This window comes from Adiantum capillus-veneris, chromosome 15, assembly GCF_014529385.1.
Source record: "Adiantum capillus-veneris isolate H3 chromosome 15, ASM1452938v2, whole genome shotgun sequence".
NCBI lineage: Eukaryota > Viridiplantae > Streptophyta > Polypodiopsida > Polypodiales > Pteridaceae > Adiantum > Adiantum capillus-veneris.
The window spans coordinates 66,251,311-66,323,399 of record NC_140945.1 but is presented as its reverse complement, the minus strand read 5'-3'; positions in this window follow the sequence as shown (position 1 = coordinate 66,323,399).

The following is a 72,089-nucleotide window of genomic DNA, read 5'->3' as shown; positions in this document are numbered from 1 at the left end:
GTCTAAACTTCATCCCAAGATTCTCCTAGTGCTCAGCAACACAATGGTATGCTTAGAATTGAATTTGGATGCCAATAGGTCAAGATTTGGGCTGCATAAGCTTCTGGTGCACTTAAAGAGTAGGATGTCTGACAATTCTTGTCTTTGCTTGGTAAATAGGCCAAACAAGGTCCACATTCGCTTTTGAAAAAATATATGGAATCCTTGAAACACCTAGAACCTCCCTATATGGCCAAAGTAGAATTTTGACTACTTTATGACCCTGGAGACATCCTACGCGTAGGATGTCTTTTTGAGCCGTTTAAACTAAAACTTGCACTGTAGCTTCCGCTTGACGTGCTAAATTGACATCTATTTTGACTTTTTGATTCTAACACCTATAGGTTGGTCAAATGATCAAGAATTTGTTCCAAAATCCTAATGTCTAATCTGATGAATTCCCAAGTCAAATCAACTCCAAGTTGGACCCAATTTTCCTAGGAGGCTTATCTAAGGCTATATGATAGCATGATATGGTCAGAGGTTGATTTGGAGTGCTAAATCATGGTGAAGACATCTACGCGTAGGATGTCTAACTGCTCAAATTTTTTCTAAACTTCATCCCAAGATTCTCTTAGTGCTTTAGCAACACAATGGTATGCTTAGAATTGAATTTGGATGCCAATAGGTCAAGATTTGGGCTGGATAAGCTTCTAGTGCACTCCAAGAGTAGGATGTCTGAAAATTCTTGTCTTTTCTTGGTAAATAGGCCAAACAAGGTCCAAATTTTCTTTTGAAGAAATTTCTTTAATCCTAGAGACACTTAGAACCTCCCTATCTGGCCAAAGTAGAATTTTGACCACTTTATTAACCTGGAGACATCCTACGCGTAGGATGTCTTTTTGGTCTGTTTAAATTCAAACTTGCACTGTAGCTTCCCCTTGACGTGCTTAACTCACAGCTATTTTTACTTTTTGATTCTAACACCTATAGGTTGGTCAAATGATCAAGAATATGTTCCAAAATCCTGATGTCTGTTCTGATGAATTCCCAAGTCAAATCAACTCCAAGTTGGACCAAATTTTCCTAGGAGGCTTATCTAAGGCTATATGATAGCATGATATGGTCAGAGGTTGATTTGGAGTGGTAAATCATGGTGAAGACATCCTACGCGTAGGATGTCTAACTGCTCAGATTTTGTCTAAACTTGATCCCAAAATTCTCCTAGTGCTCAGCAACACAATGGTATGCTTAGAATTGAATTTGGATGCCAATAGGTCAAGATTTGGGCTGCAGAAGATTCTAGTGCACTCCATGAGTAGGATGTCTAACAATTCTTGTCTTTGCTTGCTAAATATGCCAAACAAGGCCCAAATTCGCTTATGAAAAAATATATAGAGTCCTTGAAACACTTAGAACCTCCCTATATGGCCAAAGTAGAATTCTGACCACTTTATGACCCTGGAGACATCCTACGCGTAGGATATCTTTTTGCTTTGTTTAAACTCAAACTTGCACTGTAGCTTCCCTTTGATGTGCTAAACTCACACCTATTTTTACTTTTTGATTCTAACACCTATAGGTTGGTCAAATGATCAAGAATCTCTTCCATAATCCTGATGGCTGTTCTGATGAATTCCCAAGTCAAATCAACTCCAACTTGGAACAAATTTTCCTAGGAGGCTTATCTAAGGCTATATGATAGCATGGTATGGTTAGAGGTTGTTTTGGAGTGCTAAATCATGGTGTAGACATCCTACGCGTAGGATGTCTAAATGCTCAGCTTTTGTCCAAACTTGATCCCAAGATTCTCCTAGTGCTCAGCAACACAATGGTATGCTTAGAATTGAATTTGGATGCCAATAGGTCAAGATTTGGGCTGCATAAGCTTCTAGTGCACTCCAAGAGTAGGATGTCTAACAATTCTTGTCTTTGCTTGGTAAAGTGGCCAAACAAGATCCAAATTGACTTTTGAAAAAATATATGGAATCCTCAAAACACTTAGAACCTCCCTAAATGGCCAAAGTGGAATGTTGACCACTTTATGACCCTGGAGACATCCTATGTGTAGGATGTCTTTTTAGTCTATTTAAACTCTAACTTGCATTGTAGCTTCCCCTTGACGTGCTAAACTCATAGCAATTTTTACTTTTTGATTCTAACACCTATAGGTTGGTCAAATGATCAAGAATCTATTCCAAAATTCTGATGTCTGTTCTGATGAATTCCCAAGTCAAATCAACTCCAAGTTGGACCAAATTTTCCTAGGAGGCTTATCTAAGGCTATATGATAGCATGGTATGGTCAGAGGTTGATTTGGAGTGCTAAATCATGGTGAAGACATCCTACGCGTAGGATATCTAACTGCTCAGATTTTGTCTAAACTTGATCCCAAGATTCTCCTAGTGCTCAATAACACAATGGTATGCTTAGAATTGAATTTGGATGCCAATAGGTCAAGATTTGGGCTCCATAAGCTTCTAGTGCACTCCAAGAGTAGGATGTCTGACAATTCTTGTCTTTGCTTGTTAAATAGTCCAAACAAGGTCCAAATTCACTTTTGAAAAAGTTTCGGGAATCCTTGAGACACTTAGAACCTTCCTATATGGCCAAAATAGCATTTTGACCACTTTATGACTCTGGAGACATCCTACACGTAGGATGTCTTTTTGGTCTATTTAAACTCAAACTTGCACTGTAGATTCCCCTTGATGTGCTAAACTCACAGCTATTTTTACTTTTTGATTCTAACACCTATAGGTTGGTCAAATGATCAAGAATCTGTTCCAAAATCTTGATGTCTATTTTGATGAATTCCCAAGTCAAATCAACTCCAACTTGGACCAAATTTGCCTAGGAGGCTTATCTAAGGCTATATGATAGCATGGTATGGTCAGAGGTTGATTTGGAGTGCTAAATCATAGTGAAGACATCCTATGCATAGGATGTCTAACTGCTCAGATTTTGTCTAAACTTGATCCCAAGGTTCTCCTAGTGCTCAGCAACACAATGGTATGCTTAGAATTGAATTTGGATGCCAATAGGTCAAGATTTGGGTTGCATAAGCTTCTAGTGCACTCCAAGAGTAGAATGTCTGACAATTCTTGGCTTTGCTTGGTAAATAGGCCAAACAAGGTCCAAGTTTTCTTTTGAAATTTTTTTTGGAATTCTTGAGACACTTAGAACCTCCCTATATGGCCAAAGTAGAATTTTCACCACTTTATGACCCTCGAGACATCCTACGCGTAGGATGTCTTTTTGGTCTGTTAAAACTCAAACTTGCACTGTAGCTTCCCCTTGATGTGCTAAACTCACAGCTATTTTTACTTTTTGATTCTAACACCTATAGGTTGGTCAAATGATCAAGAATCTGTTCCAAAATCTTGATGTCTGTTCTGATGAATTCCCATGTCAAATCATCTCCAAGTTCGACCAAATTTTCCTAAAAAGCTTATCTAAGGCTATATGATAGCATAATATGGTCAGAGGTTGATTTCGAGTGCTAAATCATGGTGAAGACATCCTACGCATAGGATGTCTAACAGCTCAGATTTTGTCTAAACTTGATCCCAAGATTCTCCTAGTGCTCAGCAACACAATGGTATGCTTAGAATTGAATTTGGATGCCAATAGGTCAAGATTTGGTCTGCAGAAGATTCTAGTGCACTCCAAGAGTAGGATGTCTGACAATTCTTGTCTTTGCTTGGTAAATAGGCCAAACAAGGTCCAGATTGGCTTTTGAAAAAATATATGGAATCCTTGAGACACTTAGAACCTCCCTATATGGCCAAAGTAGAATTTTGACCACTTTATGACTCTGGAGACATCCTACGCGTAGGATATCTTTTTGCTCTGTTTAAACTCAAACTTGAACTATAGCTTCCCCTTGATGTGCTAAACTCACACCTATTTTTACTTTTTTATTCTAACAACTATAGGTTGGTCAAATGATCAAGAATCTGTTCCAAAATCCTGATGTTTGTTCTAATGAATTCCCAAGTCAAATCAACTCCAAGTTGGACCAAATTTTCCTAGGAGGCTTATCTAAGGCTATATGATAGCATGATATGGTCAGAGGTTGATTTGGAGTACTAAATCATGGTGAAGACATCCTACGCGTAGGATGTCTAACTGCTCAGATTTTGTCTAAACTTGATCCCAAGATTCTCCTAGTGCTCAACAACACAATGGTATGCTTAGAATTGAATTTGGCAAGATTTGGGCTGCATAAGCTTCTAGTGCACTCCAAGAGTAGAATGTCTCACAATTCTTGTCTTTGCTTAGTAAATAGGCCAAACAAGGTCCAAATTTTCTTTTGAAATTTTTTTTGTAATTCTTGAGACACTTAGAACCTCCCTATATGGCCAAAGTAGAATTTTCACCACTTTATGACCCTCGAGACATCCTACGCGTAGGATGTCTTTTTGGTCTGTTTAAACTCAAACTTGCACTGTAGCTTCCCCTTGATGTGCTAAACTCACAGCTATTTTTACTTTTTGATTCTAACACCTATAGGTTGGTCAAATGATCAAGAATCTGTTCCACAATCTTGATGTCTGTTCTGATGAATTCCCAAGTCAAATCAACTCCAACTTCGACCAAATTTGCCTAGGAGGCTTATCTAAGGCTATATGATAGCATGGTATGGTCAGAGGTCGATTTGGAGTGCTAAATCATGGTGAAGACATCCTACCCCTAGGAAGTCTAACTGCTCAGATTTTGTCTAAAATTGATCCCAAGATTCTCCTAGTGCTGAGCAACACAATGGTATGCTTAGAATTGAATTTGGATGCCAATAGGTCAAGATTTGGGCTGCATAAGCTTCTAGTGCACTCCAAGAGTAGAATGTCTGACAATTCTTGTCTTTGCTTGGTAAATAGTCCAAACAAGGTCCAAATTCACTTTTGAAAAAATATATGGAATCCTTGAGACACTTAGAACCTCCCTATATGACCAAAGTAGAATTTTGACCACTTTATGACCCTGGAGACATCTTACGCGTAGGATGTCTTTTTGCTCTGTTTAAACTCAAACTTGCATTGTAGCTTCCCCTTGATGTGCTAAACTCACAGCTATTTTTACTTTTTGATTCTAACACCTATAGGCTGGTCAAATGATCAAGAATCTGTTCCAAAATCTTGATGTCTGTTCTGATGAATTCCCTAGTCAAATCAACTCCAACTTGGACCAAATTTGCCTAGGAGGCTTATCTAAGGCTATATGACAGTATGGTATGGTCAGAGGTTGATCTGGAGTGCTAATTCATGGTGAAGACATCTTGCGCGTAGGATGTCTAAGTGCTTAGAATTGCCCCAAACTTGAGCCACAGCTTCCCCTTGATGTCAGCAACCCAATGGTATGCTTAGATTTGAGTCTGGATCTCAAAAGACGCCATAACTAGCTAGTCTTGCCTTTTGGTTGTCCACAAACGCTAAAGTCTGTTCAATCTTCACTTTCACTGACCCAAATGAGATGAAATTTATCACATGCACTCAATACAACATTTAGAACATTCCTATGGAGTCATCCTATGGTTTGGTCTCAAAATTAGGCCTTGGACACAATTTGGGTAGGATGTCTAGCAATTATCGTCTTTTGGCTTTATCGTGTCAATATTTCCAGGTGAAAAAAGGGTAAAACCTACCTTCTGAACACATTGGTCAACTCACAATTTCAAAATTTCCACCAGATCACCCTGTAGACATCCTACGCGTAGGATGTCTTTTTTCTCATAATGGATTTCTGTTTCTACCCAAGGTGCTTCTTGATGCATATAACAAGAATATGTGGTCACAACAAATTTTGGATGTCAAAATTGCTCAGAATCACCACTTTTGGGAAAATATTTCTCTGAAAGAGTAACATTCCCTTAACTCTCATTCTATATGTCCAAATGACATGAGGTTTGGTGTGTGTGTCCAACACAACATGCAGAATATGGGTATGATGTCAAAATTTGATTTTTGCTTCCAGAATCACTCACTAGACATCCTACACATAGGATGTCTACTGATGAAATTTTTGGCAGAATTCATCCAGAGGCATCCCTAAGTCTTGAGCACTACTTTTCAAGCATTCCTACCAGTTTTTATGCAAAATTGTGCTCAGAATCTTAAGTTTCTTGTTTTTGCGTTTATGACACTCCGTATTTGGTCTTTTGGGTTTTAAAGAGTTGGTCAAAACTCTAGTTTCAATGTATACTTAGGGTAAACCCCCCATTCTGAACACACTCGTGAAGTCAGAATTTTCAAATTTGGTCTCCATAACCCCCTTGAGACATCCTATGCGTAGGATGTCTATGTTTACAGAATTGCAGGTTTTCTTCACAGAACCCTTGCAAATTAATGCTCTTTTATATGCACATCATCAGTCAATCATACAAAAATATCCACAAAAGCTTGTTTAATGCATTTTTATCCTCAAAAGCACACTTTTCCGTGATTTCAAATGCAATCAAGCACTTTAGCAAATAATTCAGTGTTGAATAGCTCTAGATCAGAATCGGATCACTTACCTAAGGATACTCCTACAAATCATATGGGGTTTTGCATCTATGAGTAGAAAAACGCTTCACTGCCACACACGGACTAGTAAACGCTTTTATCACCTCACAAATCACTCGACCACCAACAACTACTCTAATCCACAGATCCTAACTAAACCTATCTAGTCGCAGACCCTCGGCAAGACACACGCTTCCTGGCTATCCACTTGATCACAGAATATCCTCTTCCGGATCCACTTAAGAAAAACGCTTTCTTTAGCCGAAACTAAATCAAGCAACCATCACACGAGTGTTAGTAGGAAACCTGCTTAGGTCCTTGTGTCCTCGGTAGCATCGCCAATGTTGCGGGGATGACTCACACACCCATGAAGTGCATGCAAACACTACCTAGATCAACATAATGTCAATCGAGGACACAAATGACATGACAGGCACACGGAGAAAATCTCTTTATCTTGTCAGGCTGAGACCATCCTACACATACAACACTCTGGAAGGCCAACTATACAACAATCAAGAACCTCACTGCTCTCAACTACACCACCTAGCCACATACACACATACGAAAGGTAACTCACCTAATCATGCCATATTCGTACGAAACTTAAGGAACACCGTCCCCTCACTAGGATACACCTGTCCCTAAGCTTCTACACTCAAAACCCTCACTCTAAACACATCTGCGGAAAACGTGTAGGACGACAGAGCAGAATATTGAAAGTGCCTCAAACTGAAATTTATGAGTACCTATGCGTATCTTATGTCGCCACGATTCTATAGACTACTAGCACGTAGAAAACAGACATCGTTTGATACGCTTACGGCCACAAATAGCTCGTAGATGCGTCGGCATGTGCACTTTTTCTCGCATGGAATGCTTGGCATTGTCACGTAGCTCTCCTCGAGCCTACAACAATGGTGCATCCGGGTCTCCAATGTGTTGAGCGAGCCGGGTGTAGCTAGAGGATAAAGCTCACTCTCACTCTCTTTCTCTCTCACACAGTAGACGGGAGCCCGCTAAAGTTTTGATTATGATTAAAGTCTCCTTTACAGAATGACCTAGGTACCTTATATACTAAGGCTACCTTAGGTTTAACCAAAAATGGGGTTGAAAGGGTCAAATGGCTTTGTATTTACAATCTGGAAGTGCCATTGCACCCCGGCTTTTGAAACTAGAATAAGTACTCATTACAAATCACGTTTATAGCCATAATGTGCAGCATTTCATAACTTGCAAAAGATAAGACTTTGGTACGAAACTTGAGTTATGTTGTGTTGTTGACCCAGCGGTCAACACCCCTCAAGGCTCACGTGCTGCTCAATTCAGGCTGGGGCAAACACAAGCAAGAAACAAAACAACACCAAGAAACCCACAACCAAACAAGTCAAGGGGCACCACATAGGTATAGAGCGAACTAGGACTCAAAAGAGGAGAATGCCTTAGCAATACAAGCAAGAAGGAAGGGTACACTATCACTAATATCAATGCTACAAATATACACATTAAACACACACACACACACACACACACACACACACACACACACACACACACACACACACACACACACAGAGAGAGAGAGAGAGAGAGAGAGAGAGAGAGACTTTTGGGTAAAAATTAAGCTTCAATTTAAATGATTAAAGAAGGTGTATAAAAATCTTGGAGGAGAGTCAAGAGACACAATAAAGTTTGATGATGTTGCGATCTACACATTATCTTAGGGTTATGGGAACCCTCTCACTATAAAACCCTCTTATAATGTTTTCCTAAGCAACAAAACAAACACAAGAGCTCTTGAGCCACATACAAGGAAATACTACACAAGAATCTCAAAATAGAAACGTGTAACCTCAAACTAAATGAGATGAAGTTGCCAAGCATGACTTGGAAAGACTCAAGAGAGTTTTGAACCGTGGCTGCACCCAACTTATTTATTCAATAGATGTGCAAGAGTAGGTACAATTTTGATTGGAAGTTATGAGTCACTCACTCCCTTGCAATGCTACAACTATCTCAACTTTCATATACACCACAAGTAATGGTGTGTAGAAACCTCACTCTCCCCCTACAACTAGGATGGTGAATGGTATGCTCAAAATAAATGGCACTAGTGTAGAGATCATGCATTTACAAAGGGAAAAGGCCTATATTATAGGTGAGGTGAGCTCTTATTGGGATTATCTCTGCATCAACATTTACATAGAAAACCATGTTTGTGAAAACTTTTATATGTTTTTATGACAGTGGGGCTCTCTTGTGTCTTGAGTCACATGGATGTGGGATCAAGAGGAGATAGTTATTGAGGTGGAATAGAGAAGATTCTAGAGAGTTGAGTGATTTTTTGTGTGAGGTTGCCTACTCCAAGGTAGAGTAGAGTGGGTGCAATTTACAAGAAAGGGTTAGTAGTTTGTAGTTAGTAGGATGGGGTAAAATTAGATGGCCTATGCACTCAAGGTGTATTATATGATTTATACAATGATAGAAAGTAAGAGAAGGATTATAATATACAAAATTTGATGGAAACCACAAGATGGAAAGAGAATTTCCACCTATCTTCTCCAATGAATGAAGCGGTTGTAGAACTATGTCAGTGTAGGTCTCCTGACCATGGGAAGGTTTAATTTTTCATGTCTGCAAAAGTCTTTTAGTGCCCCCCTCCTTTGTTGAACTTGCACAATGCATCCAAGAGTGAGCCCCGCCTTTGTCATATCATGATACAAAGCATCCACTTTATCGTTACACATGCATGGAGGAGGATTATTGCTGAATAAAGAAATACATACATGACGGAACTAGTGTATGGACTATTCATGGATTTTAGCTCAATGAGTACATGGTGTTAGAATAATGAGTACATAATGAAAAAATATGGAGGAATTATGGATATGGAAAAAGATATTGGAATCATATGATGTAGTCCCTATTTTGTATTATTTTGGGTGAACGAGGAAAAGTATGCAAGTAAATGAGAATTATATAATAAAAGTGACCAAGGGAGTAGGAGCCAGTTTTTTGTTTTCACAAGGGTGAGGATAAAAATGTGCAGGTGATTTGTATAAAAAAATATATATTTATGAGATTATAGAATGTACACATTGTAAAAAAATATATACTTATGGTGCAAGATTTTAAAGGAAGGCATACGTAGCCTAATAAAACACACACCTAGGTATAAATATTTAAATAAAATACAAAAATAATTATAAAAAATACCTATATTTAGGTCCTAAATCTAATGAAATATTTTCACACAAACAGGCCATAATATAATTTTATTTTTTATCTTATTTCTTTATTTGGCTCAACTAGCCCAGTGACTAGCTAAATGAGGGTTTTAAGAGATATGGGGAAACTCCCCTAACTCACACACGCCTATGTACAGTGAGATAGTGAGGATAACCATAGTGTATGAGTGATTTGATAGGGTGAGGTAGCTCACTATGGAAATTTTGAATAACCATAAAATGGCTATCATTAGCCATCCCCCAGGATGATGGTATATTCATGTACCATCATAAAGCATCTTTTCTAGAGAGAGTGCTTCGAAGTTCTTGACAAGATTTTCATTGTTTGGACCCTTGGCATTTTGGCTTAAGTTACACTCATGATTTATGCAACAAAACTTACATGAGATAATTGCCTTTTGACAGATCTTTGGTAGATCCGTTGGTAGAAGGCGACTCAAGTATGGCTTTAGATGATACCCATTTACCTTCCTAGAGTGCTCTTTACCATTCAAGTCCATGAGTTGGTAATAACTTGAATTGGAAGCCCTTTTGACAATGTATGGTCCCTGCCATCTAGTCTCAAATTGGGCATCAAAATGATTATCAAGTCGATTGTCATACCTTAGCACAAGATCTCCTTCCTTGATGCCTTTGTCCTTCAATTTTTTACCGAGCTTTTATTTTGCTTGTATATCTTTCCTCTTGTAGCACTCGTAAGCTGCTTCTCTTTTCCACTCAAGTTCTACTAAGGTAAGAATTCAATCCATCCATGCTTCTTGATTATCTTGTTTTGCTTTGCTATGAATTTGCATTGTTGGAATGTTGAGCTTGATAGGGTGCAAGGTCTCTTGACCATACACCAAGTGAAATGGTGTGAACTGTGTGGTCTCTCTGTATGTGGTTCGATACACCCACAAGGCAACATCCAAGAAGTCATCCCACAACTTTTTCTTCTTTTTCACCATCTTTCTAATGATGCCTGCAATGAAACCATTATCCTTCTTTACCAAACCATTTGATTGTGGGTTTGAATGTGCATAGTAGGGTGTGCTATGACAATGTAGAATGTGAAGCTCTTCACAAACTTCCGTGAGTAAACCCTGGACCATTATCAAAAACAATATCCAAAGGTGTGTCAAATGTATAACAAATATCATTGTAGACAAACTTGCTCAGTGTTTTCCCATTTACCCTTGCCATACGTTGAGCCTCTACCCACCTAGTCATGTAATCAACAACCACTAGAATGTAGAGTTTACCAATTTTTATTCTAGGTAGAGGACCTATAGCATCAATGTCCCACTTTTCAAAGGGTCCATTTGCAAGCACTTTTGGCCTTGGACCATGCACCAACCTTCTATTTCCATTTACCAAACAATTGTGACATCTTTTACACCCATGTTGGACATCCACATGTAGGCTTGGCCGAACATACCCCACAAGCAAAATCCTTTTCACAGTTAACTCTTGGGCAAAATGACCACCACATGCTTCTTCATGAAAACCATTTAGAATTTCTAGAATTTCTCGATAGTTGGTACTCCTCTCTACACACTTGATCCTTGCCTCTTTGAAAGAGGGAGCCTTCTAGGAAGATATAGAAATTTGTCTTCTTCACGAGTCTCCTCTTTTGAGATTTTGTGAAGTCTTGTGGAAACTTGCCCTCCAAAATGTAGCCTATAATGGGAACCAATGAGTCCAATCCTTGGTATCTCGGTTGCTTCACAGTTACTATCACCATGAACACACGTAACTACTTGTTGTGCAAGTTGCTACAACCGGAAGCCTGGATTCCCTGCAAAATACTCGAAAATGGCAGATAGAAAGACATGAACGACTAAATCTATGTACTTGCCGACTCGCATAGCACACAACCATGAAGTATGAAAACAAAGGGAGATAGAAAGCGGGAGAGAGCGAGATAGCATGTGCAGATGCACCTCCTAGAATGGAGTGCTATGCCGGCACAGCGAGAGAGAAGAGAAGAGAGGAGAGAAGAACTACGCAGACACTGGGTGCAATCTCCCCCCGTGCAAGAGTGACCATTTCCCTCTTGCACGTATTTGTTATATAGATTTCTTGAATGGTCAAATTGGTTACAAACTGGCCGGCTGGTCATAAATGGCCAAAGCTCATAAAGAGCACTTGAATAATAAAATGTACAATATATATAAATATATGTTTCCATTCGCATAGACCTAGCTCGGTCTAGTCTTTTCCAACTGTCAGCTGTAGTAAATCATAAAATATCATTTCTATAACATACCTCTCCGTTGGAAAGCAACTGTCCTCAGTTGCGAAGATAAAAATCTGCAAACAATACTTGTCAAAAACAATGATTAGAAATCTGTATCAAATAGTAAAAGGAAAATTTATAAAATTAGATAATATTGCTTATGCCTGCCGTCATCCACATACTACCTATTCTAGTGTCCCATACCACTAGAATAAGCGGTATATGCCATATCCTGATGAATCAGGATATCATTGGTCACACTCATCATCAATCTCATAATGTCAAGTCTCATCTCATAAACACTGCCATAATAATCACCAGATACCAAATCCGAATCCAATTCCAGTTCCACAGTATAAGTCTAAATCCAAATCACTTTCATTATGTACACGGGTAACAAAATCATGCCAGTTACAGTGGTGGCCAGCCATTGCAGCATGATTTTGTGATTGGTGTTGCCTCATCCGGCAAGTCTACACAAATAAAGTGTGCTGCCTAGATCGGCGAATCTGCACTAATGCTGCCTAAATCGGCAAATCTGCATTTGGTATTGTTTAAAAAATCATGAATCTGTAATTTTCAATGTGCTGCCTTAATCGGCGAATCTGCACCAAGATGAGTATCTACACATTGCCTAGATCGGCGAATCTGTGTGTGTGTGTGACCAATGGACTAGGCAATACATAAAGGAAAAAAAAAAAAAAATTCACTATGTTGTTGACATCATAGTGTAGTATATCAAAGCACTTACAAATCGTTGTGCACTATCCCAGAGTACTGTAGCTCATATGAGTAGCTGCATAGCTTACTGAAAAAGCATCTCAACAAAATTATCTCATAAAAATTCCTTTGAATTTAATTATAGGGCATAATCTTTGCAGTGTTTGATTATGCAGCTTAAATATAATGCAGAGAAAAAAGGAGTGACGTATTCGAGGTATATACCAGCAGGATCCAGAGTGGCTACCTGAGTATGCGTGTCGAGAAAGTTGTGTTGTTTTTGGGAATGGTATTAGTAAACACAGCTAGGAGTTTGGCACAAGCTTGTATGACATACTTAGTATAGTCAAGCAAGAAATAATAAGGTTTGATAACAGGGTAGGGGGGAGTATCATAAATTCGGATAAAATATGGTTAGGATTTGATTACTGTAGCTTAAAAAAATGAGTTTTCAAAGTAAAGAGATCACTTATCTGATGTTCTCGCATTATGGTCTGAATAGGTTTCTGTGAATCCTTAGATGAGTTAGAGAAATGTTACAAAAACAAATGAAGATCATGATAAATCATTTGATTACGGTCAAGCAAGACAGATACGTTTATTGTGGTAAACGAACTAAACATAATAGTGTGGAGCAACGCTAATGTACAACAACTAGTAAAATGTAACAATGAGCTATTCGAAAAGGAGAAAACCCAGAAAATCTTCACAGTTGGAGAAGTCTAACAAATTTTAATGCCCTAATTAATTCCCTAATTAATTATGAAACTTGATTGTGGTCGTCTCCAACATATTTCATAGTTGTGTTCCAAATACTTTGTTTTTTTTTTATTAGTGTTGGTACCCACCGCAAATTTGTACCATTTGTCAATATCTAGTCTCATTGTAATCGTCGATGGGACATATTGCCAATGTAATTCTAAGGGGGGAGAGCTCTGATGTGGAGGTGTCAGATGCAACAGACGAGGGGGAAAGAGGGAGAAATGAAATGAAATAGAATGTCACATTCAACACCTTCAAAGGCCAAAATTATATTGTGAGTCAAAATTGATGCAATTAGTATGAATCTAAGATCTGTGTATTAAAGATGAGATAAAATGAAAGACTAAAATTAAAACCCTAAAAGCATCTTCCTCAATGTTCGTCGTGATCAGGAATCATAGTGGGAGGCCGACGAGAGATAAAGAAATGAAAGGAAATGTTGTATTAAACGTCTTCAAAAGGAAAAAATTAAAGATAGGCCAAATTGATACAATCCATGTAAATTTAACGATCTAATCCAATGCCTGCTACATATGAAAATGAAGTAAAGGAAATAAAAAATAAAGAAAAGGTGTGGTCAGCATCGTCAATACCCGCCTTTGTAAGTGGGCGTACTAGGAGGGGGGAAGAGAGATAGCGAAATGAATGAAATGTTATATTAACTGTCTGTAAAATGTATATGGGACCAAACACATACAATTCTTATGGATCGAATACAATGTCTGGGTACAAAATAGAATGAAGTAAAGTGTGAAACTAAACCGTAAAGCCTATACTGATCATCGATATCGTGTTGATGCCGGAGGATGCTAGGCAGCAAGCTTTGTTGGAGAAAGTATTCCATAAGTTGTTGAAGAGCTTCGCTGACGTCTGCATCTGTAGGTAGCCGTACTGGGAGTAGGAGTGGGAAGGGAGAGAGCTAAATGAAATGTGATATTCCTCATGGTGCAAAGGACTATGGGACCCAATCGATATAATCTTTATGAAGCTAATACAATGTTTGGATACAAAATAAATTGAAGTAAAGTGAAGAACAATGATTTCAAGGAATTCAAACCCCGTTGAACATCCATTCCTCTCTCTGACGTCTGCAGGCACGAAGAAAGACTTCTAGAGATCTAATTTCTAGCCTAGAAACATGTTACTTACTGAAATTTTTATCCGCTCTACTCCAGGCCTCCTCTATGATCCATAGCCAGGTCAACCCAGCTGCTGGCATCGTGTGTTGAACTGGGCCTTAAGCTCCTCGTCTCTGTCAATGAAGCAAGAAGAGGGGCCGACCACTCATCCTGTGGATGACCTACCTGTGCGGAGGCATGCAGCGGCCCATACTACGTCGCACCTCAGGCTCACATGCCGAGGAGTCATGAGCGTTAAGAAGATGAGAGAGATCCATGAGGTCACTCATTATCGTTCTCTTTGACTCTGAGGAAAAGGGGGGATAATGTTGCAGATGTCGTTATAGGTTCAAACTTCGAAATTCTGCTTCAAGTTTTTTTTTTGAAATGTGAGCTATGGGGTCCGCGAACTCGACTTCTGTGGGTTGAAACTCCCGCGCATATGGTAGTGAGTTGATCCAAGCTCCCACTTCAAAAGCTTCCGCCATGAGCTACAACCGTAGCACTACTGACCTTTGTCCATGTACTCCATGCCTGTTTCTTCTCATCGATGAGCCCCAACGCTGCTGCATGTTTCGATCCAGTCCGCCACTCTTGTGTGTGTGTTGGAGATGCCTGGACCCATAACTGCCATGCTTAATGGGGTAGGTTGGGTCTGTGTGTAAAGCTGCTGATGTGGTGCCAGTTAAGAACAAAGAGAGATAGAGAACTCCATATTAAGAGGGGAGGTGCGCCGTTGGAACTGAGAGTGAGTGAGGTTGGTTGGTAGCCATCATAGGCATCAGTATGAAGGTAGGGAGAGGAAGAGAATCACTACATGTGGTGGACGTGTAGTACAAGGCTCAAGTAGTGTGTGTGTGTGTGTGTGAGTGGGGGAGAGAGAGAAAACACATGTAGACTGTAGACAGAAAGCAATGGTCGAGAGAGATACAGACTGTGTGTGTGTGGTCGTGGCCTACCAATTCCATGCACAAAAAAACAAATGGGTGACGTGAGGGAGTTTGAGAGAGAGAGAGAGAGAGAGAGAGAGAGAGAGAGAGAGAGAGAGAGAGAGAGAGAGAGAGTTGGTGGGCTGCAGGATGGTAGATGCAGAGCGTGAGGGAGTCTGAGGTGTGGGTGAAAACTGAGAGAAGAAAAAAAAAAAAACATTTCTGCGGGGTCGGTAGTTATTCAACTAGAGAAATTTTGGTAGTTATTCAACAAGAGAAAGAGAGAGACGACGAGGACTACCAGAAGTTGCATGCAAACTGGGGGTGGTGGTTTGCATGGTAAGGTACAGTGCAACTCCGCCATCAGTTGAGTCGAAGGAGAGAGAAGGATTACTAGACGGTCCTTGAAGTGAGAGGGGGAAAGAGAGATACTTGATTGCACGGCATAAAGTAGTGTGCCTTGCATGCACAAGGTACAGTGATGCGGGCGCCAACTAGATGCAGAGAGAGAGAGAGTTGCGTGTGTGTGTGTGGCTGATACGCTGTAGTGTGAAGCTCTTAAGCAAGTTACATTTTGCATGGCACCGCCATTGACCCCTGTCTCATGCCCACTGCTACTCCGGCAACTCGGCCGATGATGCCTCAACAAAATCAGTTGTCGTCCACAGCAATGATTTTACGATGATGCCAATCTCGCAGAGCTGTGATGACAATAGCCAAGGGTCACCATTTTTGTTTTTCGCATATATAAACTCTTCTGTTAGGGTGGTTGCCCACAACCATCAGTTTGCGATGGAGCGTCTTCGAAGGAGGAGTCGTAGGTCAAATATATTTGGGAGGGCTCCTCATAGAGATATAAAAGAATAGCTTCTTTCTATTGTTCGCCTTATGCATCACCCTACTGTAGAAGATTTGGAGTCTAGCCTCTTACAAGATCAAAGCTGCTTCGGATAGATCTTTGAGATCTCTTAGAATTTTTTCCTATGACGTAACTCTTCTTCTACTCTCTAGGGGTCGCTCCCAAAGATGATTCTGGTCTTGTTATTCTTAATTTTTTTACAGTGTCCTAGATCTAATTATTACAGGCAATACAATAGTCTAACTCTTTCTCTCTAAGTAAATTGTTACTATAATCGATCATTACACTCCAATTCACAGCATCATGACAGTTCAATGATTCCTTCATAATCCAAATACACATGTGAAATTGACAGATAAATAATAATTAGTCACATACATGAATTTTTTTTCTAAACAAGAAGAATTAAATGGCAGGTAAGCATGACTATCGTTGGTCATGACAATATCCATAGTCATGATTGCGGAAAATCCAAGAACGTAGCCTTCTCTCTGATACCACTGCTACAACCGAAAGCCTGGATGCCCTGCAAAATACTCGAAAATGGAAGATAGGAAGACATAAACGACTAAATCTACATACCTGCCAACTCGCATAGCACACAACCATGACGTATGCAAACAGAGAGAGATAGAAAGCGGGAGAGAGCGAGATAGCATGTGCAGACGCACCTCCTAGAATGGAGTTCTACGCCAGCACGACGAGAGACAAGAGAAGAGAGGAGAGAAGAACTACGTAGACACTGGGTGCAATCTCCCCCGGTGCAAGAGTGACCATTTCCCTCTTGCACGTATTTGTTATATAGATTTCTTGAATGGTCAAATTGGTTACAAACTGGCCGGCTGGTCATAAATGGCCAAAAGCTCATAAAGAGCACTTGAATAATAAAATGTACAATATATATATATATATATATATATATATATATATGTTTCCATTTGCATAGGCCTAGCTCGGTCTAGTCTTTTCCACCTATCAGCTGTAGTAAATCATAAAATATCATTTCTATAACACAAGTAAATCAGCATCTTCATTGTGTTTCCAAGGAATATGATACAATTTCACTTCTTCAAATTGATTAAACAACCTACGGATGACATGAACCTTTGTCCTTAGGCTTTCATTCTTGCATGCCAAAATGCCTAAGATTTGCTTCACAATGAGAAGTGATCTCCCTTTACCATGGGACGTTGTATACCTTGACTAATGCACATCTTCAAACCATGAAGTAGTGTGTCGTATTTTTGTTCATTGTTGCTAGTTGAACCTGGTAGATTGATTTTCTTTTTCATGACCACCTCTACATTTGGGTTGAGAAACACTATCCGTCCTCCTGCTTTTACTGTGGCTCATCAAAAAAATCCATCAAATAACAAGGTAGAAGCATTAACAATACTTTTAGGTGGTTCCAATGGTAGGGTCTTTACTTCAAGCACCTTAATCTCCTTCTCCCACTCCCAACAAGGAGGCATAAGTGTTGGTAGTTTTGACAGAATGACTTTAATGTTACAATAATATTCTTCAAGCTCATCAAACCAAACAAACTCCACTTGTTGTGTCAATGTTTTCAAGGGGTGAAGTAACTCCGAGGCGAAGTGAATGAAGCGTGGCATATACTTCACCTTTTGAATGAATGAGATGACCTCCTTAAGACTCTTGGGTGATGGTAACTCAATAAAAGCCTTTGCCTTTTAAGGATCCACTTTGATGACTTTGTAAGAAACTTTGTGACCAAGCAAGATCACTTCATTCTCACCTATGTGGCACTTGTCGGGGTTGAGTTGACCTCCCATGTCGTAGAGTTTCTCCAGACAGAAAATGCAAAAATCATCTTTTAGATGTAATTATTTTGAGCTATAAATGCAAAAATAATCAATAAAAATGGTAATGGACTTTCCAAAGAATGCTTGAAACACCATGGTCATGAAGCGTTGGAAAGTTGCAGGAGCATTTTTCAGGCCAAATGACATGACTCTGAAAGCATAACAACCCCAAGGAGTAATGAAGGTTTCTTTCAACTGATCCTCCAATGTGATACCTATTTGAAAGTAACTTGAGTAGCCATTGCACACAATGTACTTCTCGTGACTAGCTACCTCATTTAGTATCTTGTCCTAAAATGGGAGGAGAAGGTGCTCTCTTTTTGTTGCCACATTTAGTGGACAGTAATACACATACACCCTCCACTTGCCGTTCTTTTTGGGAGTGCCTTTTCAATAATGCTGCCACTACTTTCTTCTTCTGAGGTTCTATTGGTCCAGCCTTCCTCCGTCTCATTTTGTGATGATTCTCCATGGAGCTCCTCTTGGAGTTGCTCCTTCATGTCAAAGACAAACTTCTTATGATTGTCATTCCTACAAATTAGCTTTCCACTCTCCCAATCTTGCAAATCCATCATTCTCATTAGCCATGGTCTTCCCATGATAAATGGGTAACCATTTCCTTTGGTGGAAATGACATATAAATCCACTATCTTCTTAATGCCAAAGGCCTTAGAAAAAACACTCTTACAAATGCCTACACACCTAGCTTTGCTATTGTTTGCCATCTTTACTTTCCTTGCAGGTGTCTCATGGATGTGCATGCCTAGTCTTTGCTTGAGTCCCTCTGTCATGATGCAAATTTATCCACCCTCATCCACTAGACCTTTCCTAACTAACATTCGTTTGATGTAACAGTCTAGCACTGATGTAATGTCCTCATTCATTTTTGCTTGTAAAATGTTTTCAACAGGCACACTCTCTTTTACCTTTGTCCTAGTGCTAACTGCGTTCGTTAAATCCCTCCTAACTTGTGAACATAATGCAATAAATTGAGGCCATGAGATCCCTCTCTCTCTCTCTTTCCATCTCTTTCTCTACGTATCTCTCTCTCTCTCTCTCTCTCTCTCTCTCTCTCTCTCTCTCTCTCTCTCTCTCTCTCTCTCTCTCTCTCTCTCTCTCTCTCTCTCCTCCCTCTACTCTATTTCTCTTTCTCTATCCCTTTCTTTCTCTCCCTCTCTGTACTCCCTATTCCCCCTCTACTTTTTATTTTGACACGTTTTTTTTCCTCTCTCTACTCTCTATGTGCCCATTATATCTATTTAAACCTATTTTTCTTCTCTTTTTTTAACTATTCTCTCTCTCTCTCTCTAGTATCCCTCTCATTCTGTCTCTTTACTTTCCTCTCTCTATTCTACTCTACTATTTTCTCTATTCTAATCATTCTTGTTTCTACCTACTCTAATCTTTCTTATTTTCTACTCTTATCTTTCTTTTTTCTATTCTAATCTTTAACTATTCTACAAAATTTCAAATAAACTTAATCTACAAGCATATCCATTTACAAACAAAACACATTTTCAAATTCCACAACGATTGCAAAGAGATTAATCTACTCTATCCAAAAAGCCTACAACAAAAACCATAAGCCCTAATCTAATCATACAAGAAAATGGACGAGGTTTGTTAATTTTCTCTATCTCATTTTTTTAAAAATTTTGTGTGTGTGTGTGTGTGTGCGTCTGTGTATATAGTATAATATAATAGGGAAAGAGGAGGGGGTTAAGTGTTAACCCTACCTTGTGAATTAGGTTTTTGATTTAGTTGATTGTCCCAAGTAGTTTATGGAGATTTGTACAGAACAACTTAGTATTTGATTCATAATTGTACAACTTAATAAGAATGAGGTATCATTCAAAATGAGTTTATACAAAGGTATCAAAAATATCCCAGTTGAATCATCAAGTGTTTTGAAAGTCGAACTGCACCATGCTAAACCTTTTTAAGTCAAGATAGAATTCTTACCTGCATCCATATAGTCAAAAGAATAGATATGTTAGACTTGCCTACATATGGCAGGCTTCAAAGAACCTAGGAGTTGTTATCCATGTCAAACTTAGAAATTATTAGACTAAATATTGCCCTAAATATTAAAGTAATCACCAAATCTCAAGTATTTTCTATCTTTTGAGTAATCCTATCAAGATTGCACCAAAGAGTTACAACCTATCAAAGCATCCCTAAGTTAAACCAAAAATATGTAAGCAACTCTTTGAAGTGTTTAGAGAGTCTTTGCAATGTAACTATACTCCTATTATATGGATCAAAACCTACTCTATAAGTGAGAGTATTCAAAAGTCAGTTACCAGCATTGTTATAACCGTGAAACAAGAAGTAGAGACCAAAATATTTAGGGTGCAGCTGAAGAAAGCTTGACAATCCATTATTACGAACCACCAAAATCCATTTTTCCAAAAAAAGGTAATGGAATTCCTCCAAGGCTCAGCACGCTTTAAAAAAATAGTAATATAACTTTAGCTAGGCAGAGTTAGAGAATAATGCAAGAACTACACTAGAAGGGTAACAAAAAGATCAAGCAAAAAAAGCATGTAGTGGTCTAGAAAACAGGCCATCATAACAAAATCCAGCAAAGTCAACAAAATAGAAGTGAAAGATCTTGCTAAGTTAGCATGACAGTGATCACATCCATAATCATCTAGTACTATCACTAGACCAGATTTAGGCCAGATATCAAGGACTAGAAGTCACTCAATAATCTAGTAATTTGCAACATGTATGCATAATCATCATCACCACACCAAATACCATAAATAATTTTCCTTTAAATTAAAGTAACAACTGAACAATCAGCCGAGAGAAGTACCAACCAGAGCCAAAAAAGGTGTCCTAAGGAAGTCCTCAATATTTTAGAAAAAATTCTAAAAAAATATCTAGTCAGAGTTCAATCTATTTCTTACCCTCATGATTAGCACCCCCAAATCATTAGGTGTTTTAGCACCCAACCTTGTATAAAAGATTAGTTTTTAGCATGAGTCACCATCAGCATGAGCCACGAACCTTTATTCATGAGGCAAGAAAAATTTGAACTAAATTCAACTAGATAAGTGAAAATATTATATCCAACTAGTGTGAGAATCTATAAAGAAGGAAAAAAGTTTGTATCCATCTAGTGTATGCAAAATAATTTCCTTTTAAATCCAAGTAAGAGTTGAAGTGCCAGCCATAGAGAAACTAGGCCCCAATCTAGTGAGACATTCTACTCAGAAAATCCAAGTCAAATGGAAAAAGGAGAATACAAATTTCGCCTATCACTTTACTCTCATCGAGTGGGTAATGAAGTCAGCAAGCTTGGGTAGTTCAGTGAAGAAAGAAGGTCACCTCAAACCATACCCAGATATAGCCAAGTTATGAGAGTAGAATCTAGTCTAGAAAAAGAATTAGCCACATGCAGAGACCATGATTAAAAGACCAAAAAAATGAGCTTTATAACAGATCTCCTATCAAGACACAACCAACAGAAGAAACTTGCTACTAAAATTCAGGTAAAGATCAAATCATAGTGAGCATGATAATACCTTAAGACCCTTCAAAACCCTAGCAAGGGAGATGCATTTTTCTGTCTGAGGTAGGCTTAAATCTTAGAGACTCAAAAGGCCCAAGGACCTAGGACCAACTACTATTGTAACAAAAAATTCAAAAACTGGGTCTACGAGCCATATGATTACCAAGTGAGCTAGTCTAAATATCAACCAGCAACCAATCAATCAGTAACCAATCAGCCCTCTTTTTAAAAAAAAACTTAATTAACCATAAATAGATCCATTGGAACCAATTAGGCCAATTAAGATCAGTCAGCATGTAGTTCAACTTCTAATGTAGTAGTTAATAATAGGAGCACATATCAAAGTCAGTAGAAAACTGCATTTCCTGTTCACCTTCAACAACCAACAGGGACAAAAAGCATTCTTTTTTGAATCAATGTTCCAAGGCAAGAACTAGATTCTAACATAATCCTCCAATCATCCAATAATGAGCTAGCATCCTTCCAAAAGCCTCATAACATCATAGTGAAAGAACATTAATTTTTTTTCTAAAACTAAGTTTTGAGTGAAATATAGAAGTTGTGGAGCAGAAGCATTCCAGATAATCACCAGAATGCCCACGGACATTCATAGCTAGGCACATTTCCATTCACTCTATCTCTCTCCCTTTTTTCAAAAAAATAACAATACCAAGTCTAAGTGAGGGAACGTACAACCCTCACCTATATATGTACGGGTTGAAGGACATCATGCAAAGCAGTAGCCAATGCCCTACCACTCAGTAAAGTAATCAACTGGATATTGAGAATGATTGATTTAAGGGGGCATTGAGGCACACGTCCATGACAAGACAAGTCATATCATGCAAAGGGGAGCCACTTGAAGTGGCAATGAGTTCAAGTTTCCCTCAAGATATCATGATGTACACTCAGTAGATGGGGAAAGGGTTTTGTAGAGGAATCAAGGGAGATATCTAGGCAGATGATCATCATAACGAGGGCAGGGCGCCATATCTTATGAAAAATGGGGGGAAAGGGATCTATGGCGAGAGATATTGAATGGAATACCCTCGCATCGGTTTATGCCAGGAGGACCAATAATGGGAAGGAGGTTTACCATTTTATTTTTAAGGGTTAAATCCTTCAGGAATTGCTCCCATTGAGTTTAGCTTTTTAGTGGTTCACTTTCAACCTTGTTAACCGAGATACCAGTGTAGGCCAGTATCAAGGAATCAAATCTTAATTCCCTTATGTGGTAATTTTATTCTCAAGGTCATTAGGAAGAGGATGGCGTGTAGAAGGGCCTCATTATTTAGCATGAGCTTATGGAGGTGATTAACATTTTGACAAATAGGTGTATGCCATGTGTGCAAGAATGGTGGGTGTGTAATACATGTGTAAGAGTGGTCAAAGGATGCACTTTTCCCCCCAAAAAGGAGGTGGAAAGTTGTATAATTTTTGGACTTCCACAACTCCCAGATATGATCTCCGATTTGAGCGAAGATCATAGATCTACAATATGCACATCGAGCTCTTTCCATAGATATGCTACATGATATGGTTTTACCCCCTATATTTTAAATTTCATTTTGGGGAGAAACTTTGAATCCAAATAAACTAGCCATTTTGCTTGTTTGAATTCAAAATCTATCCTCTGATTACTTTATTAATACAAAAGGTTTGAATTCCTTAAAGTGCCAAATAAATAGGCCCTCCTAGACCCCATTCTCTTCCTAATGTGGACAACCTTATGCTAAAAATAAGCTACTTGAAATCATGCAGCAATAGTGTCAAAGACTTAGTCAATTGCCATAAGTGTATGAGTATGTGTGTGTTGGGTGAATCATTAGTTGCATACGTAGTTTGGGTAGCAATACGAGTAGGTTGAGAATAGTCATGAGTGTAACTAGAAATAGTTGTCATGGTTAGATGTAGTGACCAGGTGTGTGTGTGTTGCAAGGTCCCCCTCTTAGTCCTTACTCTTGACAACATATCTACGCCATCAACTTTTCAAAAACAATCGAGTAAATTTGGGCTATAGTCAAGAACCTAGTTACTCACAAGACACTTTTTATTTTTATCATGAGGATGTGGATATAACAATGTATGTGATATTAGTTTTATCTCAAGAAAAATAAAATTGGAGAAGAAAACAAAGAAAAAATAAGGATAAGGTGGAAAAAGTAACTTGTTGAAAAAGTAGCTTGCGTCATAAGCCACTTGTTGGAAAAGTAGCTTGTTGCATAAGCCACTTGTTGAAAAGTAGCTTGTTAAGTAAGTAGCTTGTTGAAGAAGCTTTGAAAAGGAAGAAAAGATATCAAGATATACAAAAGTAACTTATCAAGATAAGTTAAAGGCTTTATCAAATTAAGCTTAAAAGGAGGCCTTCCCTACTCATTACACTTATGTTCACATTTTTGAAAGTTCAAACTTAAGAGTGACCTATGAAAGCCAAAGTTAATCCTCTTTCACATACACCTCCTAAACACACCTCTTCCCCAAGAGAAGCCATGTCCATAATCACAATCAAAATTACCATTATAATCTACACCTTCTCTGTTCAAGATTTCCATAGCTTGAATATTTCCTTTAACCTATCATTCTCCAATAAATAAATCAGTGGTCTTTAAGCAAAGTGAAGTGGGAAAGAACCGGCTACATCAACACACTTCGTCGTTACTCTTCCAAAGCAAAGAGAATATCCTACTATATACACATTAAGGTAAGGCTATCTTGTTATTTATCATTCTTGAAAGAGATTTACTTTCATAATAACGTAAATTCATGCTTAAGCTCTCATATTTTTCAGAAGCAATCCTTTTTGCTTAGGAGGAAGACATAACTTCTATACTGGTTGTATACGTGCAAGGTTTGTGTAGTAATGCAAATTATGTTAATACTTAATTTTCTCAAGAGAAAGTGGAGGTTTTTAGGGTCAATTAGAACAACCAAAGGAAGTTAATAGAAAAAGAGGATTCACCATAAAGCCTCCTCTTCTAGCTACATAATTATCCTCTCCACGCTAGCAAAGGTATGCCTAAATCCCTTCTCAGAGAAGAATTTTAGTCAGTCATACACGATTACTTGAGCATTTTTCATTACACTAGTATGTCTACTCTTAGGAACTTTGCAACTTCTGTTACACTACCATGCATAGAAAGGTTTCACTCTTCCATAAGCACTCAAAGGAAGTTTCTAATTATTTGTCTCAAGATTGCAAGTTGGTGCATTTCAAAGTTATGCATTTACCACGCATACATTCACACAAAATAAAAAACTCATTATAGAAAGCCTATGCATTATTCATTTCAAGTTTGTCTACTTTCAAGTTCATTTTGCAAATTCAAAGGGGGGAGTAAGGGCATAGCTTCACGAATGCCGTGACCATGTTGCTTGAACATAAAACTCCCATCACTTCCATGGAGATGCCCCATGAATGGAAAATGATGAAAAGGGACCAAAATGGGAGTCATCGAAGTCAGGGCTAACTCAAAACTTACGTCGAGACAAAACCTTAAACTTCTAAGAGATTTTTTGTTTTCTTAAGGTCTTATTTGAGTAGAAAATAAAAAAGAGAGATGAATTACTTGATTATAACTTAGGGAGCTTAATCTACATTTAAACTAGGACAAAAACTTTTATCGAGAATATTGACATGGATAGCCCTAGCATAACATAGAGATTTATGGGTGAACTTGTCTTCATGTTTGAAAAAAGGCCGGCATAGGTGTTTACCTGTGGGATACAATGGGGAATGGTCCTTTTTGGCTAGGACTAAATTTTTTTGGTTTATGTGTTGATCTAGGGTTCATTCACTGCCCTAGAAATGGGATTGAATGCGAGTGTGTCCCGCTGGCCGGGTGAATGGGACCCCCGGATGCTTTTGAATATCTATCTAGTTTGGGTAGGCCTAATGCCGACGAGTAAAGGAGGAATGAAAAAGTATCCATGGAGGGATCAGGATAAGGGAGGATGATGTCATTTAATTAAGGAACTCTTTAAATTGTTCAGTAAAAAGGAACCTTGGAAAGGCTAGGAACCTAAATGGGCTATTCCACAATTGTCCTCATCAGTTTGAACTTTGCTCTGCTTCTCGAGATTATTGATTTTGGGATTATTGATTTAAAAAGAAACCTAAATTAGATTATCTTTGAAGACTTTCCTACACGAGATAAATAAAAAAAAGAATTGGAATTTGTGTAAAGGCACCGCCTCCACATGTGGCGGAGGAGACACGATACCCGAGTCCTGGGACGAGGATAGGGATAGGCCTGGAGGAGTATATGTGATTGCTTGAAATATAACTATATACATCTACTAATATTACAAGAAAAATAAAGAAAAAATATTCTATAAAGAAGAAAGGTCGGAACGACCTGATAAACAGTTTGCATGCTACTTTCATTATACATGATTGGAATATTGTTTTGTAGTATCATTATATTACCTTGGGAAGGTGTATTTATCAAATGGTTCGGTGAGTGTGTAGATTCTGGAGGGTTAATTTGTTGGCCAGAAAGTTGAAGCCAATTTTATGTTGTCCTAGAAGGCAAGTCAAGAGCGGGGAAAAGGGATTCTGATCTACGGAGTAGGAGAGAAAAATAAGGGATTTGTGTAGATTATAAATACACTCACCTCAGGGGAACGCACTGACGGATGTGCTCAGTCATAACCGGGAAAAAAGTTTCAGTGACCTTGAACCAAGGGTGAATTAGAGAACTCCCACCAATTGAGCCTGGAAGGTTGAGTTCAAAGTTAGTCTGATGACTTCGATTGGAAATTTGGACTTGTAAGCAAAGGTGCTTTGGGGCCATGACCACTTTCTAAATAATCTTCGCATGGCCATGATGAGGGAGAAATTGAGACTAGTTCACAATCGCCATTGTATTATTAGTTCTCATGCTAGAATATGAAAGCAAGCTTCTTCTGTTAATAACCAATCTCCCCCATGACAAGATGTTTATCTACCCACGACAGAGAACAACACTTACTAGAGAATTTACAGATAACCCTTGGAAACAAGTTGGTGAGGCTATATGTGCTCGCAAGTCACTTTCTTCCCGAGTCCACAAACTTGTATTTTCTATGATTGGTAACCTTAAGGCTTTAAAGTCCATTCTTTCAAAGCAAGAGTTTGAAGAGCTTGATGTCTAGAAATTACTAAAGAAGTGCAAGCCTATATCAATAATTATTTCCTCAAGATGTAAAAGTTTTTGAAAATTTTTTGTTCTCAAAGTTTTGAAGATAGAAATAACAAAGATTCTACCTTTTAGAAAGGTCTATCTTTAAAAGAATCTAACTAGTCTTGTATACCTGAAAGGTTTTTCAACTCGATCGCTTAAAGAGAAAGGATTTTTTTTGTCACAGCCATAAAAATATGCCATGTAAACTCACAAGAAGTCAGGGTGCTTGGGATCTACCAACAATTAGTGCTTCCGATCATACGCCACTCGGTGCACAAGTGCCCCCAGCACCCCAAGTTACCCATGTGCGACGTCCCAACCAAATGTCGCTTGCTATAGCCCTTGTAGAGGACTGTGGCTATGACAAGGATCTCAAGTCCCTTCTCAAATCTGTGCAACCGCATCCAGGATGATGTGGCTACCCTACTTGAAGAATGGATTATTTAGATGGATGACTACTTTGCTCTTGCTGGTTACAATTCAGTATCTCAAGGGATAATGGGGAGATCCAAGCTAGAAGGACCTGCAAAATAATGGTGGAAGCTCAACTTTCAATCTGGCCAAGTAGAAGAGGTGACTCAAAGTTGAAATGAGTTAAAGCATCATCTCAAGGAATGATATCTTCCCCTAGACTACTCCACCACTAAGATGAATGATTTTCTTTCATGGAAGCTGGGGAATAGGTATTTTGAAGTTTACTATGAGGAATTTGTCCGGCTTTCACAATATGCTCCTCTCATGACAAAGTAACAAAATCTAAGTCACTTCATCCTTGGACTTGGATGATATTTGGCTCCTAGAGTAGAGCCCCTCTGACATTTCTCACTCGCAGACGCTTTAATCCAGACCAACTCAAAACATAAGCGAATTTTTAAGGGAGGCACTACAACCAATAGGAAGCGAGAATTTCCTTCTTACCACGGTCAGCCCTGTCAAGCAAATAAAGTACCATTTATACCAAAGCTAGCTGCCCAACCCCAACTGCCACGACACTTTGTTTGTATGAATGCACTTCTAGTCACTCAAAGTGGAAGACAAATTCAATGCTAAAAGTGCCTAAAGTTTGGTCATAAGAAGGTAGAATGCCCTAAAGGAAACGACCCCAGTAATTTGGCCCCCCATGTCAACCATATGAATCCACCCAATCAACGGGGACAATTTAGAAACCTTCGGACCAGAGGGAGAAATTTGACACATTCAAGACCTACTCCTCTGCCTCATCTTTCTGGACCAAAACCAAAAACCCACCTAGAACATCAACTGTGAACTTCATTTCAGTAAAGGATGAGATGGAGGAGCAAGCCCACATCTATGCTTCCTTGGGTACCAGTGGCCAAAATTGACAATTCTCCATTCTTGAGACTAAGGAAGAGTTTGAGGGTAAACCTCTTTCCTTTATTATTGATTCTGGTAGCTCAAATTCATTTTTATCACCTAGCACGGTAAAAATATTTCAAGTTACCTCCCAACCCACGGGCTGTAAGCTACGGGTTTCTCTAGCAACAACTGGACCCACTATTTTGACAGATGAACAGATGATAGATCTATCCTTTCAACTAGAAGGACACTCAGTCCAACAAAGATTTAGAATCCTAAAGATGAGACAATTTGAAGGAATCCTAGGGATGGATTAGCTGAGAAAAAAGAAAGCGAACATCCATTGCAGTGAAGGGGATAGTACTTCTCCAATCTAAAAAATCATGGGATTTAGAGGCATTTTTCATGCATGTATAAGCCACAGCAAAATGGTGTTACTAAATAAATGTTACTAAATAAAAAGAATAGGCACATTGCAAAAGATGCTACAATATTGATGAATAAAAAGAACATCCCTCATTTTTATTAAACTAAGGCTGCTGCTACAGGTGTTCACATTATGAACAGGACCATTACTACTACAATGCATGACATGACACTAGAGGAGACATTTAGTGGAAAAAAAACAAATGTATGAGATTTAAAAGTGTTTGGATGTATTGCCTATGTGAATATGCCATATACAAGTAATCGTGATCCAAAAGAAAAAAAATAGTGTGTTTATTGGCTATTTCCTTGAGTTGAAAGGATATAGGTGTTAAAATCCTATCACAGGGAACATGAGGGTGAGCAAAGATGTTATTTTTGTTGAAATGTCAAGTTGGTATGCTGATGTGAAATATGGTTTAGTGATTATTTCCTTGAGTTGAAAGGATATAGGTGTTAAAATCCTATCACAGGGAACATGAGGGTGAGCAAAGATGTTATTTTTGTTGAAATGTCAAGTTGGTATCCTGATGTGAAATATGGTTTAGTGATTGATGCAGTTTTAACTGAGCCAACGTCATCTAACAAAAGTTGTTGAAGGCCCAAGCCTTACAAAGGAACATCAAAGATAAATACAGAGAAGCAATGAATACTAAAATATACACTTTTTACAATCTCCCAAAATGGCCATGTATTGTAATTTTTTGATTTATTTCAAGCTATTGTAATATTTGTAATGTGTTACGGGCTCAATGGGAGTTCCAATCTATAAAGCATAGGTCAGTTAGTGTGCCTAGGTTGCAAATTCAATAAGTTGTGGAGCCCTAAAGGCCTTGGTCTCCCAGACAATGCATGTTTTTACCCTAGGTATATAAAGCACTGTATAAATGGAATTAGGGTTCCCAACCTCATTTGTTAAGACCACTCTTTAGTGAGAGCTCATGAGGTGTGTGTCTATAGAGTCCTTGACCTTCTCCTTGCTCATGTGAATTAATTAACACTAATTAATGCTTAAATATCTTTTAATATGCCTCTCTCATATTCTCTTTTGATTGCTAATGATGCTTAACTAGCTAGATTGTAATTAGTGGATAATCTCACTATCTAGGGGTCCACCCATGTAAACACCTACCACATCTCTGAAAGAGATGGAACCAAAATGAAATGTCAATCTTGGGAAGAGAATGACCTGACTAGGGCATGGAGGCATGTCAAGAGGTTATCAAGCTCTTGTTTGAACACAACACATCCCACTACAACACTCGATGTGTACTCAATACACTAAAATATCTGATCCTTCTAACAAGATATATCACTAAACTGCAGACACATCCTTAAAAAAATGATTGATGATTGATTTCAAACTTCTTGGGAAATATACGAGGGTTATGTTGAATATAACTAGGTCATCATATCTGCAAAAAGACTCCAAGAAAAAATCATGATTTTGTTCTTTCAACCTGATGTAGATCAGCTTTTTAGAATTTGGATATGCCTATTGGGTTCTCCTAAGCGCCAGGAATCACATGCAATAGAAAGATTCTCCATATGACACTCATATAGAGAGAAATTTCGCCTAGAAGGTCATAAATGAAGTTGCTCCATTTTTGCATGATGTTTGCAATGTAGCTATCCACACTTAGATCTTTCCATGACAAACACAATAAAGCTCTTCAAATTTGATGCACCAACCATGTCCTGTGGTGTGAGAAATACATAGTGCAAGAGAGAACACATGGCGTACAAAGAAAATCCTTATCTATTTGTTCTTCATAATAGTCACTGTACAAAGAAAATTACAAGATTGACTTTTATACCCTAGCTCGGGGTGTTATGGTACAAATCTTCTCATCAATAATTACATCTTGGGCTTCTTATTACAATTAGTTTTAGATTCAAAATATGGGAAAGTTTACATCATTGGGAATTACGCTTACAATTATTTGTGAGATAGAATAAACTAAAAAATATTTTTTGGAATCTTCCAACACCCCCTTTCTATTTTATGTTGTCTCTGACATGAATCAAGAGCGTGGTTGGAATTGCGGATAAGGTTTCCTTTGATGATAGCACATTTGTGTTTCTTGCATGCTTGCTTGATATTCTCTTACCAAATCTCTATCCTTTGGAGCAAAGGGATGTACAATGTCAATAAAAAGGTTCTCCACTGGATGATAGCTCACAAAACGCACTTTGATGTCATTGACTTTAGGCCCGAAAATTGTAGTGCTTTGTCAGATCCCCAACCCACCAAGACCAAGATTGGGATGGGTTCCTTGACAAGTCTCTAGGCCTATTGAAAATCAGAGTCTCTAAACAAGAAAAACCTAGGGAATAGAATTCTACCATTTACAATGGCTTGGGTTTATAGACCTAGAAGAAATACCTAGTCCTGTCTCATAGCGGAAACGGGACAATATTTAAAATCTAAGACTGTTTCAGCCCTATAACTTCAACAATTTGGACTAAGGTATTCTCAACCAATGATTTTTTGCCCCTAGCAAATGTGAGGGCACAACCACTGGTGAACTCCTCTTCTAATTGTATAAGTTTACTAAATGATTTTAGTGCGCATAATGGATAGTTACTTGAGTAATGTGGTCCACCCGTCAATGATTGACAACCTTAGTCAACTCCCACTTACAACCCCACACTCACACATGATCCTTTTGTTTTCTAATTACTACCACATGTGTTTTAACACTAAAAATAATACTCCTTTTTAACTTTTCATCATAGTTATTCATTAAGACAAGTCATTCAACATTGAAAATAGTCTTTTAAAAAACAAACATCTTTAGACTTAAGACAAGGAACAATCATGTATAATATATCTTGAAAAATCCTGACACATACTCCACTTGTCTCAAGCACACCTATACATGGGTGAACAAACAACACCCTTTCTTATTCATGAAAAGGGTGGAAACCCATCACCCAAAAGTTCGGAGCACCCATACGCCAGTACTAGTTGCCCATACAACCGGGCGGTCCTTCTAGAATAAAAATGGTATCCTAAGCAGTATTCACGAACATACACAAGTAGGAGGTACAGACTCCACGTACATGGAGGAAACCGACTCATCATTGACTGACTAGCCATCATTACTTATCACCTGAAGTGAAAATATTCCAAGGAATCAGAGTGTCTTGAGACAAGCTGTCTTAAGGATGACCAATCATTCTTTCATAAGTCAACCAGCCTTATCCCAAATATTTTCTTCCTAATTTACAAACAAGTGCTCATGGGTTTCTTAGAAGATGTCTTCCTTTTCGGTCAGTTTTACTTTTCCCAATTCCTTAGTCCCTCTTTATGTATGCAATGTTATAATTAAAGAAAATTTTAAACTAACTAAACTTTATTATAACAAAGACCCACTTGGGACTGATATGGCATTTTTCGTAGTATTGGGGCCTTTACATCTCATCAGTAGGCCTACTACTAGGCCTGGCTTCTTCGTCGTGCGATGCTCTAGTTCTTTTTGGAGCTCTACCCTCATCATCAGATGTAGGATTTTCTCGGGTCCTTTTAGGTTCCATAACCTCCTATCCTTATAAATAAGGACGTCTATCATTTGGTAAATTGTCAGAAAGCTAGACTTAACCTTTGTATTCAATCTTAACACAATGAAGGTTAAATTTCTAGTCTTCATTGGTAAATTATTGACCTAGTAATTTCTTTTTTTTCTATGTAGGTATGATAACTTTTTCAACAGCTTCCCTAATATTTTTTTAAGCTCTCCTAATTTTCTTATAATTTTTTGTATCTTTTTCCTAATTTCCCCATCAAATTTTAAGCTTGGAATCTACTTATTTTGAGCTTAATATTTATTCTATTTATTTAGTCTTAAAGATTTTATTTCCTCAACTTCATATCACTAGTTTACACTTACTATAAGTTTCCTAGAAACTTTTGACTTAAAGCTATACTAGTTTTCTAACCTTAAGATAATTATAATGCCTTTTTTATCATGTAAACTAGATTTGATAAATAACACTTAGTTATCTAAGATGATTTACTAGTTTGCCCCTTTTATTTTCAGCTATAATTAGTCTAATTTGATTTGATAAATAGCTAGATTAAATTTGTAACCTTAAGATAAATATGCCCTTTTTATCATGTAAACGAACGCTCATAAATAGCACATAAATCTAACATGATTTACTAATTTTCCCCTTTAATTTTCAGCTAAAAAATCTAACTTTAGCTTAATTAAATAATTAGATTATCTATCTATTATTTAGTAATTCACAACATGTTCCGCACAATATTTCCTAAATTTTATAATTAACTTAAGAATTTTTTAGCTAATTAAGTAGATTTTCTATTAATGTTTTAGATAAAAAGCAGCTATTTTTTACTTAATTAATTACAAAAACTAATAAAAAAATTAAGAGATAATTTTCCTAGCTTCTTGTTAGTCTAATCCAATTCTGATAAATATATTATAATAATCTAGGTTTAATTAGTATGATTACCCTTAATTTAAGATAAAAAATATTAATTTTATCCCTAATGGCTTAGTAATTAATTAGATTAATATCCATACTCTTAATCTAAGTAATCAACAAAATATCAAGAATTGAGAGAGTATTTAATATTGTAAATAAGTTTAGTCTTCTTAATTAATTAAATTACTTAAGAAAATAGAGATAAAGTAGCATAATTTTTCTAATTAAAAAGAGATTAGGCTAATTATCATGGATAATTGGCTAGAGTTTTTGTTCTTGAGTGATTTTTTAGTATAGTTCTCTCTATGTGAGAGATAAATGGACAGAACTCCAAGCTTGGGTAAGAATGAGAGATCTAGGCCCCTATTTATACTTTTCCTGATCCTTCTCGACATTTCCTCGCTAGAACAGACAGCTGCTTGGAGCTCAAACAGCCCCCAATCTCAAGAAGGTTCCATCTAATGCTATTCCTATCCTTGGCAGGTTTTGCAACCTCCTCCCATAGCTTGCTTGATTTAGAAAATCAACCGTGCTAATTTTTTTGTTATTTTATGCTAATTTCATAAATATCTCGTAAAAATATTTGGGAGGCCCTAGTAAAAGTTTATGCTTAAATGATTATTGCAACCATCCAATTTTTCTTAGAAATTTAATTTACATCCAACCTTCCGAAGGAACTATAGAGGGGTCAGTTTTTGTCTAATTTTAATTCTGAAAATTCCTAGCCTGGGGTTTGCTGTGCTGCTTAAGATTCCAAAAATACCATTTTCTATTGATTTTGAGATAGTGTTTTTAACTAATTGTATGACCAATGCTTTCTCATAAATCATTGAGTTCATTCTCGGCAGCATGAAAGGTGGAGACTGTACAATCACCCCAACTTAGGAATTTGAGATGCCCTCATCTCAATCGAAATTGAGAAAGTCTTTGAGAAAAAAGGTTTCATTTTCCTAAGTGGCATCTTTGGTGGGATAATCTTTCCACTTTACCAAGTTTTATTGATTACTCTAAGAGTTCTTTCTAGTTTCAAGGATACAATCTGGTCGGAGTTTCTACACTTCCTTTACTAACTACTTGCTACTCAAAATTTTTCCCCCAAGAAAATCTCAGTGCTGAGCCCATCTTAAAAACCTTTACAAACCATTTGTATCATCTCAAAAACCAGGTTAAATCTATTCCATAAAAGATCCATATATCCACCTTGTCAACATGAACGCACTCGGTCTAACTGACCATTCAGAGAAATCAACATTCGACATTCCAGCTTTGCCAATCTGAATGCACTCCACCTGTTCTTTCCATTCTCAAGAATCTGCATCCAGCACACGCTTCCGCGATTGCACCAGAGGCTACCCCTCTGTGGTCGAACCTGGTTGACTAACAATGCGTAAAGGGTTTTAAGAAGTATCATACCAAGAGTTCTGTTGGCTTCCTATTAGTCTTGTACATTAATACTTCCATATCTAGCTCATTTTTCAAGGAAGGCTATCTTGTGCACAAGGAATGTGAGTTGGTTTTTCGGATAGCTATTTCATTCCTAAGATTAGAATTATGTTTTCCTATCGAGAATCTCTTTCTCATTTGCTATATCTACCCTTAATTTCTTGATTGAATGCTTAACTTAATTTTAGATTTTTATAGTAATTTTGGAAAAGAAAATGATGTATATCATTATAATATATAAGTAACTCAAAGTTTTTCATTATCGATTTATAGTGGTTTAGAAAATTTCCTATTGTTGCTAAGCTCTAGGATTGCTAATTGTGGCCAAACGAATGGCTCTTCATCTTCCATGTTCATTAAGGTTGTTTCTCCCATGATTCCATAAGTTTTGGCTCCTCTTGCTCTTCCTCTACCTCATCCTCCGTTTCTACCTCCTCTTAGATTGTCTCCTTGATTTTGAGGAATGGCTCTAGAAGTAGTTCGAGGGTTTTGCTCTTCCGGACAATTATTTCTATAGTGCCCCATTTGATTGCATCCATAGTACCTAACATTTGGGAAGGTATGCTCCAAGTTCACTGTTGCAATTACTCCACGTTGTTGCTATCCTTGGTTGAAAGTTCCCTTGGCTTTTTCCCTAAAGTTATAAAATCCATTATAGCTCCTTGTAGAGTTGGTTTCTTCAGCTGCAAGAGGTTTGGCGGTAAGAATGGAATCCGGGATTGATGTATGTTTCATGGCTTCGAGACATGTGATCAAGGGTTTGTTGAGAACTTGACAGAATTGTGAAATTTGTTGTTCCATGGTCACCTGAGAAGCATAACATCGTGAGGATACAAACTTTGTATAGTACTCCTCCAGGGAAAGCCCTAACTAGTGTAGACCAAATCATTCATTCGTCACAATGTCTTGGTGAGAAAGAGGAAGAGAAAGTTTTATAATGGCCTGCTTCATCTTCTCGCAAGTTGGCTTATTAGTGGGGTTATCTCTATATTGTTGTTTCCACCAAAGCTTGGCATCCCCATTAAGACGGAACATACCCAACATTGTTTGTTTTTCTTGAGCAGTTGTTGTGGCTATGAAATAATCATCCATAGACTCTAACCATGCTTCTGCATCCCTTTCTAGATTGGGCCGTTCTCCCTTAAAGACAGGGAGTTGACCTACTTTAATAGTAATTTCTTTTCTTGTGTAGTAGTGTAGAGGCTATTTGTGCGAGGGTTACCCTAGGATTAACTTAGGGACTTTAGTGTTTATTTAGTTTTTCTCTACTTTACTTATTACCAAAATATTTAGCACTTCATTCACATTGCAATGATCAAACAGTAAATCCACTAATCTTTATTCTAATAACAAGACATACAGTATTCCAAGAAACTCATGGTATATATAATGACTAATACAAGAAAAACTAATACGTACAAGGACATCAACATTCCTATAACAAAAGCCTGTGCACCATGGGCGGGTCGGATATAGGATCACAAAATACAACATCTCTTGGACCTCTAAAGCTAGGACCACCCTTCATAGGCCTAATTTCTCTTGGGTAGACTATGGTAGTTATTTGATCAAATACCCATTGGTTTCGTGACACTAAAACACCACCATCTATTGCTATTTTTCCATTTGGATATTCTATTCATGTGAACAAATATACTTTAATTACTCAAAGATCCTCTACCTATTTGAGTCTTTTGAGATTTAAACCAAATCCTTCCAGCTCTCCCTCATCTATGAGAAAAACTCCACCAAACCTTCCCCAAGTGGGTGGGGAAAACATGCAGTCCAATAGTTTCATTACACTCTTCCGTACTGTGTATTTTTGGGATGTGCATGCTCCTATAGACATGATGTTCAAGACCAAAAACGTGTGGAAGGCTTGATGAAATTCTTCCTAGGACTAATGGGGACAATGTTTCTCTTTTATCTTTCTCTCTCATATTTCAATTGGACTCTTTCAATCACTTTTAAAAAAATCTCAATTTTCCCTAGTACCTTATTTTTTTTTTCTAGGTCCAATACCTTAAATAACCCTGCTCTGATACCACTTGTGCGACCCCCAACCCACCAAGACCAAGATTGCGATGCGGCCCTTGACAAGTCTTTAGTCCTATTGAAAGTCAGAGTCTCTAAACAAGAAAAATCCAAGAAAATAGACCTTTACCATTGACAATGGCTTGGTCTTATAGCCTAGAAGAAATACCTAGTCGTGTCTCACAATGAAAACAGGACAATATTTTAATTCTAAGACTGTTTCAGCCCGAAAACTTCAACAAGCTGGGATAAGGTATTCTCAACCAATTCTTTTTTTCTCGTAATAGATGTGAGGGCACAACCACTGGTGAACTCCTCTTCCAATTGGGAAGTTTACTAAATGTTTTTAGTGTGCAAAATGGATAGTTATTTGACTAATCAGTCCACCCATCCATGATTGACAACTTTAGTCAATCCCCACGTACCACTCCGCACTCACACATGATTCTTTTGTTTCCTAACTACTACCACATGTGTTTTAACACTTAAAATAATGGTTTCTTTTTTAAATTCTCATCACATCATTAAGAAAAGTCATTGAAATCAACATTGAAAACGATCTTTTAGAAAATAAACATCTTTGGACTTACTCCACGTACTCCACTTGTCTCAAGCACACCTATACATGGGTGAACATACAACACTCTTCCTTATTTATAAATAGGGTGGAAACCCATCATCCAAAAGTTTGGGGAGCCCATATGCCAGTACGAGTTGCCCATACAATTGGGTTGTTCCCCTAGGATAAAAATGGTATCCTAAATAGTATCCACAAACATACACATGTAGGAGGTACAAACTCCACGTACATGGGAAAAACGGACTCCTCAATGGCTGACCAACCATCATTACTTATCACCTAAAGTGAAAATATTCCAAGGAATCAAAGATATCTTGAGACAAGGTGTCTTAAGGATGACCAATTTTTCTTTCCTAAGTCAACCACCCTATCCCAAACATTTCCTTCCTAATTTACAAACAAGTGCTCATGGGTTTCTTGGAAGATGTCTTCACTTTCAATCAATTTTACTTTTTCCTAATTCCTTACTACCTCTTTACATATGCAATGTTAATAATTAAAGAAAAACTTGAATTAGATAAATTTAATTATAACAAAGACCCACCTGGGATTGATTTGGCATTTGTTGTAGTAATGGGACATGTATACTCTCATGAGTAGGCCTACTACTAGGCCCGGCTTCATCGTCGTACGACGCTCTAGTTATTTTTGGAGCTCCGCCCTCATCATTAGATGTAGGATTTGGTCGGGTCCTTTTAGGTGCCATAAATTCTTATCCTTATAAAAAAGGACGTCTAATTCTTAGGTAAATTATCCACCGAAATCTAGACTTTACCTTTGTATTGAATCTTAACCCAATCAAGGTTAAATTTATATTCTTAATAGGTAAATTATTGACCTAGTAATTTCTTATTTTCCTATATAGGTAAGATAACTTTTTCCAAAGCTTCCTTAAGGTTTTTCTAAGCTCTTGTAATTTTCTTATAATTTTATGTATCTTTTTCCTAATTTCTTCATCTAATTTTAAGCTTGGAATCTGTTTATTTTGAGCTTAATATTTATTATATTTATTTTGTCTTAAAGATTTCATTTTTGCAACTTTATATCACTGGTTTATACTTATTGTAATTTTCCTAAAAACATTTGACCACAAAGTCTATTTATTCTAATTATTCTTCAACTAAAATTAGGAATTTTGGCATTATAATTTCCCAAAATGACTAATTAACTATGGTATAATTATCACAAGTAGATAATAATATATTGACCTTTTCTAATTATCTTTTAATTTTCTAATTTAGTTATCTAGTTTTCTCCTTTGTTTTTTAGCTAGAATTAGTCTAATTTGACCTAGATTAATAGCTATACTAATTTTCTAACCTTAAGATAATTATCACGGCTTTTATATCATGTAAAATAGCTTTGATAAATAGCACTTGATTATCTAGCATGAGTTACTCTTTTTTAGCTAGAACTAGTTTAGTTTGACTTAAATAAATAGCTGTATTTATTTTATAGCCTTAAAATAATTATCACGGATTTTTTATCATGTAAAATAAGTCTAGTAAATAGCACCTAATTAGCTAGCATGAAATATTAATTTTCCCCTTTGATTTTTAGCTAGAATTAGTCTAATTGACCTAGATAAATAGCTATATTAATTTTATAACCTTAACATAAATATCATGTAAACTAAATGTGATAAATAACACTTAATTATCTAACATAATATAATAGTTTTCCCTTTTAATTTTCAGTTAACATTAGTCTAATTTGACTTAGAAAAATAGGTTTATGAATTTTCTAACCTTAAGGTAATTATCACAGCTTCTTTTCATGGCACCTAATTATCTAACATGATTACTAATTTCCCCCTTTAAGTTTTAGCTAGAATCAGTCTAATTTTACTTAGATAAATCGCTATATTAAATTTCTGACCTTAAGATACTTATCACGGCTTCTTTATCATGTAAACTAACTCTGATAAATTGCATCTAATTATCTAACATGATTTACTAATTTTCCACTTTAATTTTCAGCTAAAAACAATTAATTTTAATTTAATTAAACATTTATACTACTTATCTATTAATGAGTAATTTACCTTGAGTTCCAAGTAATATTTTCTAAATGTGATAATGAGCTTAAGATTTTTTGAGCTAATTAAGTAGGTTTTCCATCAATTTTTTGATATAAATCATTTAATTTTTTCTTAGTTTATTATAAAAACTATTCAAACAATTAAGAGATATTTTTTCTAGCTTCTTGATAGGCTAATACATCTCTAATAATTAACTTATACTAATCTAATTTTAACTAGTATAATTACTCCTAATGTAAGACCTAAAAAATAAATTTCAATCCTAATATGGCTTAGTAATTAATTAAATTAATATCCCTAATCTTAATCTAAGTAATCAAAAAAATATCAAGAATTAAGAGAGTATCTGTTGTGGAGTATATCTGCATGTAAAATGCCTGTGTATACCATGCATTTGCAAAAAATCTGAAAAATCATTGAAGAAGTACTCTCCCCCTCCATCTGACCTCAATGTCTTGATTTGCATATCTGCCTCGTTCTCAATCATGACTTTGAAGTCCTGAAAGTGACCAAACACTTCACTTTTGTTACGCATGAAGTAGACCCATACTTTCCTTGTATGATCATGAATGAAAGAGATGCAATACCTACAACCATGTATACTTGCAGAATCGGTTGGACCCCAAACATCTGTGTGCACCACCTCAAGTGGCTTTTTACATACATTGCTCTCATGTGGAAATGAGCCCTTTGAATGTTTTCCAAACTGGCATGCTGCACACACTTTATACATACCATCCACCTTGCATTTGGGCAAACCTTTTACAATCTGTTTTGATTGCATGATGCTGCGCAATCTCTACTCGTAGACATGGCCGATGCGTTTGTGCCAAATGTCAACATCAGCCACAACACCTGTGCCCTATGCAAATAATGCATCTTTTACCTTAGGCATGTCTACATTCAACGTAAACATTCTGCCCACAGATTTTCCCTCTAAGATCAGCTTACAGCCATTCCGGAAATCTTATACATAACAACCATTCGAATTGAAGCGAACCCGCAAACACTGCTCAACCATTTGTCCAACCAACAGAAACAAGATTCTTTGTAATTTTTGGGACATGAAGTACATCTGCTAAGTACTTTGATTTCCAACTCTTTGTATCTAGGGGTATGTCCCCTACATCAGCAATGGGGTGAGCTGTGTCATCTCCTGTCTGCACATAGCCTGACACATCTGGTTTGCACATATCTCTAAACCACTCTCCACGAGACTTCCTGTGATTAGAGGCACCTGAATCCACATACCAAACATCATCTTGGGTGGAATTGTCTGCAGTCATTGTATTCATTACATGTTGCATAACAAACATGCGCTCACTTTTTCTATCATCTGCATCTCTACTAGTAGATGCATAGTTTCCTTGTTCTCTCTTTCCACTTGCTTTTCCCTTTGGACAGTCACGTGACATGTGACCTCTTTCACCACAAGTTTAAGATTGTAAATAAGTTTAATCTTCTTAATTAAGAAAATAGAGATAAATTAGCATAATTTTGCTATAATTAAGAAAGGATTAGGCTAATTACCGTGGATAATCAGCTACAGTTTTTGCTCTCTAGTGATTTTTGAGTAGAGTTCTCTCTATCTGAGAGAGAAATGGCCAAGACTCCGAGTCTAAGTCATAATAAGAGGCCTAGGACCGATTTATACTTTTTTTGGGCCTTCTGGACATTCCCTGGTTGGAACAGGCTTCCCCAAGCTCTCCATGGCTGAAATTACTCTCTCTTTCCCCTAAAAATTAATGCTTCTCTCTCACTTACACACATTTTCATGCACACATAGACACCTCTTTCTCCCTCTCTGCAGATCAATGGTTCTCTCTCTTTTCTGTCTCACTTACACACACACATACACCTCTCTCTCTCTCCCTCCCTCCCTCTCACACATAATTATCCTCTCTCTCTCTCTCTCTCTCTCTCTCTCTCTCTCTCTCTCTCTCTCTCTCTCTCTCTCTCTCTCTCTCTCTCTCTCTCTCTCTCTCTCTCTCTCTCTCTCTCTCTCTCTCTCTCTCTCTATCTTTTGTTTCTCACTATCGTGAATCAGCCATAGGCTGTGAATAAGCTAATTTTCAGCCTTACACACTTATGCACACACTGCCTACACGTACGAATACATTTTTCCTTGCATAATCACCTTCATAAATCCTTTTGATTAGCCCATGAGTAAGAAAAAACATATTTTTAGTCATTTTTCATTCGTATACTTGCACACATATGCTCTTTTTGAAGAAAGTCTCAACAAGAATGACAACGACCATGAAGACCATAACTGAAGCACACGACTATGGCTGCAGACACCATGCCAAAGCTAGAGTCATACTTAGACGGGTGTCACATCACCAAATTGAGCATCAACGGGCATATTGCAACCCGCTTGCATAGACATTTAGCATCGTCTTTGATGGTATGACCACTTGTTAATTTCTTCCTCAACTCCACTTATCATCATTATTACTTTTTTCTTGTAATTCAAAAAAACCAAAATTTATTGTATATTCTCCTTCTCTCTCTAGCGCTGGCCACCCACTGACTAGAGAGAATCTAGCATGCATCATCATCCCTAAATAATGGCAAAGAAATGGTCTTCCTAGTGGGGTCGGGCCATGTGCTAGGGCCCTCTTGTCTGGCATTAAAATTTGCAAAAGATTCCTTCTATCCATCTATAATAAGAAGGGTTAGACATCACTCTAAACACACGATTACCAACACAAGGTCATCACACACACCATATGCATTTCACGTAACAGTCATATGCTAAGGGAGTAGGCACACACTTGAAGGCACCATGGGAACTCTAGGGAAACAATTGACAGCTTCATTATACTCTTGGGCATTCCTAGCACTTGTCATTTCTCACAATGTTGTCGGGATTCCCATCCTCAATATATTTCCTTTACTAATCTTGCCACTAATCCACTGACTTTCTAACTCTTGAGATTGCCATGCACCAGATCGAGGTTGGTACTCTTGGCCCATGCTCTAATCAAGAGCTCTCTCTCTCTCTCTCTCTCTCTCTCTCTCTCTCTCTCTCTCTCTTCCCCCCATCTTGGATGTTGGTGTCATCTATAAACCACCATTGTAAGTATCACTAAGAAAATAAGTTTGATCTCTTCATGCTTGTTTGCGATTCTCTCTCTCTACTTAGCTCTCATTTGGGGATATGCTCCCTAGTGTTTTTATGGATTTTGTCAAATGTCTCACACTACAATGCCCACTAGCCAGCTATCCCTGTCAAACAATCTACAACATAGACCACTCACATGTGCCATGCATATCACCGTGCTAAATGTGCTCCTCCTACTCCATGTATCATAAGTTTTTTATCATTGGCTTATCTTCACAGTGTGTCATTCCTATTACCTTGGCTGTTTGTATTTGTGTCCTAGCCGTATCCTAAGCTAGCTCGTGCCCATATTGTGTACCTCCCATGATGAGTACATTGTGCATAGTCTTGGTGTAGAAGACGTCTGGTCTATTTGCATTGTCCTCTTAGAGTCTCGAAGAAACATTTATAATATGCAATTGATGGACTTCTAGAACAAAGGAAGTATGATGCTCCTTTGTGATGTGTGAATTCTTATTACACTCTTTCTCAATATCCAAGGCAAATGTATGTGTGGAGTTACTATGTTGATTGTAGTACATTATGTTGATGCATGTGAAAACTCTAATTTCCGTATGATTTCTAGTTCAAGAGAACTTTGTGCCTACAAACACTCTACTCTATAGACACTCTATACTAAGAACAAAAAAAAAACATATAAACATTTAGAGGATATTGAAGGAAAATGTATGTGTGGAGTTATGATGGTGATTGTAGTTGATTGTGTTGATGCATGTGAAAACTCTAATTTCTGTATGATTTCTAGTTCAAGAGAACTTTCTAGCACTCGCTTCAATGTGCAGCTATTACTCTACAAAACAATGGGTGTATCCCCCCCCCCCCCCCCCCCCTCCCCCTTAATAGGTACAAGTTCTTAGGCTCTACAAGAGCATAATGTAAATGGAGCTTTTAGAAATAGAAAGGGAAGCATTATAAGGAAACATGATAAATTTCCCACATTTCAGTTGGAGAAATATGGTAACTCCAAGATAAAAACTATGCATATTCTTGGCAAAGATCTCCCATGCCATAGGGTTTTCCAAATTCACATACTTACAAAGCTTGCCCATAGGTGGGTCTTTAAAGAGGTGAACCCCTTTCCTAAGAATCTTCTTAGACCCTTGTGGACAATGTCCTTCTCTCTCTTTTATTTTGGGTTTTAATTTCATGCTTAAAGGTAGATGATCCAAAAGACATTGAGAATTTATCGCCTTCATTTCCAACCATGAGGGTAGTCAATCGACTTGGTGAGAGCAATAGCAATGATCAAGTCAATAGGTCGTATGGGCGTACTGTAGGCTTGGGTATTTAAAGCTTTGCATGCTATGCCCAAGGCACACTTCCCACTTGTCTATTAACCCATTTGGTTGTTTCAAATCCAACTAACATCTTTGAGGATCCAATTTTGTCCTTTATTATCTCCACCATATTGAAGTATCCCACCAATAGACATTCCCCTTCAACATGAATATCTTTAAGATTTTCCCTGAGTCTAGCCCTTTTATTTGTCGAGCAAAGTACATAGATGTTAAAGATGGATATATTTTGATCTGCCCACTTGTTCTTGACTTCAAGAGCACTCCTAGAAGGATGATTGAGGAGAAACTTTGGCTCTAAATCCCTGTCCACCACAGAGACGACCCAGTGTACCCATCAGCACCCTCTCTATAGAAGGAAATCTTCTTCCCTACTCCGTGCTTTCTTCTTTTTGAGGCATCAAGGTGATGTTCATGGAATTCTCAACAGTTGGTATACTTGACTTTTTTTACTTCTTCCCACAAGAGTGAGATCTTCTTTTGGGTTCTTATCCCCTTCACATTCCATGATTAGAGGAAACATCTTTCATTACTGAGAGAGGGATACGAACTCTTTCACCTCACAGAACTCTTCTTCCAAGACCTCTTTCCTACTATCCTCCTCCATCTGTCCTTTCCACTTCTCCTTAGCTACCTTGAGGTTTTTTGAGTTGGCATCCTGAAGAAGCTCAAAGATATTATTGTAGAGAACGGGGTTTTTGTGAAAATCTAGCGAGGCTTCATTTATTTACCTGGATACCTATGCTCGAGATTTGAATTGCTTGCAAGAGATGTTGGATATTGATGCTAACCATCACCAAATAAGGGTGACAATAGAATCTATTTAAATACTAGGAAGGTGCTTTTTTTTGTGCGGTACACGTAAAGCAGTATCTTGGGGTAGCCTTTCCATTACTATGATAGGATTTGTTGGGATTCTTCAGATTCTCTATGGTTTTCTTGGTTGTATTTTTTAATCCTTTCACTTGTGTCTTTTCATTAGCATTTGGTGGAGGATATGTCGATTCACAGTATCCAACTAAAGCTTAGCTGAGTATTTCCCCCCCCCCCCCAATCCACCAGGCTAGGGGTTGAGACCAAGGCATTTGGACATGACCTAGCAAAGTACCTAGATTTGTTGCACTTGAAGCACACAGCAAAGAAGGACATTCAAATTAATGAACATTAGATCGTCCCCCACATTCACAACTAGATTCTTGGGCTGATGCTTTCTAAGATCCCAATAGAGACATAATTTATTGGTGGTTGTTCCTATTGGAATTCTTGTTGGTACAAACAAATGGGTCCCACGAGAACTACTATAAGGTATTTAAAGTTCCTTCTCAACCAAATTGCTATGTTGAATAATTCCACCCAGACCAAGCACATATCTTGAAATAGGGCTATTGATGTTGTAGTGGCTGTATAGCCTTTTTGGGTCATTGCTAAAGTAGAGATCTCTCACAATGTGTTGTGGGTGGCTCTCCTATTAGCCCATGTACTTATGGTTGCTTAGAAGATACCATGGCTTGGCTTGAGCATGACCTGAATCCATAATTTTTTTGGGTTCTACTAATATAATTTGCTCACCATTGTGAGTTTTGCAAAATAAAGAGGATAAAAGCTAATCTGCAAAAAGAGCCACTTTAATGTAGCATGGATCTCCACTAGCACTTGAGCTCTCCCAATCCACAAGAGAGCCATTTTTTATTGAGTTTTGTGGCATGGGGAACTTTAAATCTGATTGTTGTGTAAACCATTTGATGCTTTCATGTCAAACACAATCTTGAACTGAGCACCATACAGATAATGCCGCCATGTCTTTAAGGCAGACACTATTGCATAGAGTTCACGTTTGTAAGCAGAGTAGTTCTACTGAGCTGGATCAAGATTCTTACTTTCAAATGCAATCGACTGTCCATATTGTAAGAGGACTGCTTCAATAGCACGATCACTAGCATCCGTTTCCAAAACGAATGGTTTCAAAGGATCTACAATAGCCAGTGCAGGAGTTGTAGCTAATGCGTCTTTGAGCATATCAAAACTGTGCTATTGAGTGGATCCCCACTGAAAAGCTTTTCCTTTGCCTTTAAGTTGATCTGTCATAGGAACATCAATTTGAGCATAGTTTATAATGAACCTTCGATAAAAACTTGCAAATCCTTAAAAAAATTGTAATTCTTCCAGATTCTTAGGAGGAGGCCATTTTCTGATGGTATCCACTTTGGATTGATCCATGTATAGGCCATGAACTGAAATAACATGCCCTAAATAATGAATTTTATCTTTTGGAAAATCACGTTTAGATTCCTTGGCATATAACTTGTTTGTACATAACAACTCAAACACCTTCCTGAGATGTTGTAAGTGCTCTTCTTCAGAAGCAACATAGACTAGGATGTCATCGAGGAAAACAATGACAAATTTGCCCAAATATAGCTTCAAGACACTATCCATAAGTGTCATGAATGTTGCGGGCGCATTGGTTAACCCGAAAGGCATCACCAAAAACTCGTTGTGTCCAAACCGTGTTTGGAATGTAGTCTTAGGTATATTGGCAAGCCAAATACGGACTTGGTGATATCTTGACCGCAAGTCAATTTTCGTAAAAATGAAAGCATGAGCTAGCTTATCAAATAACTCATCTACTCTTTGCAATGGGTATTTGTTCTTAACTATAACCGCATTTAAGCCTCGGTAGTCTACACACATGCACATACTGCCGTCCTTTTTCTTCACTAAAAGGATAGGCAAAGCCCATGGTGAGGAGCTGGGTTGTATAAACCCTCTGCTAAGGTAGTTAGAAAGCTGACGTTTCACCGTAGCAGCCTCTGAGTACTTCATACGGTAAGGTGGTTTACTAACAGGTTTACAGCCTGCAGCCACGTCAATGCTATGTTGTATTGATCGTGTCAGCGGTAATCCTGATGGAAAATCATTAGGAAATACATCTTGGAATTCCTTTAATAATTGTTGTAATTGACTAGCCACATTTGCTTGTTTAGAATTAGCAATTGGTGGAATAAAGGAGAGAGATACATGCGGCATTGAGGAATGTTCAAGAGACTCAATGTTAGAAAGAAAATGAGAGAGTGAGTAACACAAGAAAACCTGATCTATTTCATTATCAAAAACGAGCTGCATAAGCTCGGCAGTACAAATTAGTGGTGATGACGGTATATCCTTTTCTCCTAACAACAACACATGTGCACCATGGGATTCAAACATCAAGCTGTTGTGCTCAAAGCTACATTTCACTGATGGTTCTAGGCTATGCAACCACTCCCTACCAAGAACCACATCAGCCCTTCCATGTTCATAACCTGAAAATACAAACAAGTAGAGTATCCTTGTACTTCCAATGGAACAGATCGGCATTGAGTATCCCATATTTCAGTATCATGTACATTCATCATTGCTACCTTGTAGCGATGGCTACTCGGAGTTTGAGGCAGTTTGAGCTTTTTCACCAATCCATAATTGATGAAATTGTGAGTAGCACCGTCATCTACCAAGATGTGCACCTTGTGCCCTTGCAGATATCTGTGCATGTGTACTAACTCATGTGGTCCAAAGGTTTGTTTCCACATGGAAGTTGTGAGATAGCATTCATGCACCACCTCAGTGTGTGCTGCTTCCATTGTGGAGAATTTCGAGGAAGACTCAAGAGGCAGTAGTTGCACGATGTGCACTATTTTCTCCTTCCCCTGAGTAGCAGATTTCCCCTTGGGACAATCCTTTTTTCCATGACCTCTCCCTAAACATTGAAAACATAACTTCTCTTTCTTGGCTTTATCAAAATCCTTAGGAGAAAGAGGACCCCTAGAACCCTTGGGTTTTTTAGATGCATCTGAATTAATAACTATAAATTTTCTTTTATTGTGCCCATACTGCATGTGTGTATTACCATGTATACTAGCAGGCATGTTACTATTATGTATTTTCTTCTCATCAGGGTCATCATGAATATGTGCTTTCACTATGGATTCCTCAAGTGTTTTAGGGTCTTAGGTCTTGACATACTTCTTAAGCTCGGGTGTTAGACCTAGTATGAACCCTCGTACTTGTTGAAAGGTATCCAAGCCTTCCAACTTGAGGATAACGTCCCGATAGTGAGAGATATATTTAAGGAGTGATGAGTATTGGCGCATGGAACATCTATCCCAAGCCATCCAGTTCCGATTGGCCTCCTTAGTAGGCAAAAATTCCTTGCTAAACATTGCTTCAAAGGCTACCCAACTCTATGGTATAATGTTCTTCTCCTTGAGAGACATCCTCCATTTGTAGGCCTTGCCTTCCAGAGTTAAGCTCGTTTGTAGAGCTCTGAGTGCATCCGGAGTACGCCTTAAGTCTTGAATTCCATCCCATTTACTAAGAAAGATGTTCACTGCATCCTTATTGCGGTCTCGGTCTTCACCCTTAAAGGTTGGTGGTTTAAAGTTCTTTAACAAATCATCCACCTCTTTGGAAGTGAGAGTATGCAACGTATCATTAATTGGGCCGTGCCAACGTGCTCATGCATGTGGATGTCAACAGGACTCTTAGACCGCTGATGCATTAATTGAATTACTAATGTGGAAAGTTTAGTAACATTTTCATTTAAAGCTTTAAAATTTTCATCCATGGTTGTCATGTGTGTCTGAAGTGCACGAAATTCTTGAATATCGAGCAACTCATAAGTATCTTCTCCTGCCATAGCGTCACGGTTACTCTCCTTGAGAGGATCCGCCCGCGGGCCATCCTTGGTAGGATCAGGAGTACTTTGCTCAAAATCAAATATCATATTGATATCCGAATCCATGGCTACACAGTGCGGTGAATGAAGTACTCAGAAAATATACCTGATATTGGGAGCACTCGCAAAGTAGAGTAGCCATGCTAGCTCCGTTGAAATCGATAGTAGTCCAGCGTATATGGAGCTCCACAAGCTATTGATAGTTGAATCAACTATGCTTGACAATGCCGACAAAAAATTGTACTGCTTGAAATGTTGTTGATGACTAAATTTTCTCGAAGGAATTGCAATAGATATTCTTTGGAAACTTCAACTCCGTCAAACTTTAACTTTGATCAACTTCTACAATTTTTGTAATTCGGACAGTTTGCCTAGAATTCGGTGGCCACTTGCCTATGCTTGTGTTGGATCTCGGCATTGCCAACAACCTTCGAACACCCTAGCTTGGGTATGGGGTGTGTGCCCGGGTGGGCACGCCCCCTAGCTTGAAATTTTTGAGTAATTGCCCAATGCCAAGGGCCTGTTGGCGCCTTGTGTGTGGGAAAACAGCTCTGCAGTCGGCTATGGCAACCACGGCAGTGCTGCAAGTGCGAGGGAGAGATAGAACTCCTTGTGTGTTGCATTCTCGGCGTCGCTTGAGTGACATAAACTGCCCCCCTTCGTAGTGCACATCCACCGGGCTAAGCCACGCAGTGTATGGCAGAGGATGAGGTTGTCTCCCTCTCGGCACAAGCGGCACTTCTCACACAATCAACCTCGTCGTCCCCCTTAGCAAGCGGCTCTTCACACCCACAAAGGGAGGAGCATGCAAAAGCTCCACGCCCTCTTGTCAAAAATTAGACCTTGCTCTGATACCAATGTAAGACAGGGGTGACTAGAGCCTGAGAGTCCACTACCCAACCACCCTTTATATAGGCATGCCCTTGGCCCTTTGCCCTAGTTGGACTCCCCGTTCCACGCCGCCTTGCCCGGCCCTGCCTTGTCTAGTCCGGCCTTGCCGGTGTCCTGACATTCTCATCAAGAGAGATCGGCTTGGCTTATGTGCCAACACAGGACAACCTTGCAGATCTTTTCACAAAGGCATTGTCTCGTGAGAAGCTTGAAGCTTTCTGCAAATCTTTGGGCTTACTCCCCTTTGTGGACTGATCATGTCCTCAGCACATGGCACTTCCCTTTACTCATGTGTCAGCTCTCGTTCATCGCATCACTCCAGGGGAATTTGTTACTATATACATGCGGTAGTGATGTGTGTGAACACACTAGGACCACTGGGGCATTTTTTCCCTCTTTAGGAGGTTTTTTCCCCTAAGCATTGTATATATGCCCATCACTCTAGGCCTATCTATCTTTACATTGCACACTAAGTAACACACTCTCTATTGTGTGCCTTGAGCTTCCTTTGTCTTCTCCAAGCTGCGTGCATTTCTCTGCAACCCTAATTCCAACATCTCTCTCTCTCTCTCTCTCTCTCTCTCTCTCTCTCTCTCTCTCTCTCTCTCTCTCTCTCTCTCTCTCTCTCTCTCTCTCTCTCTCTCTCTCTCTCTCTCTCTCTCTCTCTCTCTCTCTCTCTCTCTCTCTCTCTCTCTCTCTCTCTCTCTCGTGCGTGACCAAGTTTTCTCTCTTGGCATTAAAGGAAGCATAAAGAATGAAAGTAAGATTGGGTAAATCCTGTGCGGTGAAGATGATATGAGGCAATATAAATATGCAAGAGAGGAATCATGTTTTGGGCAATGTAACCTAGGAGAATAATACATTTGATTCCAAAACTAAAATTGATGGCATTTTTTCAGAGAATGTTGCATGGAAGCTATGTCCATTAGTGGCCTCAATGGAGATCTAGATTGTGCTGCAAGTGTTTCACAGGCTACTGATCTTTATATGGGTTATTCTCAAGGAGTTCTAGAGAAACCATTATAGAGTATGAGTGGAGCTTTCAGCACCATGGAATCATGTGAGACCAAACACAACAACATGTTTATTGGAGACGATTGCATAGATAAAGTTGTGTATGTGGTACCTGATGAAACACATGAAATTGTGGAGATAGCACAAGATGTACATGAGAATAAAAATGAGTTTAAGCTTAAGTCTGATAGCATGGTCACAGGTGTTGGTGTCACAAAGAATGAAGAGTATTTCGTTATTGATACATTCTTAGCAAGGCCTAATGGAGATGAACTTAACAATCTGAAGGGATTTCTAATGTATGTACCTATTCAAAGGGGATGCAAGAAGAGGTGTCAACAAAATTATCGATCAGTTAGATGCATATAAAGCAGAAGGTGATGAAGAAACATCAGAAGGTTACGTGGATAAAATCTTCAATGTTTGTGGAATTTTTGAAACGATTGAAGTATAGGATATCCAAGACGTTCTTCCCTGTATGCTCTCTCATGAGTTTCAAGAGGAAGTAGTTTCTAGATCTGGATAGATAATTTAAAAAAAACAACGCTCTATAAATAGCCCACAGGACGGTGTTATGGATGAAAATTTACAGGTTGAAGTTGTTTTCCATGATCAAGGTGGAATCCTAAGTAAAAATTCCTCTGATGCTAAAGGTACAAATTGCTCAAAGGCTCCTCATGGCTATGAAGCTAGAGGGAGTGATGATGCTAAATCATCATGGTTATTGCAAGGGGTACACAATTATCTTTGTTTCCTTGCATAATATACCAACTATGAATGGGTTTGGATGCTCATTCTAATGATGCTTATGTTCATGATGTTTTGGATGCCAATAAAAGAGAGTCAATACTCTTTACTGCTTATTGGTAATAGCTAAAGTTGTCAAAAATTTATGGGATGCAGATACTAAACTATTCTTCAGGTGAAGCTCTAGTATATTGTGGGGCTCACAAGTGCTATGTACAATCAATGATATTTGATCCAGGAGATTCTAGGGATATTGATGGGTACTTTTGGGTACACATTGTGGTCGCTTGCTATTGGATCCAAGAATGAAATACCTACACAAATTTTTTTTGATGTTGATTGATACATGCAATGTATGCTCATGTGGATATTATGTTTCTCCAAGGTTTGGACAATCCCTTCTTACTCCTTTTGATCTAGGAGGGTATCATGTTTCCTATGAATTTGGGTAGGGCATTTCTATGTGCCATGACACAAGGGACTCATTAGGTTATGTTCTCATAAAGTTGTATTGAAGCCATAGATCGGGGAATTTTGGCGAGTCATGCTTCTAGTGAGGCAATGATTGGGTGAAGCCAAATGTATGCTTTCTATTTTGGATAATGGTTGACACATGCCCGAGGATGCGCAGGTTTAGAGGGAGTGGATTTCATGACGCTCTACATACACAAGGGAAAACTCAAATAGGACACAGGGTTTTTGACTTTATCATCGCCCGAAAACATTTAGTGGCATTTTCTATCAACCTGGTCATAGGCTATTGGGAGGAAATGTCCTAATTATCAATGATTTCGTTCATATGCATGCAAATATTGTAGATGTCTAAGCTTTGGCCAATATGTATGCTAATCATTGAATAGCTTCATGGCATTGACAAAGATGTAATTGGCAATGCTTGGCAATGCTTTGATTAATATGAAAGCCACATGGTCGATATTTGGGCCGAGTATGGTACATTGGCAATGCCCTAGTTGATGTGCATGGCGAAAAATGTGCACTTAAGACATGAGGTTCAATTGAGGAGCTTCTAGTCCAAGATATTTTCTCTTAAATACTGTGAATTTTTTATCTTGTATTACATTGACTATGCTCCAAGCCCAACATATGGCTGCGAAAAGGATCTTGATTTGTTTTAATTTTACCAATCCATTAGAAACAAAAGTTTTGCTTGACAATTCTTTGGTCAATATGTATGTCAAATGGGGTGCCCTTACAAAAGCACATAAAGTTCTTAATGGGATTTTAGTTCAAAACATTTTCTATTGGAACATGTTGATAGAGAGAGAACCTTGTAAGTAGATAAATATCCCATTTTTCTCCCTCTATTCTATTTCCCACATCCTATACTTATCTACCTCTCTATAAAGAGAGTGAAGAGATAGATGGTTGGTGATTAGAGCATAGGGTTGTTTCTTCTTTTCCTAAGAAGAGATGCATCCCTCTAATCTATGAAAGGTTGGAAGTGGAACTAGGATTTATTATCTCGGTTGGCATGCCTATTTACAAGGTTTGGGTGGACACCATCGCAAACTATGGGCTTAATAATGGAGTCTTCTTAGACTTGCCTATGGCTTAACCATTATTGAGCTATTAGAAATTTCAATAGAAACCCATGCCAACTTAGCACTGCTAAACCCACAGTCTACACTACTCTTTGCAATAAGCAATATTCTAAACCATGGGTAAAATTTTTCAAAGGCTAAGAGAAGGAGTAACCAAATCTTTAATCTCTATTTATATCTACCCTCTCAATAGATTAGATAGAGATGTGTAGTAATTAAAGGTATGCACTACTAGCCCCTACTTAGAACTAAGAGTATATCTGTGTGTAAGATGTCCTAATACCTTTAATGTAAATATTGAAGAGATCACCTACTGGGTAGAAACCCAGTCATTCTTCTTTTGGTTGGTTCACATCCCAGATGGGGCACCATCCAAGGTGGACATCGCCTCCAGTGGACCTGACTCTTAAGCAGGCACGGCCCTCTTACACCTATGGTGGTGTCGTCCCATCTACCAAGGTTCCTCTGCCACTGGAAGATCCAAATCTCCAGCGTGCAATACTTTTGCACGAAGAATACCACCGCTCAACAACAGAGGGATTGTTTGGTTGCTACACTCAGCAACGACTTGTGATCTATGGTCATTTTTAGTAGACCCATGCCATGGGGGATCCACAAAGAGACTCCTTGCGTCTAGTGCCTTGCACCTATGGAACCTCCTTCTACGCTCCCTTCTTACCAAACTACTCTTCTTCCATTGCAATGGCCCACTCTCCTTCCATCTCAGGGCTCCACTCCCCTTCCATCTCCAGAGAGCCCCAAGCCATTCCATTCAGCTTTTGCTTCACCCGAGTATCCTTGATAATCCACAACTAATCAATCCACTTCTTCTGGCAATGCACGTCGAGGTTTGTCTCAGAGCAGCGAGCAGTAGGGGATATTGTGGCTTTGCTTGTTTTGGTAGGAAGGGGGGGGGCGGGGGGGGGGGGGGATGTAGTCCCCTATACCATAGCATACCTCCCCCGATGCAAAGGACAAGGACACCCATGGATGCTACTACAAAGTAAAGTATGGCAAAAAAGTGGACTTTGGTACAACACAACAAATGACATTTTAATTTCATCTTTAGATTCTTATACACTGGACGTATAAGAATTTTTTTGTAAAATTTAGAGACCAGCAACACGATCATGCACGCTACGCTGAGGAAGTTTTGCATTCTTGATTCCCAAATGCCCCCAATGAGCATTTTTTAGTACAGTGGTAAGAGGGCTACATCATTTTTTTTCAAAAACCTACAATTCAGTGTATGGCGCACAACGGCCACCCAGCTCACAAATCTAGATAGGAGCTATTGCGAAGGCAATATGGCAGATGCGGAGTGGGAGTGGACAATGCAAAAAAAGGGTGAATAAGCTACAACGGGCTCATCCTATATACATCAGTGTGAAGCTCAAGTCATACAAAATCCCACACACTATGGTTCAAAAGAAAAAGCCCCTTGAAGGTGTTGAGCTTATATATGAACCTACTCTTAATATAGTCCTCGGTCCGCGCTATATATATACCATCTTGTGTGCATATTCTATACACTTTGGGGTTTCTCTCTTTGTGTATCTCCTCTCTGTTCATCTTTTTCTCTCTCTACTCAACATGGTATCAGAGAGTAATTGCTTTATCTTCATAAAAATAGAGCAATTTGTTAGGTATGTCAAGCCCGTGGTGGGCATAGCCTATAGCAAGCAGTTCACTTTGCATGGCCTTTGCATGGCAAGTTCACCCTTCATATATGTAAAGAGGCTTTAATATATACAAAAGGTTTTTTTTATTTTCTCTATGTTGACTCCTCTCTCTCTCTCTCTCTCTCTCTATCTATCTCTCTCGCGTTCTACTGTATATCATCTTCTCCACGCCATGGCTATTCTCAAGCGGGATCCCCCATAGATTCGCAGCCCTACATATGGTATTAGAGCCCAGGTTGGCCACCAAAGCAAGGAGAAGCTTGGCACTAGCAAGCGGTGGCATCTGGAGGAGCGTATCAAAACATTGCCTTTGTTGTGCTGTATAGAGAAGAGCCTGGTTGTGGCAGCAACAAAGGCAAGCTTCAGTGTAGGTTCGAGTTGGTTGTTGGTAAGCCTTCGTGAGCGCATCTCAACATGCTCAAGGAAACACTAAGAAAATATTCTCATCAGTCATATGTCGATGTCAGATGCCAGTAGATCTGTGCTGTCATCGTTACTGGTAGCTAATTTTAAGACCTACACACTATCTATTCAAGGGGGGGTTATTATCATAGCACCAGGTTATGGATACACCAGAAATCCTTGGTTGTGAGAGAACCTAAAACTCACGATTGACGAGTACACCAAAAACTCGAGGTATCATGAGTTGCTTCTCTCGTTTGGGCTTGAGAGGGGGATTGTTAGGTATGTCAAGCCCGTGGGCACAACCTATAGCAGGAAGTTCACTTTGCATGGCAAGTTCACCCTTTATATATGTAAAGAGGCTTTAACACTAGGTTGGTAATGGGACACTTTTATGTCCTCGGACACTTTTATGTCCTGTGAAGTGACCATTTTCCTTGAATTATGTCAAGAGTTTCAAAATGTATTTTGAGGTGCTATCTATCTAGAAATTTGTCTCATGAGCTGAAAAAAACTCGACATTTTTTTGGAATGTCAATTCCATCTTTAACATTGTCTTTGCACAACATTTCACAACCTAAACTCTGTGAAAAAACGGGTCCTGTTTTTGGCTTTTTTCAACTTTTTGCAACTATACCACTCTAGAATTCATGTTTGTGAGGTCTATAATGCTAGATAACTATCTTTAGTAGTCCTCAACATGTCCTGATGCTTCTAGGGAGAAATAAATATTAAAGTTGTAAGTTATGACCAAATTACAAAAATTGTCAAATCCTGTTTTTTAGCCAATTTTAGCTCTTCTATGATAATTTTGGTGGATTTCATGATATCCAAATTCATTTTTTATTTTCTATGTCGCATATTGTAACATAAAGCTAACATTCCTTGAGTTTTAGGGCACCTAATACCCTATTTTGTCCCCAAGATTCCCCTTGGTAAGAGATGTATTATTCTTTTGACATGCTCCATGGATCCTTATGAACATAAAGGACAATAGGGAATTAAGAAAACATGTACATATTATTTGTATTTAGCGTGGCTATAGAAACTTTGATGATAGGTTTGCAGAATGGTAAAAATTCAACTTTTTTGTACGTATTTATTTTGGCAAAACAAAAAATAGTGAGTGAGAAGCAATCATATGTTCTGATCACCAACCCATTGAAGTTAACTAGGGAATTTATCTCAAGCCCTACAAAAATCCCTAATCTTATTTTTATGCAACAAAACGTAAGAAATGACTGTTTTGATGAAAATTCACTGGTCCATCAACTTTGGAGGCTTGGTGTGACCAAAAGATGAGAAATTTTACAAGTTTCTTATTTTTTCCATGTTTAGTAGGCCTTGAACTATAACCTCATGAAAGGATTTTACAAAATGAGTGGATATACTATGGTTTTGGAGGTTTTTTTCAAAACCCTGAAAGGACACTTTTATGTCCTGTTAGGTTACCAACCTAGTGTTAATCAATGCACAAGGTTTTTTTTTCTCTATGTCGACTCCTTCTCTCTCTCTCTCTCTCGCGTTCTGCTGCACATTATCTTCTCCACACCATGGCTATGCTCAGACGACATCCCCCACATCTTTGCAGTCCTACACATTTTTGGCCTCATGCAGCTTAGCGAAGCGCGCTCGCAAAAAAAATCTACAATTTAGTAAAACGTAAAATAATTATAACTTTCTGCTCAAAACTTGGATTTTAGTGTTTGAACAATCGTTCTTAAGGTTTTGGACATTCTAGAGCTGTTCATCATGAAAAATTATGAATACTCTACATATTCTCAATACGTTTTTAATCAAAACAACCAAAAGTTAGAGATTTTATATTTTCAAATCATTTGTGTTAAGCTTCTTATTATGAAACTTTGATTTAACTTTCATGCATCATATTCAATATGATTTGTATAAAAGAACTTAGATGAATGCTTAATTATATTGTATTCAATTAGATTTCTATATTGATACATGTTGATCTTCTTGCTGCATGATTCTTAGATTTGCTTTTTATGGATCAGATGTAGTTTGATTTGTGTAAAAGAAACTAGATTAAAATTTAAGCATATTGAGATTACATTTTCAATTCTTCTTGCTGCATGATTCTTGAATTTGTTTTTTATGGATCATATGTAATATGGTTTATTTAAAAGAATTTATATTAAAATTTAAGCATATTTAAGAAGTAAATACATTTATTGATCTCTATATTTACTCTTTATATATGTCACTTATATTTTGGTACATGTACTTCGAGTTAGAGCAAAATCATATCACTTGAAATGTTTCGATTTTGTATGATCTATGATCCATAAAGATCAAATCAATATTTTTTTATTGAAATTACTGAGAGTTATACAATCTTGATAATATGTGCTGTATTTGAAGATTTATGTTTACGGAATTATGTTTGAATAATTCTTTTATTCTTTTCGTGTGAAAATCAAAGGGTTATATTTCAATGATTATGTTGTTACATCTCAAATACTTATGATTTTGATGATTTATTTTATAATTTTAGTCGATATTGATACTTCACATTATTTCTCTTCTCCGTGACTGTCGATGGTTATGATTTTAATGACTTATATTTTGAAAATTTATTTTCTCTTTGGATTTAAAAATAATAATTCAAGAGTTAAAATTTAAATAATTTGATATCATCAATAACTCATGTCAAATTGTTATAATTTATTGATTCATATCAATTCTTTACATATAGATGTTGAGAAAATACAATTTTGATAATTTAGCAAAGAGATACATTTTAGCAACTTAGTTCAGCTAAAACATAAAAAACATATGATTTTTGCTCATCATCAGTTCTTATGATCGTTTGTTTTTGAGATTTACGTTTTCATGTGATGAGAAGTCGTTTGTACTGATCATTTGTTACTTAGATGATTATTTATTTAAATCATGTCTACTGATAGTTTCTTATTGAGATGATTATTCTCTTAAGGTGTTTTTCTATGATACCATGATATGTTTTTATGACTAGAAGTTATATGTATGGACTATTTATTATTATTCCATGAGGTCATGAGATATATTCTTGATTAGAAGTCATTCCTACTAATTGTTCATTGAAGAGATGATTATTATTTCACAGAGTTGTTCCATGATGTATATTTCATGATGATTACAAGTGGTTTATACTGGTCGTTCATCTTATTGAGATTGTTATGGTTATTATTCCATGGAGTTATTTTATGATGCCATGATACATTTCTATAATTATGACAAGTCTTCGTGTTGTTCCATGATGCCATGATACATTTTCCTGATAATCACAAGTCATTCTTATTGATCGTTCATTTTATTGAGATGGTTATTATTCCATGGAGTTGACATGTTTCCATGATGATTACAATATCTTTGTATTAATTGTTTGTTATTGAGATCATTATTATTTCATGGAGTTGTTCCATGATGCCATGATGCATATCCATGATGATTAGAAATTGTTCGTACTGATCGTTCAAATGATTAAAAGTCTTTCATATTGATTGTTTGTTATGACATGATTGTTCTTCCATAGAGTTGTTCCATTATACCATGATGCATTTTCATGATGATCACAAGTCCTTCGTATTGATTGTTCCATTATTAATAAGGTTATTATTTCATGGAGTTGTTTCATGATGCCATGATGTGTTTCCATGATGATTAGAAATCATTTTGATCGTTTATTATCGATAAAGTTATTATTCCATGAAGTTGTTTCATGATGCATGACGTGTATCCATGATGATTAGAAGTTGCTCATACTGATCGTTCATTTTATTAATTATTCTTTCATGGAGTTGTTTCATAATGTCATGATACGTTTCCATGGTGATTAGTTATTCCTACTAATCGTTCATTATTACTAACATGACTATTGCTTTATAGAGTTGTTTCATGATGCCATGATACATTTTCTTGATGATTAAATATGATTCATATTGATAGTTTTTCATTGAGATGATTATTCTTCCATGGAGTTTTTGCATGATTCCATGATGTGTTTCAATGATGATTAGAAGTTGTTCATACTAATCATTCATCAGTAAGATGATTATTCTTTTATAGAGTTATTTCATGACTCCATGATATGTTTCTACGAATAGAATTCATTTATACATATCGTTTAACATTGAGATGAATATTACTCCATAGAGTTGTGTCATGATGTCATGATGCATTTTCATGGTGATTAAAAATCGTTCGTGTTAGGATTTGGATCGTGCTAGCTATGGTGGATGAAATAGAAACATAGTGCAAGTGTGTGAGTGTGTGTAAGAAAGCTTATCACTCAAGTGAATTAGGTTCCAAGATACGATTAGCTTGGACTCATAAACACAATCTTGAGTATTGACTTAGCTTAGCACAAGCTCACCATAGACAATCATGTAGTGCAAAATGAGTTGTTGTTTATTGATTCAAAAAATGAGCTTTAACACTAGGTTGGTAACCTAACAGGACATAAAAGTGTCCTTTCAGGGTTTTGAAAAAAACCTCCAAAACCATTGTAGATCCACTCATTTTGTAAAATCCTTTCATGAGGTTATAGTTCAAGGACTACTACACATGTAAAAAATAAGAAACTTGTAAAATTTCTCATCTTTTGGTCACACCAAGTCTCCAAAGTTGATGGACCAATACATTTTCATCAAAACAGTCATTTCTTCCGTTTTGTTGCATAAAAATAAGATTAGGGATTTTTGTAGGACTTGAGATAAATTCCCTAGTTAACTTCAATGGGTTGGTGATCAGAACATATGATTGCTTCTCACTCACTATTTTTTGTTTTTACAAAAGAAATAGGTATAAAAAAGTTTAATTTTTACCATTCTACAAACCTATCATCAAAGTTTCTAAAGCCACGCTAAATACAAAAAAATATATGCATGTTTTCTTAGTTCCCTATTGTCCTTTAGGTTCATAAGGAGCCATGGAGCATGTCAAAAGAATATTATATCTCTTACCAAGGGGAATCTTGGGGACAAAGATGAAGTGCTAAATACAGCAAACATGAAAAAACTGGGTTCAACATTATGAGTTGTAGAATCCCATAGAAACTATTCAATATCTACCCAAAATTGATCCTTATGACTAGATATGGTTACTACCTACAAAATGCACGTAGTTGTCACAAGAAACTAAAAAAATTGAAAAAGCTATACTTGATATACTAGAATGTTTCGTTTTCTTCTATAATTGAAAAAATCAACCATCGTTGTCTACTATGCAAAATAGGGTATTAGGTGCCCCAAAACTCAAGAAATATTAGCTTTATGTTACAATATGCAACATAGAAAATCAAAACTGCATTTGGATATCATGAAAGCCACCAAAAAAATCATAGAAGAGCTAAAATTGGCTAAAAAGCAGGATTTGACAATTTTTGTAATTTGGTTATAACTTACAACTTTAACATTTATTTCTCCCTAGAAGCATGAGGACATGTTGAGGACTACTAAAGATAGTTCTCTAGCATTATAGACCTCACAAACATGAATTCTAGAGTGGTATAGTTGCAAAAAGTTGAAAAAAGCAAAAAACAGGACCCGTTTTTTCACACAGTTTAGGTTGTGAAATGTTGTGCAAGGACAAGGTTAAAGATGGAATTGATATTCCAAAAAAATGTGGAGTTTTTTTAAGCTCATGAGACCGCTTTCTAGATAGATAGCACCTCAAAATCCATTTTGAAACTCTTGACATAATTCAAGGAAAATGGTCACTTCACAGGACATAAAAGTGTCCCATTACCAACCTAGTGTTAAGTAGCTCTACAGCCTTGTTCCACAGTATGTGGGATAAATCCACTCTCCTCTCCTTGAATCACACCTTAGGACAAAGCTCACACTTTACAATCCTCCCGTTGAGGTTTGGACTATGACAAGATACTGAAGATGCACAATCCACAAAGGCTAATAAAATCCACACAAGATGGTGATATCCACAAAAGAAAGTAAAGTCCACAAAGGATGGTGATATCCACACAATATGGTAAAAGTCCACACAAGAACAATCCACAAAGGATGGTGATATCCACACAGGATGATAAGCTGGTATCCACACATGAAAAAGTCCTCCCCTACAAGTAGAGAGTCTGCATCTTAAAAATGGGTCTTCCCAAACGCTACCTTCATCTTCGTCCTTTTTGTCTTCTACTATGTGAGTTGATGCTCTGTCAGGTCTCTTGCCTTCGTTGCTTCTGCTGCTACTGCTTTCTCCACTGCTACTGCCTCCACTTGAGTAGCACCAAGAAGGAGGGTGTCCCTTCCTACCACATTTGTTGCAAGGTTTGTTTGTGTAGCAATCTTTCGCTACGTGTCCCATTCTTCCACATTCATAACACTTTCGTTTGTTTGTCGATGTTGATGGAGAATATCCTCCCCTTGAAGATGTTGCGATGAAAACTCCTCCCGATGGGGTAAGTGAACCTCTTTGCTTTCTTTCTTCTGCTTGGACTGAGTTGATTACATCTTGAAATGCTGGTGCCAGTTCTTTTTCTTCAAGAATTGTGACTAAGTGTTCATAAGAAGGTGGAAGTGCACTTAAAAGTATAGCCACTTTGTCATCTTCTGGTACTTCAACTTGGATGTAAGTGAGCTGCGTGACAATGCTCCTAAGCTTGTTCACTAGGCTAGCAATATCCTCCCCTTGAAGCATAGCAACTTTGTAAATCTGTCTTTTAAGACTAACTTTGCTTCTTTTGGCTCTAGCTCCAAAATTACTTTCTAGGACATGCCAGGCTTCATGTGCATGCTTACATTCATCTATGAAATGCACATAGTTATCATGCAAAGAAGTGATGATAATTCCCAATGCTTGTTCGTCTTTGGCTAAATTTTGTGCACTTGTTATTGAGGCGGTCCGGGGCGGGCAACAAGAAGAGCAACCTCTAGACACCCTTCAAGGCTCCCGTGCTGCTCAATGGGGCTGGGGCACAACAAAACACAAACCAAAACAACAAACCCACAGCCAAATCCCAACCACACAAGGGGCACCACCTAGTTTGAGAGCGAACTAGGACGCAAAAGAGGAGAATCGTTAGAGCAACCCACAAACAAACAAGGAATTTACACTAACCCTAACACCAATGGAACACTCTCACACACTAAAACATGAGAGAGAGAGAGAGAGAGAGAGAGAGAGAGAGAGAGAGAGAGAGAGAGAGATAGTGCTTGGGCTGCTTTGAAACGTATCGGCAATGATCAAGCAACACAACTATATATTTAAGAAAGAGAGAGAAAGGGGGAGGGGGTGCTTGTTGCATTAATACCTTCTTACAAATCTGTCATGACAAATCAAAGTGAGATTAGTATTTGTTCAACATAGCTTGCGTAAATTTCACCACAACACATCACAAGAAAAGCCACCCCAATCACTGTCTTAAAGCCAGGGGAGTCCTCTCCACCCTGTCGCCCTCTTACAGTATGTGGGATTTATGGCTAGATTGATGACAACACCAGAGACAAGCTATCAAGAACTTAACCAAAAACACCAAGATACTTACGCATCATTGTTGCCCATTACTTCACGTTGGAAGGGAGACAAAGTATCCAAGCTTAGTCCAAATCCACCCTCCTTGATTCAGCAAATGTTGGGCTTACACTAGTAGGAGAAATGATAGATTTCCTACTCTCAATTGAATGATCACTCTCTCTCTTACAATGGCATAGAGTTCCCTTGCTAATCCCCTATTACAACACATGCACATGCATAAGACAATGAGCTTCCACTCAAGAGCTCCTTCTAGAGAGGTTGAGCTTGGCTTCTCAAGCTATAGCATAGTGCTCTTGCTTATGGCTCCCCCTTTTGTGCTAGCTACACCCTCCTTTTATAGCAATTTTGAAGGCTAGGGTTACTCCTTTAACCATGGTTGGGTTAGATTTTCAGCAATTTATCTAATTTCTTTTTCTTGGAATGATCAAGAAGTTGGTGGGGAAAGAGAGAGGAGAGAAATGAAGGTGATAGGACTTTTCATAGTGGGTTAGTGTTAGTAGAGTTAGTATTAATTTACAAATGGAATTGGATATTTACAATGGGAGTATCCATGTAGGATAAAAATAAGGAAGAAAAACTCTTAAGAGGTAAGAAAAGGTGGATTTCTTACAAGGTTGATGCTCCAAGTGTCTTGAGTAGGGCCAATTTTGACGCCTGTTGACGGTCCACTAGCTTTGACGGTACATTTTTTCTCCACTCTTGACCTTCCTTGAGAGACAAGGTAATTGAAGCTGAGTAATCAACCACCATGATGCTGTCTTTTAAGAGAAGAGGCTGAATTTTGTGGTTTTTTTGATAAATATGTGTAAATTGGAGGAGGAAAAATGAGACTAGGTGGTCAATTTTGGAATGGAATTGTGTGTGGAAGGTATGAGTTCACCATGGTTTCTCTTATTCTTCAAGGTTGAGGAGAAGGTGAGTAGTGTGCAGAGAGGAGTGGTGAGAGAGATGGGGATGATGAGTGGAGAAGTGTGTGTGAAAGAGGAAAATGATAAAGTGGAAGAGAGAGTGTGGCTGCATAGCATGGGAAAACTGGGGTCCACTAAAAAAATCATAGCTCACAGCTCGTAGCTCAAAAAAATATGAAAACATTTGAGCCAAAATTTCAGCCCACGAGCTACAACTTTTGTTTGTATCACCTTTTCAAATTCGGAGAGCAAGTGAACTTTAAAAATTCAGCAAGACCGACCGTTGTTTTCCACTGCAAAGGTCCTTGTGGGGTCCTTCTTTGGATGATTCTTTTGAATACCTCCAAGAGTGAGCCCTCCATAGTGCATGTATGCATGCCACCTACCCTTGACCTTATTTGGTAGGTCTATAATTGAAGATATTGTTGAGATTAGGATATAAGTGAATAGTACAACTAAGAAAATCAAATATTGAGGGGTCTAAAAAATATGTACATGTCAAATATAAATAATATAGGTGGAAAAATATAAAGGGGTCAAAATAAATCTCTCTCATTATAAGTCTTCCATAAAAAGATGAATATTTTTGGTGGTCTAATTTATGAGAGTAATAGAGAATATATGTAGGAAGGAAAAAATCACAATAGTGAAAAAAATATACACATAAATAGAACTAGTTTTTTTGGATTTTTGTTGGGGTGGAGTTACACCAAATATAAGAGAAGCTTACATGAAAATATTTCTATATGGAATAAAGAGTATGAAAAATGGTAAGAAAAATTGTGGTAATGGTGAGGCAATGTACAAAGCATAAATAACACACACCTAGGTAGAAATATTTAAATAAATACCAAAATAATTATGAAAAAATCGTTTATTTAGGCCCTATATACAAAGAAATATTTACATACGCATGGGCCATAATATACTTATATTTTTTATTTATTTTTATTTTTTATTTTTTTGGCTCAACTAGCCCAATGACTAGCTAATTGAGGGTTTTTTAAGAAGATATGGGAAAAGTCCCGTGACTCACGCACACCTATGTACAGTGAAATGGTAGGGATAGCCACAGTGTTTGGGTGATTTTGGTAGGGTGAGGTAACTCACTGTGGTAATTACAAAGAGCCGAAAAACGGCTATCATTAGCCCTCCCCGTGGTTGATGGTATATTCATGTACCATCATAGAGCATCTTTTCCAAAGAGAGTGCTTGAGAGTCCTTGACAAGATCTTCATTGTTTGGCCCCTCGAAATTTTGGCTAGAGTTACACTCATGCTTCATGTAACAATACTTACATGAGATAGTGGCCTTTTGACAGATCTTTGGTAGATCCTTTGGTAGAAGGCGACTCAAATAGGGCTTCAAGCGATACCCGTTTACTTTCCTGGAGTGCTCTTTACCATTCAAGTCCATAAGCTGATAGTAACTTGAATTGAAAGCCTTCTTGACTATGTATGGCCCTTGCCATCTAGTTTCAAACTTGGCATCAAAACGATTATCGAGTCGATTGTCATACCTTAGCACCAGATCTCCTTCATTGATGCCTTTGTCCTTTAGTTTCTTGTCAAGCTTCTCCTTCGCCTGCGTAGCTTTCCTCTTGTAGCACTCGTATGCTGCTTCTCTTTTCCACTCAAGCTCAGCTAAGGTAAGAAGTCGATCCATCCATGCTTCTTGATCATCTTGTGCTGATTTGCCATGAAGTCGCATTGTTGGAATGTTTAGCTCAATTGGCTGTAAAGCCTCTTGACCATAGACCAAGTGAAATGGTGTGAACTCCGTGGCTTCCCTATATGTGGTTCGATACGCCCACAAGGCACCATCCAAGAAGTCATCCCACAACTTTGTCTTGTTTTTCACCATCTTTCTAATGATGCCTGCAATGACACCATTAGCTTTTTCTACCAAACCATTTGATTGGGGATAGTAGGGTGTACTGTGACGATGTAGAATGTGAAGTTCTTCACAGACTTCTGTGAGCAATCCCTTCCTAAACCCTGGACCATTATCAGAAACAATCTCCAAAGGTGTGCCAAATCTACAACAAATGTGAGTGTAGACAAATTTGCTCACTGTCTTCTCATTTACCTTTGCCACACTTTGTGCTTCCACCCACCTAGTCATATAGTCTACAGCCACTAGAATGTAGAGTTTACCATTTTTTGTCCTAGGCAGAGGACCCATAGCATCAATGCCCCACTTTTCAAAGGGTCCATTTGCAAGCACTATTTGCCTCGGGCCATGCACCAACCTTCTATTTCCATTTATCTGACAATTGTGACAGCTTTTACACCAATGTTGAACATCCACATGCAAGCTTGGCCAAACATACCCCGCAAGCAAAATCTTCTTCACAGTTGATTCTTGGGCAAAATGACCACCACATGCCTCTTCATGAAAACCTTTTAGAATGACTGGAATTTCCTCAATAGTTGGTACTCTTCTGCACACTTGATCCTTCCCTCTTTGATAGAGGGAGCCTTCTAGGAAGAGATACATGCTTGCCTTCTTCATGAGTCTCCTCTTCCGAGCTTTTGTGAAGTCTGGTGGAAACTCACCCTCCAAAATGTAGCCAATGATGGGAGCCAATGACTCCAATCCCTGGTACCTCGGTTGCTTCACAGCAGCCACCACCATGATGACCTGCACTTCTTTATTTACACATGCAACGGCTTGTTGTGCAAGTAAATCAGCATCTTCATTTTGTTTCCTAGGAATATGATATAATTGCACCTCCTCAAATTGATTAAATAGCCTACGAATGGCATGAACTTTTGTCCTTAAGCTTTCATTCTTGCATGCCCAAATGCCTAAAATCTGTTTAACAATGAGAAGTGCATCTCCTTTTACCATGAGACGTTGTATCCCTTGGCCAATGCACATCTTCAAACCATGAAGTAGAGTGTCATATTCTGCTTCATTGTTGCTAGCTGAACTTGGTAGATTGAACTTCTCTTTCATGACCACCTCTCCACTTGGGTTGAGCAACACTAGCCCTCCCCCCGCTTTTCCTGTGGCTCAACGAAAAGCTCCATCAAAGAACAAGGTAAAAGCATTAGGAATACTTTTTGGTGGTGGTAATGGTAGGGTCTTTACTTGAGGCACCTTAATTTCCTTCTCATGTACCCTATAAGTGAGAATCCCTGCCAATTGTGCATGCACACTATCTTCTACCTTGAAAGAGTATTGAAACTCTTGCAACTCCATAATCCACTTTGAGATCCTAGTACTAAGATTCATTTGAGATGACACCCAAGGGAACAAATTCTCTTCGGTGAGGATTACAAAAGGTTTTGGGAGCAAGTAGGATCTAAACTTTCTCACCGCAAACATGAGAGAAAGCATCATGAGTTCTGCTTCTGTGTAGCCTCTCTCCAAAGCATTCATGACCCTACTAGCAAAGTAGATGGGTCGCATCCTTGTATTGTGGGGATCTTGTTGTAGCAACACAGCACCAATTGTTTCTTTCCCAGCACTAGAGCTAACAAAGAATGTGTACTCCCAACAAGGAGGCATGAGTGTTGGTAGCTCTGACAAAATGACTTTAATGTTACAAAAGTACTCTTCAAGCTCATCAGACCATGCAAATTCTACTTGTTGTGTCAACTTTTGCAAAGGGTGAAGTAACTCCGAGGCTAAGTGAATGAAGCGTGACATATACTTCACCTTTTGAATGAATGAGATGACCTCCTTAAGACTCTTGGGTGATGGTAGCTCAATAAGAGCCTTTGCCTTTGAAGGATCCACTTCAATGCCTTTGTAAGAAACTTTATGACCAAGCAAGATTACTTCATCCTCACCTATATGGCACTTGTCGGGGTTGAGTTGACCTCCCATGTCGTAGAGGTTCTTTAAACCTTCTTCTACCCTTTGTAGATGCAATGATTTTGAGCTATAAATACAGAAATCATCAATGAACACCCTAATTGACTTTCCAAAGAATGCTTGAAACACCATATTCATGAAACGTTGGAATGTTGCAGGAGCATTTGTCAGACCAAATGGCATGACTCTAAAAGCATAACAACCCCAAGGAGTGATAAAGGTTGTTTTCAATTGATCCTCCAGTGCAATCCCTATTTGAAAGTAACCTGAGTAACCATCGCACACAGTGTACTTCTCATGACCAGCTACCTCATTTAGTATCTCATCCTGGAATGGGAGGGGAAAGTGATCTCTCTTTGTTGCCTCATTGAGGGGACGGTAATCCACACACACCCTCCACTTTCCGTTCTTCTTAGGAGTGAAAACAACAGGAGAGACCCACTCTGAATTCTCCACTGGATAAATGAACCCTGCTGCTAGAAGCTTTCTTACCTCCTTGAGTAAAGCCTGCTCCTTGATGACTCCTAGCCTTCGTAGCTTTTGAGCCTTAGGTGTGGCCTCTGGCTTCAACTCAATCTTGTGTTGAACAACATCTACTCCACGCACATCGGTGTAGTCTTTAGCAAAAAGCCTCGGAAATTTCCTTAGCACACATTTGAACTCCTCTCTTTCATCCTTTGTAAGTGTTGTAGACAACATACCTTCTAACATTCCTTCATCTTCCACCTTTTGGTTCTCTTGGGAACCTACCTCTTCCAAACCTCGAGAAGAGGTCTCTTGGTTGTTTGTCTTAAACCTTACCCCCATGACTTCAATGGAGGACTCCTCTTGAGTAATGCTGCTGCCACTTTCTTCTTCTGAAGTGTTTTCAGTCCAATCTTCTTCCGTCTCACTTTGAGATGATTCTTCATGAAGCTCCTCTTGGTGTTGCTCCTTCATGTCAAAGACAGCCTTCTTGTGATTGTCATTCCTGCAAATTAGCTTTCCACTCTCCCAATCCTGCAAAGCTCGCATTTTCATTAGCCATGGTCTCCCTAGGATAAATGGGTAACCATTTCCCTTGGTAGACATGACATAGAAATCCACTGCCTTCTTAATGCCAAAGGCCTCCATAAAAACATTTTTACAAATGCCTACGCACCTAGCCTTGCTATTGTTTGCCATTTTCACTTTGATTTCAGGTGTCTCATGGATGTGCATGCCTAGTCTTTGCATGAGCCCTTCTGTCATGATGCAAATTTGTGCACCCCCATCCACTAGACCTTTCCTAACCAATCTTCCTTTGATGTAACAGTCTAGCACCGGTGTAATGTCCTCATTCATTTCAGCTTGTGCAACTTTTACAAAAGGCACACTCTCTTTTACCTTTCTCCTAGTGCTAACTGCCCTTGTTAAATCCCTCCTAACTTGTGGACATAATGCAAGAAATTAAGGCCATGAAATATCAGGACCCTTACCTCTCATGTCTTCCAACAAGTTGTACGGAGCCATACCATGTCCAAGAGGGAAGTCTTGGAGGTTGATACGATGTCGATTCCTCTTGGTTTCCTTGGTTTCCTTTGCCTTCTTGCCTTGTCCATGGTCACTCTGTGATGTGACTCCTTCTTTCTCTTTACCTTTTCCTCGGCCACGCTTAATTCCATTGGCTTCCATGTCAACCTCATTTGAATTTGTCACCTCTACCACGTGCACATTTGGATCTGGCAAAGGTGGAACTCCTTCTACCCCTTGTGGAGGTGGTCTTGGTCCATTTGGCCTTTGTAGAAGCCTTGGTTGTTGACCAGTTCCTTCACCTGCATTCATCACTGGGTAATTCAAGTTAGGTCTCCCTGGCTCCCCACGGGGCCAAGGACAATTATACATCCCATGTCCAGACTCTCCGCAATTCCAACATTGCAAGACTCTCCTAGGTCGTGGATCTCGCTCTTCAGACTTCTTTGCTTGTCCCTTTGGACCTACAGCTTGTGCAAGGTGAATTGACAGGCTGCTTAAAGATTCGTTTAACTTCTCAATTACTTCCGCCGTTACCTCAGGAAGCTCCCTCGATGTTGATGCTTGTGACTTACCTTTGGGTCTAAGACCTTCTATTGGAACCTCTCCCCTTAAGCACTTGAGTTTCCTATATTTCTCAGCAGCCCTAGTTTCAGCTGCATCAAAGGTAGCAAGTGCACCCGCCTCAACTTTTACCTTAAGGTCAGGAAAGAGTCCGGCTATGAACCTCTCCTTCTTTAGAAATTCTGCACCATCACCAGGGTTAGCAACATTTCGTATCCATAGAGCCCAAAGACGTAGAAACTCTTGCTTGTACAAGTAGTAGTCATCTAAGTCTTTTTGCTTATGAGAAACAATGTCTTGCCATAGTTTTTGAGTGTTTTGGGGATCAAAGAAGTATCTCTTAAAACGATTCAAAACTTCTGTGTAATTCCCCTTAACTTCCTTAGGCAAAGAGTCAAACCAAGTACTAGCATCTTTCCTAAGGACCACCTCAAACATTTCTACACGTTCTTGATCGGTTACTATCCTCTTGATACGGCAAGACATCTTGAAATTTGCTAAAAATAATTGTGTATCCTCTCCAGACTCTCCAAAGAAAAGAGGATATCCAGACATTTGGCGTTGGCTCTCCATTATTATGAAAGATTACAACACGAGTTACAATAAGGGATGCAATAGAGATTTAGAACCACTCGCCTGCAAATGAAGAAGTGAGAAAATACCACTCTAGGTTTTCTTCTTCAGCTATCCAAGCTTCAATAAGGTCTCGATTTGTTTGATCAAAACAAAAGGGTAGACTATTGATGAGCTCTAAGAAGGGTTGAAATTCTTCAAAGCTAAGGCGATAAACAGAAATCTCTAGAACTTCATTTTCTGGATCCAAAAGAGCAACCACGTCCCAAGTGATAAATTGCACTTGCTCTACAATTCCCAATGCACAAGCGGTTTGTATAAAAACTAGATCTTCATGCTCGTCGAAGGCCGTGAGAAAGTAGCAATTGACTAGGAGCTCCTTTCCTTCGAGTTCCACACAGTCGGAGTGAGGCAACCTTCTCACAATTTCATAAAGAACATCCTCATCAAGTCCAATCAAGTTTGCAAGATTTAAAGACTCCACTTGTGCTACAAAATTCCTGGACAAAACCTCCTTAGGATTATGGTTAAATCATTCAAAAGCATAAAGAGATTTACAATGTCTCTATGAACAAAGTGTCATAGAAAGTAGAGAAGGATGAGAATTTATACAAATTTGCAATCTTCTCTATGCTCTCTTTATTAAGACAAGCTCTGAATAGCTCCCTATCTCCTTTGTTGAAAGCGAAAGGAAGACTATTAATAAGACGCAAATGAGGGAAAAATTCACCAAATGTGAGTCTAAGAAGCATGAACTCTGGCCGCAAGTTTCCTAAAGAGTCTTCCTCAATGGTGAAATGCACTCGCCAAACGCCAAATTTCACTCTATTTACCAATCTTAGGGCACACACTAGTTGGATGAATGCGCGGTCTTCCTTAGTGCCCAACAACAAGAGGAAAATGGAATCCACGCGTAGGACCTTCCGTCTTAACTTCACCACCCTCTTGTTATGAGGGAGACGCCTTTCTACTTGCTCCTGCAGCTCAATTGGTAATAGAGCTAGATCTCTAAGGATTGAACTTTCACTGCACACACATTCCCAGTTAGAACAAATGATCATTTTTTTGTTTCTTGTAACAACTTGGACAAAGAAAAACAAACATACACACTATTTTGTCAGGCTACACTTCATTTTAAAATAAAATGAACACATGTACATCAAAAGAAGTGTGGTAGTTGATGAGAGGTAGAATGACAGGGTTTGGTGATGCAAGAATTTCTCCTGCTCTTTGGGCACCAAACATGAACACCATTCGTTGTTGAAAAAGGATCTTTCTACTAATTGCAACGTTTATTCTAATGTGTGGAGTAAAATGAAATGGAAAAACCTCTATTCCTGGGCCATTATCCATGGTCTATGCATGTCCTAATGCTTAAAACAAAACAAAAATATAGACGTCCAACCTAAGGTCGTACCTAATGAGAGGCAAAATAAAAGGATTTACTGAAGCGTTTATCTCGGCCAACCTAAGAGGACCTAAAATTCTACGAATGACAAGTTGAAATTGCAACTTAGTACTAACAATTATGTGTACCTTTTGCCTTGCAATGGGAATGAAGGGATCATAAAAATCTTCGTGATTCATGGAAACTACTTGACTATGCTAAAGGTTGATTCTACACAAAAATACACAAGCCGTTCCTCAGTGGGGGCACCAATTTGAGGCGGTCCGGGGCGGGCAACAAGAAGAGCAACCTCTAGACACCCTTCAAGGCTCCCGTGCTGCTCAATGGGGTTGGGGCACAACAAAACACAAACCAAAACAACAAACCCACAGCCAAATCCCAACTACACAAGGGGCACCACCTAGTTTAAGAGCGAACTAGGATGCAAAAGAGGAGAATCGTTAGAGCAACCCACAAACAAGCAAGGAATTTACACTAACCCTAACACCAATGGAACACTCTCACACACTAAAACACGAGAGAGAGAGAGAGAGAGAGAGAGAGAGAGAGAGAGAGAGAGAGAGAGAGAGAGAGAGAGAGAGAGAGAGATAGTGCTCGGGCTGCTTTGAAACGTATCGGCAATGATCAAGCAACACAACTATATATTTAAGAAAGAGAGAGAAAGAGGGAGGGGGTGCTTGTTGCATTAATACCTTCTTACAAATCTGTCATGACAAATCAAAGTGAGATTAGAATTTGTTCAACATAGCTTGCGTAAATTTCACCACAACACATCACAAAAAAAGCCACCCCAATCACTGTCTTAAAGCCAGGGGAGTCCTCTCCACCCTGTCGCCCTCTTACAGTATGTGGGATTTATGGCTAGATTGATGACAACACCAGAGACAAGCTATCAAGAACTTAACCAAAAACACAAGGATACTTACGCATCATTGTTGCCCATTACTTCACGTTGGAAGGGAGACAAAGTATCCAAGCTTAGTCCAAATCCACCCTCCTTGATTCAGCAAATGTTGGGCTTACACTAGTAGGAGAAATGATAGATTTCCTACTCTCAATTGAATGATCACTCTCTCTCTTACAATGGCATAGAGTTCCCTTGCTAATCCCCTATTACAACACATGCACATGCATAAGACAATGAGCTTCCACTCAAGAGCTCCTTCTAGAGAGGTTGAGCTTGGCTTCTCAAGCTATAGCATAGTGCTCTTGCTTATGGCTCCCCCTTTTGTGCTAGCTACACCCTCCTTTTATAGCAATT